This window comes from Schistocerca gregaria, chromosome 9 (assembly GCF_023897955.1).
Source record: "Schistocerca gregaria isolate iqSchGreg1 chromosome 9, iqSchGreg1.2, whole genome shotgun sequence".
Lineage (NCBI taxonomy): Eukaryota > Metazoa > Arthropoda > Insecta > Orthoptera > Acrididae > Schistocerca > Schistocerca gregaria.
Genome location: NC_064928.1, coordinates 231,215,661 through 231,287,749, shown reverse-complemented (window position 1 = coordinate 231,287,749; position 72,089 = coordinate 231,215,661).

Sequence of the window (72,089 nt, the reverse complement as noted above, 5' to 3'; positions counted from 1 at the left end):
CGAATCGACTTTAAGCCAGATCGTCACATTGGCCGCTCATCTCTTTGAAACGGTGGTACTTATCGTCTGCAAAGCTACGTGTCGTGCTGCGGTATGCGGAGACACTAAAAGCACCATAGTAGAACACAGATGAAGCTTCTAAGTTGATGTAATAGCCAGTAAGAAGTAGTACAATTCAAGTTGTAGATATCGATTATTGACTTTCTAGCTGGCTTTGGTGCCTTGGACATGAGCTAGGACCTTAAGATTCTGCATGAAAGCAGGACTAGCAGCCGAGTTGAACGGGAGAATGTGAAAAGTGTTCCTATGTAGTAAAAACCTGAGAAATCCGTTCGTTATCGTCATTTGTTATCGAATCGACCTAAAGCCAGAACGTCACATTAGCCGCTCTTCTCCCTGAAACGGTTGTACTTATCGACTGCAAAGCTATGTCGCGTGCTGCGGTATGCGGAGACACTAAAAGCACCATAGTAGAACGCAGATGAAGCTTCTAAGATGAAGTAATATCCAGAAAGATGTAGTACAATTCAAGTCTTAGGTATCGATTATTGACTTTTTACCATTCTTTGGGGCCTTGGACATGAGCTAGGACCTTAAAATTCTGCATGAACGGAGGACTAGCAGCCGAGTTGCAGGGGAGAATGTAAAAAGTGTTCATATGTAGTAAAAACCTGAGAAATCCGTTCGTTATCGTCATTTGTTATCGAATCGCCTTAAAGCCAGATCGTCACATTAGCCGCTCTTCTCTCTGAAATGGTTGTACTTATCGACTGCAAAGCTATGTCGCGTGCTGCGATATGCGGAGACACTAAAAGCACCATAGTAGAACACAGATGAAGCTTCTAAGATGATGTAATAGTCAGTAAGATGTAGTACAATTCAAGTTTTAGGTATCGATTATTGACTTTTTAGGTGTCTTTGGTGTTTTGGACATGAGTTAGGACCTTAAGATTCTGCATGAAAGGAGGTCTAGCAGCCGAGTTGTATGGGAGAATGTGAAAAGTGTTCATATGTAGTAAAAACCTGAGAAATCCGTCCGTTATCGTCATTTGTTATCGAATCGACTTAAAGCCAGATCGTCACATTAGCCGCTCTTCTCTCTGAAACGGTTGTACTTATCGACTGCAAAGCTATGTCGCGTGCTGCGATATGCGGAGACACTAAAAGCACCATAGTAGAACACAGATGAAGCTTCTAAGATGATGTAATAGTCAGTAAGATGTAGTACAATTCAAGTTTTAGGTATCGATTATTGACTTTTTAGGTGTCTTTGGTGTCTTGGACATGAGTTAGGACCTTAAGATTCTGCATGAAAGGAGGTCTAGCAGCCGAGTTGTATGGGAGAATGTGAAAAGTGTTCATATGTAGTACAAACCTGAGAAATCCGTCCGTTATCGTCATTTGTTATCGAATCGACTTAAAGCCAGATCGTCACATTGGCCGCTCTTCTCTCTGAAACGGTTGTACTTATCGTCTGCAAAGCTATGTCGCGTGCTGCGGTATGCGGAGACACTAAAAGCACCATAGTAGAACACAGATGAAGCTTCTAAGCTGATGTAATACCCAGTAAGAAGTAGTACAATTCATGTTATAGTTATCGATTATTAAATTCTTAGCTTGCTTCGGTGACTTGAACATGAGCTAGGACCTTAAGATTCTGCATGAAAGGAGGACTAGCAGCCGAGTTGCACGGGAGAATGTGAAAAGTGTTCATATGTAGTAAAAACCTGAGAAATCCGTCCGTTATCGTCATTTGTTATCGAATCGACTTAAAGCCAGATCGTCACATTGGCCGCTCTTCTCTCTGAAACGGTTGTACTTATCGTCTGCAAAGCTATGTCGCGTGCTGCGGTATGCGGAGACACTAAAAGCACCATAGTAGAACACAGATGAAGCTTCTAAGATGATGTAATAGTCAGTAAGAAGTAGTACAATTCAAGTTTTAAGTATCGATTATTGACTTTTTAGCTGACTTTGGTGCCTTGGACATGAGTTAGGACCTTAAGATTCTGCATGACCGGAGGTCTAGCAGGCGAGTTGTACGGGAGAATGTGAAAAGTGTTCATATGTAGTAAAAACCAGAGAAATCCGTCCGTTTTCGTCATTTGTAATCGAATCGACTTAAAGCCAGATCGTCACATTAGCCGCAATTCTCTCTGAAACGGTTGTACTTATCGACTGCAAAGCTATGTCGCGTGCAGCGGTATGCGGAGACACTAAAAGCACCATAGTAGAACACAGATGTAGCTTCTAAGTTGATGTAATAGCCAGTAAGAAGTAGTACCATTCAAGTTTTAGGTATCGATTATTGACTTTTTAGCTGGCTTTGGTGCCTTGGACATGAGCTAGGACCTTAAGATTCTGCATGAAAGGAGGACTAGCAGCCGAGTTGCACGGGAGAATGTGAAAAGTGTTCATATGTAGTAAAAACCAGAGAAATCCGTCCGTGTTCGACATTTGTTATCGAATCGACTTAAAGCCAGATCGTCACATTGGCCGCTCTTCTCTCTGAAACGGTTGTACTTATCGTCTGCAAAGCTATGTCGATTGCTGCGGTTTGCGGAGACACTAAAAGCACCATAGTAAAACACAGATGAAGCTTCCAAGTTGATGTAATAGCCAGTAAGAAGTAGTACAATTCAAGTTTTAAGTATCGATTGTTGACTTCTTACACTTCTTTGGTGCCTTGGGCATGAGCCAGGAACTTAAGATTTTGCATAATAGGAGGTCTAGCAGCCGCGTTGCACGTGAGAATGTGAAAAGTGTTCATATGTAGTAAAAACCTGAGAAATCGGTCCGTTTTCGTCATTTGTTGTCGAATCGACTTAAAGCCAGATCGTCACATTGGCCGCTCTTCTCTCTGAAACGGTTGTACTTATCGTCTGCAAAGCTATGTCGCGTGCTGCGGTATGCGGAGACACTAAAAGCATCATAGTAGAACACAGATGAAGCTTCTAAGTTGATGTAATAGCCAGTAAGAAGTAGTACCATTCAAGTTTTAGGTATCGATTATTGACTTTTTAGCTGGCTTTGGTGCTTTGGACATGAGCTAGGACCTTAAAATTCTGCATGAGAGGAGGACTAGCAGCCGAGTTGCACGGGAGAATGTAAAAAGTGTTCATATGTAGTAAAAACCTGAGAAATCCGTTCGTTATCGTCATTTGTTATCGAATCGACTTAAAGCCAGATCGTCACATTAGCCGCTCTTCTCTCTGAAACGGTTGTACTTATCGACTGCAAAGCTATGTCGCGTGCTGCAGTATGCGGAGACACTAAAAGCACCATAGTAGAACACAGATGAAGCTTCTAAGATGATGTAATAGTCGGTAAGAAGTAGTACAATTAAAGTTATAAGTATCGATTATTGACTTTTTAGCTGACTTTGGTGCCTTGGATATGAGTTAGGACCTTAAGATTCTGCATGAAAGGAGGTCTAGCAGCCGAGTTGTACGGGAGAATTTGAAAAGTGTTCATATGTAGTAAAAACCTGAGAAATCCGTCCGTTTTCGTCATTTGTTATCGAATCGACTTAAAACCAGATCGTCACATTAGCCGCAATTCTCTCTGAAACGGTTGTACTTATCGACTGCAAAGCTATGTCGCGTGCTGCGGTATGCGGAGACACTAAAAGCACCATAGTAGAACACAGATGAAGCTTCTAAGTTGATGTAATAGCCAGTAAGAAGTAGTACCATTCAAGTTTTAGGTATCGATTATTGACTTTTTAGCTGGCTTTGGTGCCTTGGACATGAGCTAGGACCTTAAGATTCTGCATGAAAGGAGGACTAGCAGCCGAGTTGCACGGGAGAATGTGAAAAGTGTTCATATGTAGTAAAAACCAGAGAAATCCGTCCGTGTTCGACATTTGTTATCGAATCGACTTAAAGCCAGATCGTCACATTGGCCGCTCTTCTCTCTGAAACGGTTGTACTTATCGTCTGCAAAGCTATGTCGATTGCTGCGGTTTGCGGAGACACTAAAAGCACCATAGTAAAACACAGATGAAGCTTCCAAGTTGATGTAATAGCCAGTAAGAAGTAGTACAATTCAAGTTTTAAGTATCGATTGTTGACTTCTTACACTTCTTTGGTGCCTTGGGCATGAGCCAGGAACTTAAGATTTTGCATAATAGGAGGTCTAGCAGCCGCGTTGCACGTGAGAATGTGAAAAGTGTTCATATGTAGTAAAAACCTGAGAAATCGGTCCGTTTTCGTCATTTGTTGTCGAATCGACTTAAAGCCAGATCGTCACATTGGCCGCTCTTCTCTCTGAAACGGTTGTACTTATCGTCTGCAAAGCTATGTCGCGTGCTGCGGTATGCGGAGACACTAAAAGCATCATAGTAGAACACAGATGAAGCTTCTAAGTTGATGTAATAGCCAGTAAGAAGTAGTACCATTCAAGTTTTAGGTATCGATTATTGACTTTTTAGCTGGCTTTGGTGCCTTGGACATGAGCTAGGACCTTAAAATTCTGCATGAGAGGAGGACTAGCAGCCGAGTTGCACGGGAGAATGTAAAAAGTGTTCATATGTAGTAAAAACCTGAGAAATCCGTTCGTTATCGTCATTTGTTATCGAATCGACTTAAAGCCAGATCGACACATTAGCCGCACTTCTCTCTGAAACGGTTGTACTTATCGACTGCAAAGCTATGTCGCGTGCTGCAGTATGCGGAGACACTAAAAGCACCTTAGTAGAACACAGATGAAGCTTCTAAGATGATGTAATAGTCGGTAAGAAGTAGTACAATTAAAGTTATAAGTATCGATTATTGACTTTTTAGCTGACTTTGGTGCCTTGGATATGAGTTAGGACCTTAAGATTCTGCATGAAAGGAGGTCTAGCAGCCGAGTTGTACGGGAGAATTTGAAAAGTGTTCATATGTAGTAAAAACCTGAGAAATCCGTCCGTTTTCGTCATTTGTTATCGAATCGACTTAAAGCCAGATCGTCACATTAGCCGCAATTCTCTCTGAAACGGTTGTACTTATCGACTGCAAAGCTATGTCGCGTGCTGCGGTATGCGGAGACACTAAAAGCACCATAGTAGAACACAGATGAAGCTTCTAAGTTGATGTAATAGCCAGTAAGAAGTAGTACCATTCAAGTTTTAGGTATCGATTATTGACTTTTTAGCTGGCTTTGGTGCCTTGCACATGAGCTAGGACCTTAAGATTCTGCATGAAAGGTGGACTAGCAGCCGAGTTGCACGGGAGAATGTGAAAAGTGTTCATATGTAGTAAAATCCAGAGAAATCCGTCCGTGTTCGACATTTGTTATCGAATCGACTTAAAGCCAGATCGTCACATTGGCCGCTCTTCTCTCTGAAACGGTTGTACTTATCGTCTGCAAAGCTATGTCGAGTGCTGCGGCATGCGGAGACACTAAAAGCACCATAGTAGAACACAGATGAAGCTTCTAAGTAGATGTAATAGCCAGTAAGAAGTAGTACAATTCAAGTTTTAAGTATCGATTGTTGACTTTTTACCCTTCTTTGGTGCCTTGGGCATGAGCTAGGAACTTAAGATTTTGCATGATAGGAGGTCTAGCAGCCGCGTTGCACGTGAGAATGTGAAAAGTGTTCATATGTAGTAAAAACCTGAGAAATCCGTCCGTTTTCGTCATTTGTTGTCGAATCGACTTTAAGCCAGATCGTCACATTGGCCGCTCTTCTCTTTGAAACGGTGGTACTTATCGTCTGCAAAGCTACGTGTCGTGCTGCGGTATGCGGAGACACTAAAAGCACCATAGTAGAACACAGATGAAGCTTCTAAGTTGATGTAATAGCCAGTAAGAAGTAGTACAATTCAAGTTGTAGATATCGATTATTGACTTTCTAGCTGGCTTTGGTGCCTTGGACATGAGCTAGGACCTTAAGATTCTGCATGAAAGCAGGACTAGCAGCCGAGTTGAACGGGAGAATGTGAAAAGTGTTCCTATGTAGTAAAAACCTGAGAAATCCGTTCGTTATCGTCATTTGTTATCGAATCGACCTAAAGCCAGAACGTCACATTAGCCGCTCTTCTCCCTGAAACGGTTGTACTTATCGACTGCAAAGCTATGTCGCGTGCTGCGGCATGCGGAGACACTAAAAGCACCATAGTAGAACGCAGATGAAGCTTCTAAGATGATGTAATAGTCATTAAGAAGTAGTACAATTCCAGTTTTAGGTATCGATTATTGACATTTTAGCTGGCTTTCGTGCCTTGGACATGAGTTAGGACCTTAAGATTCTGCATGAAAGGAGGTCTAGAAGCCGAGTTGTACGGGAGAATGTGAAAAGTGTTCATATGTAGTAAAAACCTGAGAAATCCGTCCGTTTTCGTCATTTGTTATCGAACGACTTAAAGCCAGATCGTCACATTGGCCGCTCTTCTCTCTGAAACATTTGTACTTATCTTCTGCAAAGCTATGTCGCGTGCTGCGGTATGTGGAGACACTAAAAGCACCATAGTAGAACACAGATGAAGCTTCTAAGTTGATGTAATAGAGAGTAAGAAGTAGTACCATTCAAGTTTTAGGTATCGATTATTCACTTTTTTGCTGGCTTTGGTGCCTTGGACATGAGCTAGGACCTTAAGATTCTGCATGAAAGGAGGACTAGCAGCCGAGTTTCATGGGAGAATGTGAAAAGTGTCCATGTGTAGTAAAAACCTGAGATATCCGTCCGTTTTCGTCATTTCTTATCGAATCGACTTAAAGCCAGATCGTCACATTGGCCGCTCTTCTCTCTGAAACGGTTGTACTTTTCGTCTGCAAAGCTATGTCGCGTGCTGCGGTATGCGGAGACACTAAAAGCACCATAGTAGAACACAGATGAAGCTTCTAAGTTGATGTAATAGCCAGTAAGAAGTAGTACCATTCAAGTTTTAGGTATCGATTATTGACTTTTTAGCTGGCTTTGGTGCCTTGCACATGAGCTAGGACCTTAAGATTCTGCATGAAAGGTGGACTAGCAGCCGAGTTGCACGGGAGAATGTGAAAAGTGTTCATATGTAGTAAAATCCAGAGAAATCCGTCCGTGTTCGACATTTGTTATCGAATCGACTTAAAGCCAGATCGTCACATTGGCCGCTCTTCTCTCTGAAACGGTTGTACTTATCGTCTGCAAAGCTATGTCGAGTGCTGCGGCGTGCGGAGACACTAAAAGCACCATAGTAGAACACAGATGAAGCTTCTAAGTAGATGTAATAGCCAGTAAGAAGTAGTACAATTCAAGTTTTAAGTATCGATTGTTGACTTTTTACCCTTCTTTGGTGCCTTGGGCATGAGCTAGGAACTTAAGATTTTGCACGATAGGAGGTCTAGCAGCCGCGTTGCACGTGAGAATGTGAAAAGTGTTCATATGTAGTAAAAACCTGAGAAATCCGTCCGTTTTCGTCATTTGTTGTCGAATCGACTTTAAGCCAGATCGTCACATTGGCCGCTCTTCTCTTTGAAACGGTGGTACTTATCGTCTGCAAAGCTACGTGTCGTGCTGCGGTATGCGGAGACACTAAAAGCACCATAGTAGAACACAGATGAAGCTTCTAAGTTGATGTAATAGCCAGTAAGAAGTAGTACAATTCAAGTTGTAGATATCGATTATTGACTTTCTAGCTGGCTTTGGTGCCTTGGACATGAGCTAGGACCTTAAGATTCTGCATGAAAGCAGGACTAGCAGCCGAGTTGAACGGGAGAATGTGAAAAGTGTTCCTATGTAGTAAAAACCTGAGAAATCCGTTCGTTATCGTCATTTGTTATCGAATCGACTTAAAGCCAGATCGTCACATTAGCCGCTCTTCTCCCTGAAACGGTTGTACTTATCGACTGCAAAGCTATGTCGCGTGCTGCGGTATGCGGAGACACTAAAAGCACCATAGTAGAACGCAGATGAAGCTTCTAAGATGATGTAATAGTCATTAAGACGTAGTCAATTCCAGTTTTAGGTATCGATTATTGACTTTTAGCTGAGTTTGGTGCCTTGGACATGAGTTAGGACCTTAAGATTCTGCATGAAAGGAGGTCTAGAAGCCGAGTTGCACGGGAGAATGTGAAAAGTGTTCTTATGTCGTAAAAACCTGAGAAATCCGTCCATTTCCGCCATTTGTTATCGAATCGACTTAATGCCAGATCGTCACATTGGCCGCTCTTCTCTCTGAAACGGTTGTACTTATCGTCTGCAAAGCTATGTCGCGTGCTGCGGTATGCGGGGACACTAAAATCACCATAGTAGAACACAGATGAAACTTCTAAGTTGAAGTAATATATAGTAGGATGTAGTACAAATCACGTCTTAGGTATCGATTATTGACTTTTTACCATTCTTTGGTGCCTTGGACCTGAGCTAGGACCTTAAAATTCTGCATGAACGGAGGACTAGCAGCCGAGTTGCACGGGAGAATGTGAAAAGTGTTCATATGTAGTAAAAACCTTAGAAATCCGTTCGTTATCGTCATTGTTATCGAATCGACTTAAAGCCAGATCGTCACATTAGCCGCTCTTCACTCTGAAACGGTTGTACTTATCGACTTCAAAGCTATGTCGCGTGCTCCGAGATGCGGAGACACTAAAAGCACCATAGTAGAACACAGATGAAGCTTCTAAGTTGCTGTAATAGCCAGTAAGAAGTAGTACAATTCAAGTTTTAGGTATCGGTTATTGACTTTTTACCCTTCTTTGGTGCCTTGGACATGAGCTAGGAAATTAAGATTTTGCATGAAGGAGGATTAGCAGCCGAGTTGCACGGGAGAATGTGAAAAGTGTTCATATGTAGTAAAAACCTGAGAAATCCGTCCGTTTTCGTCATTTGTTATCGAATCGACTTAAAGCCAGATCGTCACATTGGCCGCTCTTCTCTCTGAAACGGTTGTACTTATCGTCTGCAAAGCTATGTCGCGTGCTGCGGTATGCGGAGACACTAAAAGCACCATAGTAGAACACAGATGAAGCTTCTAAGATGATGTAATAGTCAGTAAGATGTAGTACAATTCAAGTTTTAGGTATCGATAATTGACTTTTTAGCTGTCTTTGGTGCCTTGGACATGAGTTAGGACCTTAAGATTCTGCATGAAAGGAGGTCTAGCAGCCGAGTTGTACGGGAGAATGTGAAAAGTGTTCATATGTAGTAAAAACCTGAGAAATCTGTCCGTTTTCGTCATTTGTTATCGAATCGACTTAAAGCCAGATCGTCACATTGGCCGCTCTTCTCTCTGAAACAATTGTACTTATCTTCTGCAAAGCTATGTCGCGTGCTGCGGTATGTGGAGACACTAAAAGCACCATAGTAGAACACAGATGAAGCTTCTAAGTTGATGTAATAGCCAGTAAGAAGTAGTACCATTCAAGTTTTAGGTATCGTTTATTCACTTTTTAGCTGGCTTTGGTGCCTTGGACATGAGCTAGGACTTTAAGATTGTGCATGAAAGGAGGACTAGCAGCCGAGTTGCACGGGAGAATGTGAAAAGTGTTCATATGTAGTAAAAACCTGAGAAATCCGTCCGTTTTCGTCATTTGTTATCGAATCGACTTAAAGCCAGATCGTCACATTGGCCGCTCTTCTCTCTGAAACGGTTGTACTTATCGTCTGCAAAGCTATGTCGCGTGCTGCGGTATGCGGAGACACAAAAAGCATCATAGTAGAACACAGATGAAGCTTCTAATTGATGTAATAGCCAGTAAGAAGTAGTACAATTCAAGTTTTAGGTATCGATTATTGACTTTTTAGCTGCCCTTGGTTCCTTGGACATGAGCTAGGACCTTAAGATTCTGCATGAAAGGAGGACTAGCAGCCGAGTTGCACGGGAGAATGTAAAAAGTGTTCATATGTAGTAAAAACCTGAGAAATCTTTCCGTTATCGTCATTTGTTATCGAATCGACTTAAAGCAAGATCGTCACATTAGCCGCTCTTCTCTCTGAAACGGTTGTACTTATCGACTGCAAAGCTATGTCGCGTGCTGCGGTATGCGGAGACACTAAAAGCACCATAGTAGAACACAGATGAAGCTTCTAAGATGATGTAATAGTCAGTAAGAAGTAGTACAATTCAAGTTTTAAGTATCGATTATTGACTTTTTAGCTGACTTTGGTGCCTTGGACATGAGTTAGGACCTTAAGATTCTGCACGACCGGAGGTCTAGCAGGCGAGTTGTACGGGAGAATGTGAAAAGTGTTCATATGTAGTAAAAACCAGAGAAATCCGTCCGTTTTCGTCATTTGTAATCGAATCGACTTAAAGCCAGATCGTCACATTGGCCGCTCTTCTCTCTGAAACGGTTGTACTTATCGTCTCCAAAGCTATGTCGAGTGCTGCGGCATGCGGAGACACTAAAAGCACCATAGTAGAACACAGATGAAGCTTCTAAGTAGATGTAATAGCCAGTAAGAAGTAGTACAATTCAAGTTTTAAGTATCGATTGTTGACTTTTTACCCTTCTTTGGTGCCTTGGGCATGAGCTAGGAACTTAAGATTTTGCATGATAGGAGGTCTAGCAGCCGCGTTGCACGTGAGAATGTGAAAAGTGTTCATATGTAGTAAAAACCTGAGAAATCCGTCCGTTTTCGTCATTTGTTGTCGAATCGACTTTAAGCCAGATCGTCACATTGGCCGCTCTTCTCTTTGAAACGGTGGTACTTATCGTCTGCAAAGCTACGTGTCGTGCTGCGGTATGCGGAGACACTAAAAGCACCATAGTAGAACACAGATGAAGCTTCTAAGTTGATGTAATAGCCAGTAAGAAGTAGTACAATTCAAGTTGTAGATATCGATTATTGACTTTCTAGCTGGCTTTGGTGCCTTGGACATGAGCTAGGACCTTAAGATTCTGCATGAAAGCAGGACTAGCAGCCGAGTTGAACGGGAGAATGTGAAAAGTGTTCCTATGTAGTAAAAACCTGAGAAATCCGTTCGTTATCGTCATTTGTTATCGAATCGACTTAAAGCCAGATCGTCACATTAGCCGCTCTTCTCCCTGAAACGGTTGTACTTATCGACTGCAAAGCTATGTCGCGTGCTGCGGTATGCGGAGACACTAAAAGCACCATAGTAGAACGCAGATGAAGCTTCTAAGATGATGTAATAGTCATTAAGAAGTAGTACAATTCCAGTTTTAGGTATCGATTATTGACTTTTAGCTGAGTTTGGTGCCTTGGACATGAGTTAGGACCTTAAGATTCTGCATGAAAGGAGGTCTAGAAGCCGAGTTGCACGGGAGAATGTGAAAAGTGTTCTTATGTCGTAAAAACCTGAGAAATCCGTCCATTTCCGCCATTTGTTATCGAATCGACTTAATGCCAGATCGTCACATTGGCCGCTCTTCTCTCTGAAACGGTTGTACTTATCGTCTGCAAAGCTATGTCGCGTGCTGCGGTATGCGGAGACACTAAAATCACCATAGTAGAACACAGATGAAACTTCTAAGTTGAAGTAATATATAGTAGGATGTAGTACAAATCACGTCTTAGGTATCGATTATTGACTTTTTACCATTCTTTGGTGCCTTGGACCTGAGCTAGGACCTTAAAATTCTGCATGAACGGAGGACTAGCAGCCGAGTTGCACGGGAGAATATGAAAAGTGTTCATATGTAGTAAAAAAATTAGAAATCCGTTCGTTATCGTCATTGTTATCGAATCGACTTAAAGCCAGATCGTCACATTAGCCGCTCTTCACTCTGAAACGGTTGTACTTATCGACTTCAAAGCTATGTCGCGTGCTCCGAGATGCGGAGACACTAAAAGCACCATAGTAGAACACAGATGAAGCTTCTAAGTTGATGTAATAGCCAGTAAGAAGTAGTACAATTCAAGTTTTAGGTATCGGTTATTGACTTTTTACCCTTCTTTGGTGCCTTGGACATGAGCTAGGAAATTAAGATTTTGCATGAAGGAGGATTAGCAGCCGAGTTGCACGGGAGAATGTGAAAAGTGTTCATATGTAGTAAAAACCTGAGAAATCCGTCCGTTTTCGTCATTTGTTATCGAATCGACTTAAAGCCAGATCGTCACATTGGCCGCTCTTCTCTCTGAAACGGTTGTACTTATCGTCTGCAAAGCTATGTCGCGTGCTGCGGTATGCGGAGACACTAAAAGCAACATAGTAGAACACAGATGAAGCTTCTAAGATGATGTAATAGTCAGTAAGATGTAGTACAATTCAAGTTTTAGGTATCGATAATTGACTTTTTAGCTGTCTTTGGTGCCTTGGACATGAGTTAGGACCTTAAGATTCTGCATGAAAGGAGGTCTAGCAGCCGAGTTGTACGGGAGAATGTGAAAAGTGTTCATATGTAGTAAAAACCTGAGAAATCTGTCCGTTTTCGTCATTTGTTATCGAATCGACTTAAAGCCAGATCGTCACATTGGCCGCTCTTCTCTCTGAAACAATTGTACTTATCTTCTGCAAAGCTATGTCGCGTGCTGCGGTATGTGGAGACACTAAAAGCACCATAGTAGAACACAGATGAAGCTTCTAAGTTGATGTAATAGCCAGTAAGAAGTAGTACCATTCAAGTTTTAGGTATCGATTATTGACTTTTTAGCTGGCTTTGGTGCCTTGGACATGAGCTAGGACTTTAAGATTGTGCATGAAAGGAGGACTAGCAGCCGAGTTGCACGGGAGAATGTGAAAAGTGTTCATATGTAGTAAAAACCTGAGAAATCCGTCCGTTTTCGTCATTTGTTATCGAATCGACTTAAAGCCAGATCGTCACATTGGCCGCTCTTCTCTCTGAAACGGTTGTACTTATCGTCTGCAAAGCTATGTCGCGTGCTGCGGTATGCGGAGACACAAAAAGCATCATAGTAGAACACAGATGAAGCTTCTAATTGATGTAATAGCCAGTAAGAAGTAGTACAATTCAAGTTTTAGGTATCGATTATTGACTTTTTAGCTGCCCTTGGTTCCTTGGACATGAGCTAGGACCTTAAGATTCTGCATGAAAGGAGGACTAGCAGCCGAGTTGCACGGGAGAATGTAAAAAGTGTTCATATGTAGTAAAAACCTGAGAAATCTTTCCGTTATCGTCATTTGTTATCGAATCGACTTAAAGCAAGATCGTCACATTAGCCGCTCTTCTCTCTGAAACGGTTGTACTTATCGACTGCAAAGCTATGTCGCGTGCTGCGGTATGCGGAGACACTAAAAGCACCATAGTAGAACACAGATGAAGCTTCTAAGATGATGTAATAGTCAGTAAGAAGTAGTACAATTCAAGTTTTAAGTATCGATTATTGACTTTTTAGCTGACTTTGGTGCCTTGGACATGAGTTAGGACCTTAAGATTCTGCATGACCGGAGGTCTAGCAGGCGAGTTGTACGGGAGAATGTGAAAAGTGTTCATATGTAGTAAAAACCAGAGAAATCCGTCCGTTTTCGTCATTTGTAATCGAATCGACTTAAAGCCAGATCGTCACATTAGCCGCAATTCTCTCTGAAACGGTTGTACTTATCGACTGCAAAGCTATGTCGCGTGCAGCGGTATGCGGAGACACTAAAAGCACCATAGTAGAACACAGATGTAGCTTCTAAGTTGATGTAATAGCCAGTAAGAAGTAGTACCATTCAAGTTTTTGGTATCGATTATTGACTTTTTAGCTGGCTTTGGTGCCTTGGACATGAGCTAGGACCTTAAGATTCTGCATGAAAGGAGGACTAGCAGCCGAGTTGCACGGGAGAATGTGAAAAGTGTTCATATGTAGTAAAAACCAGAGAAATCCGTCCGTGTTCGACATTTGTTATCGAATCGACTTAAAGCCAGATCGTCACATTGGCCGCTCTTCTCTCTGCAACGGTTGTACTTATCGTCTGCAAAGCTATGTCGATTGCTGCGGTTTGCGGAGACACTAAAAGCACCATAGTAAAACACAGATGAAGCTTCCAAGTTGATGTAATAGCCAGTAAGAAGTAGTACAATTCAAGTTTTAAGTATCGATTGTTGACTTCTTACACTTCTTTGGTGCCTTGGGCATGAGCCAGGAACTTAAGATTTTGCATAATAGGAGGTCTAGCAGCCGCGTTGCACGTGAGAATGTGAAAAGTGTTCATATGTAGTAAAAACCTGAGAAATCGGTCCGTTTTCGTCATTTGTTGTCGAATCGACTTAAAGCCAGATCGTCACATTGGCCGCTCTTCTCTCTGAAACGGTTGTACTTATCGTCTGCAAAGCTATGTCGCGTGCTGCGGTATGCGGAGACACTAAAAGCATCATAGTAGAACACAGATGAAGCTTCTAAGTTGATGTAATAGCCAGTAAGAAGTAGTACCATTCAAGTTTTAGGTATCGATTATTGACTTTTTAGCTGGCTTTGGTGCCTTGGACATGAGCTAGGACCTTAAAATTCTGCATGAGAGGAGGACTAGCAGCCGAGTTGCACGGGAGAATGTAAAAAGTGTTCATATGTAGTAAAAACCTGAGAAATCCGTTCGTTATCGTCATTTGTTATCGAATCGACTTAAAGCCAGATCGTCACATTAGCCGCTCTTCTCTCTGAAACGGTTGTACTTATCGACTGCAAAGCTATGTCGCGTGCTGCAGTATGCGGAGGCACTAAAAGCACCATAGTAGAACACAGATGAAGCTTCTAAGATGATGTAATAGTCAGTAAGAAGTAGTACAATTAAAGTTATAAGTATCGATTATTGACTTTTTAGCTGACTTTGGTGCCTTGGATATGAGTTAGGACCTTAAGATTCTGCATGAAAGGAGGTCTAGCAGCCGAGTTGTACGGGAGAATTTGAAAAGTGTTCATATGTAGTAAAAACCTGAGAAATCCGTCCGTTTTCGTCATTTGTTATCGAATCGACTTAAAGCCAGATCGTCACATTAGCCGCAATTCTCTCTGAAACGGTTGTACTTATCGACTGCAAAGCTATGTCGCGTGCTGTGGTATGCGGAGACACTAAAAGCACCATAGTAGAACACAGATGAAGCTTCTAAGTTGATGTAATAGCCAGTAAGAAGTAGTACCATTCAAGTTTTAGGTATCGATTATTGACTTTTTAGCTGGCTTTGGTGCCTTGCACATGAGCTAGGACCTTAAGATTCTGCATGAAAGGAGGACTAGCAGCCGAGTTTCATGGGAGAATGTGAAAAGTGTCCATGTGTAGTAAAAACCTGAGATATCCGTCCGTTTTCGTCATTTCTTATCGAATCGACTTAAAGCCAGATCGTCACATTGGCCGCTCTTCTCTCTGAAACGGTTGTACTTTTCGTCTGCAAAGCTATGTCGCGTGCTGCGGTATGCGGAGACACTAAAAGCACCATAGTAGAACACAGATGAAGCTTCTAAGTTGATGTAATAGCCAGTAAGAAGTAGTACCATTCAAGTTTTAGGTATCGATTATTGACTTTTTAGCTGGCTTTGGTGCCTTGCACATGAGCTAGGACCTTAAGATTCTGCATGAAAGGTGGACTAGCAGCCGAGTTGCACGGGAGAATGTGAAAAGTGTTCATATGTAGTAAAATCCAGAGAAATCCGTCCGTGTTCGACATTTGTTATCGAATCGACTTAAAGCCAGATCGTCACATTGGCCGCTCTTCTCTCTGAAACGGTTGTACTTATCGTCTGCAAAGCTATGTCGAGTGCTGCGGCATGCGGAGACACTAAAAGCACCATAGTAGAACACAGATGAAGCTTCTAAGTAGATGTAATAGCCAGTAAGAAGTAGTACAATTCAAGTTTTAAGTATCGATTGTTGACTTTTTACCCTTCTTTGGTGCCTTGGGCATGAGCTAGGAACTTAAGATTTTGCATGATAGGAGGTCTAGCAGCCGCGTTGCACGTGAGAATGTGAAAAGTGTTCATATGTAGTAAAAACCTGAGAAATCCGTCCGTTTTCGTCATTTGTTGTCGAATCGACTTTAAGCCAGATCGTCACATTGGCCGCTCTTCTCTTTGAAACGGTGGTACTTATCGTCTGCAAAGCTACGTGTCGTGCTGCGGTATGCGGAGACACTAAAAGCACCATAGTAGAACACAGATGAAGCTTCTAAGTTGATGTAATAGCCAGTAAGAAGTAGTACAATTCAAGTTGTAGATATCGATTATTGACTTTCTAGCTGGCTTTGGTGCCTTGGACATGAGCTAGGACCTTAAGATTCTGCATGAAAGCAGGACTAGCAGCCGAGTTGAACGGGAGAATGTGAAAAGTGTTCCTATGTAGTAAAAACCTGAGAAATCCGTTCGTTATCGTCATTTGTTATCGAATCGACTTAAAGCCAGATCGTCACATTAGCCGCTCTTCTCCCTGAAACGGTTGTACTTATCGACTGCAAAGCTATGTCGCGTGCTGCGGTATGCGGAGACACTAAAAGCACCATAGTAGAACGCAGATGAAGCTTCTAAGATGATGTAATAGTCATTAAGACGTAGTACAATTCCAGTTTTAGGTATCGATTATTGACTTTTAGCTGAGTTTGGTGCCTTGGACATGAGTTAGGACCTTAAGATTCTGCATGAAAGGAGGTCTAGAAGCCGAGTTGCACGGGAGAATGTGAAAAGTGTTCTTATGTCGTAAAAACCTGAGAAATCCGTCCATTTCCGCCATTTGTTATCGAATCGACTTAATGCCAGATCGTCACATTGGCCGCTCTTCTCTCTGAAACGGTTGTACTTATCGTCTGCAAAGCTATGTCGCGTGCTGCGGTATGCGGGGACACTAAAATCACCATAGTAGAACACAGATGAAACTTCTAAGTTGAAGTAATATATAGTAGGATGTAGTACAAATCACGTCTTAGGAATCGATTATTGACTTTTTACCATTCTTTGGTGCCTTGGACCTGAGCTAGGACCTTAAAATTCTGCATGAACGGAGGACTAGCTGCCGAGTTGCACGGGAGAATGTGAAAAGTGTTCATATGTAGTAAAAACCTTAGAAATCCGTTCGTTATCGTCATTGTTATCGAATCGACTTAAAGCCAGATCGTCACATTAGCCGCTCTTCACTCTGAAACGGTTGTACTTATCGACTTCAAAGCTATGTCGCGTGCTCCGAGATGCGGAGACACTAAAAGCACCATAGTAGAACACAGATGAAGCTTCTAAGTTGATGTAATAGCCAGTAAGAAGTAGTACAATTCAAGTTTTAGGTATCGGTTATTGACTTTTTACCCTACTTTGGTGCCTTGGACATGAGCTAGGAAACTAAGATTTTGCATGAAGGAGGATTAGCAGCCGAGTTGCACGGGAGAATGTGAAAAGTGTTCATATGTAGTAAAAACCTGAGAAATCCGTCCGTTTTCGTCATTTGTTATCGAATCGACTTAAAGCCAGATCGTCACATTGGCCGCTCTTCTCTCTGAAACGGTTGTACTTATCGTCTGCAAAGCTATGTCGCGTGCTGCGGTATGCGGAGACACTAAAAGCACCATAGTAGAACACAGATGAAGCTTCTAAGATGATGTAATAGTCAGTAAGATGTAGTACAATTCAAGTTTTAGGTATCGATAATTGACTTTTTAGCTGTCTTTGGTGCCTTGGACATGAGTTAGGACCTTAAGATTCTGCATGAAAGGAGGTCTAGCAGCCGAGTTGTACGGGAGAATGTGAAAAGTGTTCATATGTAGTAAAAACCTGAGAAATCTGTCCGTTTTCGTCATTTGTTATCGAATCGACTTAAAGCCAGATCGTCACATTGGCCGCTCTTCTGTCTGAAACAATTGTACTTATCTTCTGCAAAGCTATGTCGCGTGCTGCGGTATGTGGAGACACTAAAAGCACCATAGTAGAACACAGATGAAGCTTCTAAGTTGATGTAATAGCCAGTAAGAAGTAGTACCATTCAAGTTTTAGGTATCGTTTATTCACTTTTTAGCTGGCTTTGGTGCCTTGGACATGAGCTAGGACTTTAAGATTGTGCATGAAAGGAGGACTAGCAGCCGAGTTGCACGGGAGAATGTGAAAAGTGTTCATATGTAGTAAAAACCTGAGAAATCCGTCCGTTTTCGTCATTTGTTATCGAATCGACTTCAAGCCAGATCGTCACATTGGCCGCTCTTCTCTCTGAAACGGTTGTACTTATCGTCTGCAAAGCTATGTCGCGTGCTGCGGTATGCGGAGACACAAAAAGCATCATAGTAGAACACAGATGAAGCTTCTAATTGATGTAATAGCCAGTAAGAAGTAGTACAATTCAAGTTTTAGGTATCGATTATTGACTTTTTAGCTGCCCTTGGTTCCTTGGACATGAGCTAGGACCTTAAGATTCTGCATGAAAGGAGGACTAGCAGCCGAGTTGCACGGGAGAATGTAAAAAGTGTTCATATGTAGTAAAAACCTGAGAAATCTTTCCGTTATCGTCATTTGTTATCGAATCGACTTAAAGCAAGATCGTCACATTAGCCGCTCTTCTCTCTGAAACGGTTGTACTTATCGACTGCAAAGCTATGTCGCGTGCTGCGGTATGCGGAGACACTAAAAGCACCATAGTAGAACACAGATGAAGCTTCTAAGATGATGTAATAGTCAGTAAGAAGTAGTACAATTCAAGTTTTAAGTATCGATTATTGACTTTTTAGCTGACTTTGGTGCCTTGGACATGAGTTAGGACCTTAAGATTCTGCACGACCGGAGGTCTAGCAGGCGAGTTGTACGGGAGAATGTGAAAAGTGTTCATATGTAGTAAAAACCAGAGAAATCCGTCCGTTTTCGTCATTTGTAATCGAATCGACTTAAAGCCAGATCGTCACATTGGCCGCTCTTCTCTCTGAAACGGTTGTACTTATCGTCTCCAAAGCTATGTCGAGTGCTGCGGCATGCGGAGACACTAAAAGCACCATAGTAGAACACAGATGAAGCTTCTAAGTAGATGTAATAGCCAGTAAGAAGTAGTACAATTCAAGTTTTAAGTATCGATTGTTGACTTTTTACCCTTCTTTGGTGCCTTGGGCATGAGCTAGGAACTTAAGATTTTGCATGATAGGAGGTCTAGCAGCCGCGTTGCACGTGAGAATGTGAAAAGTGTTCATATGTAGTAAAAACCAGAGAAATCCGTCCGTTTTCGTCATTTGTTGTCGAATCGACTTTAAGCCAGATCGTCACATTGGCCGCTCTTCTCTTTGAAACGGTGGTACTTATCGTCTGCAAAGCTACGTGTCGTGCTGCGGTATGCGGAGACACTAAAAGCACCATAGTAGAACACAGATGAAGCTTCTAAGTTGATGTAATAGCCAGTAAGAAGTAGTACAATTCAAGTTGTAGATATCGATTATTGACTTTCTAGCTGGCTTTGGTGCCTTGGACATGAGCTAGGACCTTAAGATTCTGCATGAAAGCAGGACTAGCAGCCGAGTTGAACGGGAGAATGTGAAAAGTGTTCCTATGTAGTAAAAACCTGAGAAATCCGTTCGTTATCGTCATTTGTTATCGAATCGACTTAAAGCCAGATCGTCACATTAGCCGCTCTTCTCCCTGAAACGGTTGTACTTATCGACTGCAAAGCTATGTCGCGTGCTGCGGTATGCGGAGACACTAAAAGCACCATAGTAGAACGCAGATGAAGCTTCTAAGATGATGTAATAGTCATTAAGAAGTAGTACAATTCCAGTTTTAGGTATCGATTATTGACTTTTAGCAGAGTTTGGTGCCTTGGACATGAGTTAGGTCCTTAAGATTCTGCATGAAAGGAGGTCTAGAAGCCGAGTTGCACGGGAGAATGTGAAAAGTGTTCTTATGTCGTAAAAACCTGAGAAATCCGTCCATTTCCGCCATTTGTTATCGAATCGACTTAATGCCAGATCGTCACATTGGCCGCTCTTCTCTCTGAAACGGTTGTACTTATCGTCTGCAAAGCTATGTCGCGTGCTGCGGTATGCGGAGACACTAAAATCACCATAGTAGAACACAGATGAAACTTCTAAGTTGAAGTAATATATAGTAGGATGTAGTACAAATCACGTCTTAGGTATCGATTATTGACTTTTTACCATTCTTTGGTGCCTTGGACCTGAGCTAGGACCTTAAAATTCTGCATGAACGGAGGACTAGCAGCCGAGTTGCACGGGAGAATGTGAAAAGTGTTCATATGTAGTAAAAACCTTAGAAATCCGTTCGTTATCGTCATTGTTATCGAATCGACTTAAAGCCAGATCGTCACATTAGCCGCTCTTCACTCTGAAACGGTTGTACTTATAGACTTCAAAGCTATGTCGCGTGCTCCGAGATGCGGAGACACTAAAAGCACCATAGTAGAACACAGATGAAGCTTCTAAGTTGATGTAATAGCCAGTAAGAAGTAGTACAATTCAAGTTTTAGGTATCGGTTATTGACTTTTTACCCTTCTTTGGTGCCTTGGACATGAGCTAAGAAATTAAGATTTTGCATGAAGGAGGATTAGCAGCCGAGTTGCACGGGAGAATGTGAAAAGTGTTCATATGTAGTAAAAACCTGAGAAATCCGTCCGTTTTCGTCATTTGTTATCGAATCGACTTAAAGCCAGATCGTCACATTGGCCGCTCTTCTCTCTGAAACGGTTGTACTTATCGTCTGCAAAGCTATGTCGCGTGCTGCGGTATGCGGAGACACTAAAAGCACCATAGTAGAACACAGATGAAGCTTCTAAGATGATGTAATAGTCAGTAAGATGTAGTACAATTCAAGTTTTAGGTATCGATAATTGACTTTTTAGCTGTCTTTGGTGCCTTGGACATGAGTTAGGACCTTAAGATTCTGCATGAAAGGAGGTCTAGCAGCCGAGTTGTACGGGAGAATGTGAAAAGTGTTCATATGTAGTAAAAACCTGAGAAATCTGTCCGTTTTCGTCATTTGTTATCGAATCGACTTAAAGCCAGATCGTCACATTGGCCGCTCTTCTCTCTGAAACAATTGTACTTATCTTCTGCAAAGCTATGTCGCGTGCTGCGGTATGTGGAGACACTAAAAGCACCATAGTAGAACACAGATGAAGCTTCTAAGTTGATGTAATAGCCAGTAAGAAGTAGTACCATTCAAGTTTTAGGTATCGATTATTGACTTTTTAGCTGGCTTTGGTGCCTTGGACATGAGCTAGGACTTTAAGATTGTGCATGAAAGGAGGACTAGCAGCCGAGTTGCACGGGAGAATGTGAAAAGTGTTCATATGTAGTAAAAACCTGAGAAATCCGTCCGTTTTCGTCATTTGTTATCGAATCGACTTAAAGCCAGATCGTCACATTGGCCGCTCTTCTCTCTGAAACGGTTGTACTTATCGTCTGCAAAGCTATGTCGCGTGCTGCGGTATGCGGAGACACAAAAAGCATCATAGTAGAACACAGATGAAGCTTCTAATTGATGTAATAGCCAGTAAGAAGTAGTACAATTCAAGTTTTAGGTATCGATTATTGACTTTTTAGCTGCCCTTGGTTCCTTGGACATGAGCTAGGACCTTAAGATTCTGCATGAAAGGAGGACTAGCAGCCGAGTTGCACGGGAGAATGTAAAAAGTGTTCATATGTAGTAAAAATCTGAGAAATCTTTCCGTTATCGTCATTTGTTATCGAATCGACTTAAAGCAAGATCGTCACATTAGCCGCTCTTCTCTCTGAAACGGTTGTACTTATCGACTGCAAAGCTATGTCGCGTGCTGCGGTATGCGGAGACACTAAAAGCACCATAGTAGAACACAGATGAAGCTTCTAAGATGATGTAATAGTCAGTAAGAAGTAGTACAATTCAAGTTTTAAGTATCGATTATTGACTTTTTAGCTGACTTTGGTGCCTTGGACATGAGTTAGGACCTTAAGATTCTGCATGACCGGAGGTCTAGCAGGCGAGTTGTACGGGAGAATGTGAAAAGTGTTCATATGTAGTAAAAACCAGAGAAATCCGTCCGTTTTCGTCATTTGTAATCGAATCGACTTAAAGCCAGATCGTCACATTAGCCGCAATTCTCTCTGAAACGGTTGTACTTATCGACTGCAAAGCTATGTCGCGTGCAGCGGTATGCGGAGACACTAAAAGCACCATAGTAGAACACAGATGTAGCTTCTAAGTTGATGTAATAGCCAGTAAGAAGTAGTACCATTCAAGTTTTTGGTATCGATTATTGACTTTTTAGCTGGCTTTGGTGCCTTGGACATGAGCTAGGACCTTAAGATTCTGCATGAAAGGAGGACTAGCAGCCGAGTTGCACGGGAGAATGTGAAAAGTGTTCATATGTAGTAAAAACCAGAGAAATCCGTCCGTGTTCGACATTTGTTATCGAATCGACTTAAAGCCAGATCGTCACATTGGCCGCTCTTCTCTCTGCAACGGTTGTACTTATCGTCTGCAAAGCTATGTCGATTGCTGCGGTTTGCGGAGACACTAAAAGCACCATAGTAAAACACAGATGAAGCTTCCAAGTTGATGTAATAGCCAGTAAGAAGTAGTACAATTCAAGTTTTAAGTATCGATTGTTGACTTCTTACACTTCTTTGGTGCCTTGGGCATGAGCCAGGAACTTAAGATTTTGCATAATAGGAGGTCTAGCAGCCGCGTTGCACGTGAGAATGTGAAAAGTGTTCATATGTAGTAAAAACCTGAGAAATCGGTCCGTTTTCGTCATTTGTTGTCGAATCGACTTAAAGCCAGATCGTCACATTGGCCGCTCTTCTCTCTGAAACGGTTGTACTTATCGTCTGCAAAGCTATGTCGCGTGCTGCGGTATGCGGAGACACTAAAAGCATCATAGTAGAACACAGATGAAGCTTCTAAGTTGATGTAATAGCCAGTAAGAAGTAGTACCATTCAAGTTTTAGGTATCGATTATTGACTTTTTAGCTGGCTTTGGTGCCTTGGACATGAGCTAGGACCTTAAAATTCTGCATGAGATTAGGACTAGCAGCCGAGTTGCACGGGAGAATGTAAAAAGTGTTCATATGTAGTAAAAACCTGAGAAATCCGTTCGTTATCGTCATTTGTTATCGAATCGACTTAAAGCCAGATCGTCACATTAGCCGCTCTTCTCTCTGAAACGGTTGTACTTATCGACTGCAAAGCTATGTCGCGTGCTGCAGTATGCGGAGGCACTAAAAGCACCATAGTAGAACACAGATGAAGCTTCTAAGATGATGTAATAGTCAGTAAGAAGTAGTACAATTAAAGTTATAAGTATCGATTATTGACTTTTTAGCTGACTTTGGTGCCTTGGATATGAGTTAGGACCTTAAGATTCTGCATGAAAGGAGGTCTAGCAGCCGAGTTGTACGGGAGAATTTGAAAAGTGTTCATATGTAGTAAAAACCTGAGAAATCCGTCCGTTTTCGTCATTTGTTATCGAATCGACTTAAAGCCAGATCGTCACATTAGCCGCAATTCTCTCTGAAACGGTTGTACTTATCGACTGCAAAGCTATGTCGCGTGCTGTGGTATGCGGAGACACTAAAAGCACCATAGTAGAACACAGATGAAGCTTCTAAGTTGATGTAATAGCCAGTAAGAAGTAGTACCATTCAAGTTTTAGGTATCGATTATTGACTTTTTAGCTGGCTTTGGTGCCTTGCACATGAGCTAGGACCTTAAGATTCTGCATGAAAGGAGGACTAGCAGCCGAGTTGCACGGGAGAATGTGAAAAGTGTTCATATGTAGTAAAATCCAGAGAAATCCGTCCGTGTTCGACATTTGTTATCGAATCGACTTAAAGCCAGATCGTCACATTGGCCGCTCTTCTCTCTGAAACGGTTGTACTTATCGTCTGCAAAGCTATGTCGAGTGCTGCGGCATGCGGAGACACTAAAAGCACCATAGTAGAACACAGATGAAGCTTCTAAGTAGATGTAATAGCCAGTAAGAAGTAGTACAATTCAAGTTTTAAGTATCGATTGTTGACTTTTTACCCTTCTTTGGTGCCTTGGGCATGAGCTAGGAACTTAAGATTTTGCATGATAGGAGGTCTAGCAGCCGCGTTGCACGTGAGAATGTGAAAAGTGTTCATATGTAGTAAAAACCTGAGAAATCCGTCCGTTTTCGTCATTTGTTGTCGAATCGACTTTAAGCCAGATCGTCACATTGGCCGCTCTTCTCTTTGAAACGGTGGTACTTATCGTCTGCAAAGCTACGTGTCGTGCTGCGGTATGCGGAGACACTAAAAGCACCATAGTAGAACACAGACGAAGCTTCTAAGTTGATGTAATAGCCAGTAAGAAGTAGTACAATTCAAGTTGTAGATATCGATTATTGACTTTCTAGCTGGCTTTGGTGCCTTGGACATGAGCTAGGACCTTAAGATTCTGCATGAAAGCAGGACTAGCAGCCGAGTTGAACGGGAGAATGTGAAAAGTGTTCCTATGTAGTAAAAACCAGAGAAATCCGTTCGTTATCGTCATTTGTTATCGAATCGACCTAAAGCCAGAACGTCACATTAGCCGCTCTTCTCCCTGAAACGGTTGTACTTATCGACTGCAAAGCTATGTCGCGTGCTGCGGTATGCGGAGACACTAAAAGCACCATAGTAGAACGCAGATGAAGCTTCTAAGATGATGTAATAGTCATTAAGAAGTAGTACAATTCCAGTTTTAGGTATCGATTATTGACTTTTTAGCTGGCTTTCGTGCCTTGGACATGAGTTAGGACCTTAAGATTCTGCATGAAAGGAGGTCTAGAAGCCGAGTTGTACGGGAGAATGTGAAAAGTGTTCATATGTAGTAAAAACCTGAGAAATCCGTCCGTTTTCGTCATTTGTTATCGAACGACTTAAAGCCAGATCGTCACATTGGCCGCTCTTCTCTCTGAAACATTTGTACTTATCTTCTGCAAAGCTATGTCGCGTGCTGCGGTATGCGGAGACACTAAAAGCGTCATAGTAGAACACAGATGAAGCTTCTAAGTTGATGTAATAGCCAGTAAGAAGTAGTACAATTCAAGTTTTAGGTATCGATTATTGACTTTTTAGCTGCCCTTGGTTCCTTGGACATGAGCTAGGACCTTAAGATTCTGCATGAAATTAGGACTAGCAGCCGATTTGCACGGGAGAATGTAAAAAGTGTTCATATGTAGTAAAAACCTGAGAAATCCGTCCGTTTTCGTCATTTGTTATCGAATCGACTTAAAGCAAGATCGTCACATTAGCCGCAATTCTCTCTGAAACGGTTGTACTTATCGACTGCAAAGCTATGTCGCGTGCTACGGTATGCGGAGACACTAAAAGCACCATAGTAGAACACAGATGAAGCTTCTAAGTTGATGTAATAGCCAGTAAGAAGTAGTACCATTCAAGTTTTAGGTATCGATTATTGACTTTTTAGCTGGCTTTGGTGCTTTGGACATGAGCTAGGACCTTAAGATTCTGCATGAAAGGAGGACTAGCAGCCGAGTTGCACGGGAGAATGTGAAAAGTGTTCATATGTAGTAAAAACCAGAGAAATCCGTCCGTGTTCAACATTTGTTATCGAATCGACTTAAAGCCAGATCGTCACATTAGCCGCTCTTCTCCCTGAAACGGTTGTACTTATCGACTGCAAAGCTATGTCGCGTGCTGCGGTATGCGGAGACACTAAAAGCACCATAGTAGAACGCAGATGAAGCTTCTAAGATGATGTAATAGTCATTAAGAAGTAGTACAATTCCAGTTTTAGGTATCGATTATTGACTTTTTAGCTGAGTTTGGTGCCTTGGACATGAGTTAGGACCTTAAGATTCTGCACGAAAGAAGGTCTAGAAGCCGAGTTGCACGGGAGAATGTGAAAAGTGTTCTTATGTCGTAAAAACCTGAGAAATCCGTCCATTTCCGCCATTTGTTATCGAATCGACTTAATGCTAGATCGTCACATTGGCCGCTCTTCTCTCTGAAACGGTTGTACTTATCGTCTGCAAAGCTATGTCGCGTGCTGCGGTATGCGGAGACACTAAAATCACCATAGTAGAACACAGATGAAACTTCTAAGTTGAAGTAATATATAGTAGGATGTAGTACAAATCACGTCTTAGGTATCGATTATTGACTTTTTACCATTCTTTGGTGCCTTGGACCTGAGCTAAAACCTTAAAATTCTGCATGAACGGAGGACTAGCAGCCGAGTTGCACGGGAGAATGTGAAAAGTGTTCATATGTAGTAAAAACCTTAGAAATCCGTTCGTTATCGTCATTGTTATCGAATCGACTTAAAGCCAGATCGTCACATTAGCCGCTCTTCGCTCTGAAACGGTTGTACTTATCGACTTCAAAGCTATGTCGCGTGCTCCGAGGTGCGGAGACACTAAAAGCACCATAGTAGAACACAGATGAAGCTTCTAAGTTGATGTAATAGCCAGTAAGAACTAGTACAATTCAAGTTTTAGGTATCGGTTATTGACTTTTTACCCTTCTTTGGTGCCTTGGACATGAGCTAGGAAATTAAGATTTTGCATGAAGAAGGATTAGCAGCCGAGTTGCACGGGAGAATGTGAAAAGTGTTCATATGTAGTAAAAACCTGAGACATCCGTCCGTTTTCGTCATTTGTTATCGAATCGACTTAAAGCCAGATCGTCACATTAGCCGCTCTTCTCCCTGAAACGGTTGTACTTATCGACTGCAAAGCTATGTCGCGTGCTGCGGTATGCGGAGACACTAAAAGCACCATAGTAGAACGCAGATGAAGCTTCTAAGTAGATGTAATAGCCAGTAAGAAGTAGTACAATTCAAGTTTTAAGTATCGATTGTTGACTTTTTACCCTTCTTTGGTGCCTTGGGCATGAGCTAGGAACTTAAGATTTTGCATGATAGGAGGTCTAGCAGCCGCGTTGCACGTGAGAATGTGAAAAGTGTTCATATGTAGTAAAAACCTGAGAAATCCGTCCGTTTTCTTCATTTGTTGTCGAATCGACTTTAAGCCAGATCGTCACATTGGCCGCTCTTCTCTTTGAAACGGTGGTACTTATCGTCTGCAAAGCTACGTGTCGTGCTGCGGTATGCGGAGACACTAAAAGCACCATAGTAGAACACAGATGAAGCTTCTAAGTTGATGTAATAGCCAGTAAGAAGTAGTACAATTCAAGTTGTAGATATCGATTATTGACTTTCTAGCTGGCTTTGGTGCCTTGGACATGAGCTAGGACCTTAAGATTCTGCATGAAAGCAGTACTAGCAGCCGAGTTGAACGGGAGAATGTGAAAAGTGTTCCTATGTAGTAAAAACCTGAGAAATCCGTTCGTTATCGTCATTTGTTATCGAATCGACTTAAAGCCAGATCGTCACATTAGCCGCTCTTCTCCCTGAAACGGTTGTACTTATCGACTGCAAAGCTATGTCGCGTGCTGCGGTATGCGGAGACACTAAAAGCACCATAGTAGAACGCAGATGAAGCTTCTAAGATGATGTAATAGTCATTAAGAAGTAGTACAATTCCAGTTTTAGGTATCGATTATTGACTTTTAGCTGAGTTTGGTGCCTTGGACATGAGTTAGGACCTTAAGATTCTGCATGAAAGGAGGTCTAGAAGCCGAGTTGCACGGGAGAATGTGAAAAGTGTTCTTATGTCGTAAAAACCTGAGAAATCCGTCCATTTCCGCCATTTGTTATCGAATCGACTTAATGCCAGATCGTCACATTGGCCGCTCTTCTCTCTGAAACGGTTGTACTTATCGTCTGCAAAGCTATGTCGCGTGCTGCGGTATGCGGAGACACTAAAATCACCATAGTAGAACACAGATGAAACTTCTAAGTTGAAGTAATATATAGTAGGATGTAGTACAAATCACGTCTTAGGTATCGATTATTGACTTTTTACCATTCTTTGGTGCCTTGGACCTGAGCTAGGACCTTAAAATCCTGCATGAACGGAGGACTAGCAGCCGAGTTGCACGGGAGAATGTGAAAAGTGTTCATATGTAGTAAAAACCTTAGAAATCCGTTCGTTATCGTCATTGTTATCGAATCGACTTAAAGCCAGATCGTCACATTAGCCGCTCTTCACTCTGAAACGGTTGTACTTATCGACTTCAAAGCTATGTCGCGTGCTCCGAGATGCGGAGACACTAAAAGCACCATAGTAGAACACAGATGAAGCTTCTAAGTTGATGTAATAGCCAGTAAGAAGTAGTACAATTCAAGTTTTAGGTATCGGTTATTGACTTTTTACCCTTCTTTGGTGCCTTGGACATGAGCTAGGAAATTAAGATTTTGCATGAAGGAGGATTAGCAGCCGAGTTGCACGGGAGAATGTGAAAAGTGTTCATATGTAGTAAAAACCTGAGAAATCCGTCCGTTTTCGTCATTTGTTATCGAATCGACTTAAAGCCAGATCGTCACATTGGCCGCTCTTCTCTCTGAAACGGTTGTACTTATCGTCTGCAAAGCTATGTCGCGTGCTGCCGTATGCGGAGACACTAAAAGCACCATAGTAGAACACAGATGAAGCTTCTAAGATGATGTAATAGTCAGTAAGATGTAGTACAATTCAAGTTTTAGGTATCGATAATTGACTTTTTAGCTGTCTTTGGTGCCTTGGACATGAGTTAGGACCTTAAGATTCTGCATGAAAGGAGGTCTAGCAGCCGAGTTGTACGGGAGAATGTGAAAAGTGTTCATATGTAGTAAAAACCTGAGAAATCTGTCCGTTTTCGTCATTTGTTATCGAATCGACTTAAAGCCAGATCGTAACATTGGCCGCTCTTCTCTCTGAAACAATTGTACTTATCTTCTGCAAAGCTATGTCGCGTGCTGCGGTATGTGGAGACACTAAAAGCACCATAGTAGAACACAGATGAAGCTTCTAAGTTGATGTAATAGCCAGTAAGAAGTAGTACCATTCAAGTTTTAGGTATCGTTTATTCACTTTTTAGCTGGCTTTGGTGCCTTGGACATGAGCTAGGACTTTAAGATTGTGCATGAAAGTAGGACTAGCAGCCGAGTTGCACGGGAGAATGTGAAAAGTGTTCATATGTAGTAAAAACCTGAGAAATCCGTCCGTTTTCGTCATTTGTTATCGAATCGACTTAAAGCCAGATCGTCACATTGGCCGCTCTTCTCTCTGAAACGGTTGTACTTATCGTCTGCAAAGCTATGTCGCGTGCTGCGGTATGCGGAGACACAAAAAGCATCATAGTAGAACACAGATGAAGCTTCTAATTGATGTAATAGCCAGTAAGAAGTAGTACAATTCAAGTTTTAGGTATCGATTATTGACTTTTTAGCTGCCCTTGGTTCCTTGGACATGAGCTAGGACCTTAAGATTCTGCATGAAAGGAGGACTAGCAGCCGAGTTGCACGGGAGAATGTAAAAAGTGTTCATATGTAGTAAAAACCTGAGAAATCTTTCCGTTATCGTCATTTGTTATCGAATCGACTTAAAGCAAGATCGTCACATTAGCCGCTCTTCTCTCTGAAACGGTTGTACTTATCGACTGCAAAGCTATGTCGCGTGCTGCGGTATGCGGAGGCACTAAAAGCACCATAGTAGAACACAGATGAAGCTTCTAAGATGATGTAATAGTCAGTAAGAAGTAGTACAATTCAAGTTTTAAGTATCGATTATTGACTTTTTAGCTGACTTTGGTGCCTTGGACATGAGTTAGGACCTTAAGATTCTGCATGACCGGAGGTCTAGCAGGCGAGTTGTACGGGAGAATGTGAAAAGTGTTCATATGTAGTAAAAACCAGAGAAATCCGTCCGTTTTCGTCATTTGTAATCGAATCGACTTAAAGCCAGATCGTCACATTAGCCGCAATTCTCTCTGAAACGGTTGTACTTATCGACTGCAAAGCTATGTCGCGTGCAGCGGTATGCGGAGACACTAAAAGCACCATAGTAGAACACAGATGTAGCTTCTAAGTTGATGTAATAGCCAGTAAGAAGTAGTACCATTCAAGTTTTTGGTATCGATTATTGACTTTTTAGCTGGCTTTGGTGCCTTGGACATGAGCTAGGACCTTAAGATTCTGCATGAAAGGAGGACTAGCAGCCGAGTTGCACGGGAGAATGTGAAAAGTGTTCATATGTAGTAAAAACCAGAGAAATCCGTCCGTGTTCGACATTTGTTATCGAATCGACTTAAAGCCAGATCGTCACATTGGCCGCTCTTCTCTCTGCAACGGTTGTACTTATCGTCTGCAAAGCTATGTCGATTGCTGCGGTTTGCGGAGACACTAAAAGCACCATAGTAAAACACAGATGAAGCTTCCAAGTTGATGTAATAGCCAGTAAGAAGTAGTACAATTCAAGTTTTAAGTATCGATTGTTGACTTCTTACACTTCTTTGGTGCCTTGGGCATGAGCCAGGAACTTAAGATTTTGCATAATAGGAGGTCTAGCAGCCGCGTTGCACGTGAGAATGTGAAAAGTGTTCATATGTAGTAAAAACCTGAGAAATCGGTCCGTTTTCGTCATTTGTTGTCGAATCGACTTAAAGCCAGATCGTCACATTGGCCGCTCTTCTCTCTGAAACGGTTGTACTTATCGTCTGCAAAGCTATGTCGCGTCGTGCGGTATGCGGAGACACTAAAAGCATCATAGTAGAACACAGATGAAGCTTCTAAGTTGATGTAATAGCCAGTAAGAAGTAGTACCATTCAAGTTTTAGGTATCGATTATTGACTTTTTAGCTGGCTTTGATGCCTTGGACATGAGCTAGGACCTTAAAATTCTGCATGAGAGGAGGACTAGCAGCCGAGTTGCACGGGAGAATGTAAAAAGTGTTCATATGTAGTAAAAACCTGAGAAATCCGTTCGTTATCGTCATTTGTTATCGAATCGACTTAAAGCCAGATCGTCACATTAGCCGCTCTTCTCTCTGAAACGGTTGTACTTATCGACTGCAAAGCTATGTCGCGTGCTGCTGTATGCGGAGGCACTAAAAGCACCATAGTAGAACACAGATGAAGCTTCTAAGATGATGTAATAGTCAGTAAGAAGTAGTACAATTAAAGTTATAAGTATCGATTATTGCCTTTTTAGCTGACTTTGGTGCCTTGGATATGAGTTAGGACCTTAAGATTCTGCATGAAAGGAGGTCTAGCAGCCGAGTTGTACGGGAGAATTTGAAAAGTGTTCATATGTAGTAAAAACCTGAGAAATCCGTCCGTTTTCGTCATTTGTTATCGAATCGACTTAAAGCCAGATCGTCACATTAGCCGCAATTCTCTCTGAAACGGTTGTACTTATCGACTGCAAAGCTATGTCGCGTGCTGTGGTATGCGGAGACACTAAAAGCACCATAGTAGAACACAGATGAAGCTTCTAAGTTGATGTAATAGCCAGTAAGAAGTAGTACCATTCAAGTTTTAGGTATCGATTATTGACTTTTTAGCTGGCTTTGGTGCCTTGCACATGAGCTAGGACCTTAAGATTCTGCATGAAAGGAGGACTAGCAGCCGAGTTGCACGGGAGAATGTGAAAAGTGTTCATATGTAGTAAAATCCAGAGAAATCCGTCCGTGTTCGACATTTGTTATCGAATCGACTTAAAGCCAGATCGTCACATTGGCCGCTCTTCTCTCTGAAACGGTTGTACTTATCGTCTGCAAAGCTATGTCGAGTGCTGCGGCATGCGGAGACACTAAAAGCACCATAGTAGAACACAGATGAAGCTTCTAAGTAGATGTAATAGCCAGTAAGAAGTAGTACAATTCAAGTTTTAAGTATCGATTGTTGACTTTTTACCCTTCTTTGGTGCCTTGGGCATGAGCTAGGAACTTAAGATTTTGCATGATAGGAGGTCTAGCAGCCGCGTTGCACGTGAGAATGTGAAAAGTGTTCATATGTAGTAAAAACCTGAGAAATCCGTCCGTTTTCGTCATTTGTTGTCGAATCGACTTTAAGCCAGATCGTCACATTGGCCGCTCTTCTCTTTGAAACGGTGGTACTTATCGTCTGCAAAGCTACGTGTCGTGCTGCGGTATGCGGAGACACTAAAAGCACCATAGTAGAACGCAGACGAAGCTTCTAAGTTGATGTAATAGCCAGTAAGAAGTAGTACAATTCAAGTTGTTGATATCGATTATTGACTTTCTAGCTGGCTTTGGTGCCTTGGACATGAGCTAGGACCTTAAGATTCTGCATGAAAGCAGGACTAGCAGCCGAGTTGAACGGGAGAATGTGAAAAGTGTTCCTATGTAGTAAAAACCAGAGAAATCCGTTCGTTATCGTCATTTGTTATCGAATCGACCTAAAGCCAGAACGTCACATTAGCCGCTCTTCTCCCTGAAACGGTTGTACTTATCGACTGCAAAGCTATGTCGCGTGCTGCGGTATGCGGAGACACTAAAAGCACCATAGTAGAACGCAGATGAAGCTTCTAAGATGATGTAATAGTCATTAAGAAGTAGTACAATTCCAGTTTTAGGTATCGATTATTGACTTTTTAGCTGGCTTTCGTGCCTTGGACATGGGTTAGGACCTTAAGATTCTGCATGAAAGGAGGTCTAGAAGCCGAGTTGTACGGGAGAATGTGAAAAGTGTTCATATGTAGTAAAAACCTGAGAAATCCGTCCGTTTTCGTCATTTGTTATCGAACGACTTAAAGCCAGATCGTCACATTGGCCGCTCTTCTCTCTGAAACATTTGTACTTATCTTCTGCAAAGCTATGTCGCGTGCTGCGGTATGCGGAGACACTAAAAGCGTCATAGTAGAACACAGATGAAGCTTCTAAGTTGATGTAATAGCCAGTAAGAAGTAGTACAATTCAAGTTTTAGGTATCGATTATTGACTTTTTAGCTGCCCTTGGTTCCTTGGACATGAGCTAGGACCTTAAGATTCTGCATGAAATTAGGACTAGCAGCCGATTTGCACGGGAGAATGTGAAAAGTGTTCATATGTAGTAAAAACCAGAGAAATCCGTCCGTGTTCAACATTTGTTATCGAATCGACTTAAAGCCAGATCGTCACATTAGCCGCTCTTCTCCCTGAAACGGTTGTACTTATCGACTGCAAAGCTATGTCGCGTGCTGCGGTATGCGGAGACACTAAAAGCACCATAGTAGAACGCAGATGAAGCTTCTAAGATGATGTAATAGTCATTAAGAAGTAGTACAATTCCAGTTTTAGGTATCGATTATTGACTTTTTACCATTCTTTGGTGCCTTGGACCTGAGCTAGGACCTTAAAATTCTGCATGAACGGAGGACTAGCAGCCGAGTTGCACGGGAGAATGTGAAAAGTGCTCATATGTAGTAAAAACCTTAGAAATCCGTTCGTTATCGTCATTGTTATCGAATCGACTTAAAGCCAGATCGTCACATTAGCCGCTCTTCGCTCTGAAACGGTTGTACTTATCGACTTCAAAGCTATGTCGCGTGCTCCGAGGTGCGGAGACACTAAAAGCACCATAGTAGAACACAGATGAAGCTTCTAAGTTGATGTAATAGCCAGTAAGAACTAGTACAATTCAAGTTTTAGGTATCGGTTATTGACTTTTTACCCTTCTTTGGTGCCTTGGACATGAGCTAGGAAATTAAGATTTTGCATGAAGAAGGATTAGCAGCCGAGTTGCACGGGAGAATGTGAAAAGTGTTCATATGTAGTAAAAACCTGAGACATCCGTCCGTTTTCGTCATTTGTTATCGAATCGACTTAAAGCCAGATCGTCACATTGGCCGCTCTTCTCTCTGAAACGGTTGTACTTATCGTCTGCAAAGCTATGTGGCGTTCTGCGGTATGCGGAGACAGTAAAAGCACCATAGTAGAACACAGATGATGCTTCTAAGTTGATGTAATAGCCAGTAAGATATAGTACAATTCAAGTTTTAGGTATCGATTATTGACTTTTTAGCTGGCTTTGGTGCCTTGGACATGAGCTAGGACCTTAAGATTCTGCATGAAAGGAGGACTGGCAGCCGATTTGCACGGGAGAATGTGAAAAGTGTTCATATGTAGTAAAAACCTGAGAAATCCGTCCGTTTTCGTCATTTGTTATCGAATCGACTTAAAGCCAGATCGTCACATTGGCCGCTCTTCTCTCTGAAACGGTTGTACTTATCGATTGCAAAGCTATGTCGCGTGCTGCGGTATGCGGACACACTAAAAGCACCATAGTAGAACACAGATGAAGCTTCTAAGTTGAAGTAATAGCCAGTAAGAAGTAGTACAATTCAAGTTTTAGGTATTGAATATTGACTTTTTAGCTGGCTTTGGTGCCTTGGACTTGAGCTAGGACCTTAAGATTCTGCATGAAAGGAGGACTAGCAGCCGAGTTGCACAGGAGAATGTGAAAAGTGTTCATATGTAGTAAAAACCTGAGAAATCCGTCCGTTTTCTTCATTTGTTATCGAATCGACTTAAAGCCAGATCGTCACATTGGCCGCTCTTCCCTCTGAAACGGTTGTACTTATCGTCTGCAAAGCTATGTCGCGTGCTGCGGTATGTGGAGACACTAAAAGCACCATAGTAAAACACAGATGAAGCTTCTAAGTTGATGTAATAGCCAGTAAGAAGTAGTACAATTCAAGTTTTAGGTATCGTTTATTGACTCTTTAGCTGGCTTTGGTGCCTTGGACATGAGCTAGGACCTTAAGATTCTGCATGAAAGGAGGACTAGCAGCCGAGTTGAACGGGAGAATGTGAAAAGTGTTCATATTTAGTAAAAACCTGAGAAATCCGTCCGTTTTCGTCATTTGTTATCGAATCGACTTTAAGCCAGATCGTCACATTGGCCGCTCTTCTCTCCGAAACACTTGTACTTATCGTCTGCAAAGCTATGTCGCGTGCTACGGTATGCTGATACACTAAAAGCACCATAGTAGAACACAGATGAAGCTTCTAAGTTGATGTAATAGCCAGTAAGAAGTAGTACAATTCAAGTTTTAGGTATCGATTATTGACCTTTTAGCTGGCTTTGGTGCCTTGGACATGAGCTAATACCTTAACATTCTGCATGAAAATAGGGATAGCAGCCGATTTGCACGGGAGAATGTGAAAAGAGTTCATATGTAGTAAAAACCTGAGTAATCCGTCCGTTTTCGTCATTTGTTATCGAATCGACTTAAACCCAGATCGTCACATTGGCCGCTCTTCTCTCTGAAACGGTTGTACTTATCGATTGCAAAGCTATGTCGCGTGCTGCGGTATGCAGAGACACTAAAAGCACCATAGTAGAACACAGATGAAACTTCTAAGTTGATGTAATAGCCAGTAAGAAGTAGTACAATACAAGTTTTAGTTATCGATTATTGACGTTTTAGCTGGCTTTGGTGCCTTGGACATGAGCTAGGACCTTAAGATTCTGCATGAAAGGAGGACTAGCAGCCTAGTTGCACGGGAAAATGTGAAAAGTGTTCAAATGTAGTAAAAACCTGAGAAATCCGTCCGTTTTCGTCATTTGTTATCGAATCGACTTAAAGTCAGATCGTCACATTGGCCGCTCTTCTCTCTGAAACGCTTGTAGTTATCGTCTGCAAAGCTATGTCGCGTGCTGCGGTATGCGGAGACACTAAAAGCAGCATAGTAGAACACAGATGAAGCTTCTAAGTTGATGTAATACAAAGGAAGAAGTAGTACAATTCAAGTTTTAGGTATCGATTATTGACTTTTTAGCTGGCTTTGGTGCCTTGGACATGAGCTAGGACCTTAAGATTCTGCATGAAAGGAGGACTAGCAGCCGAGTTGCACGGGAGAATGTGAATGGTGTTCATATGTAGTAAAAACCTGAGACATCCGTCCGTTTTCGTCATTTGTTATCGAATCGACTTAAAGCCAGATCGTCACATTGGCCGCTCTTCTCTCTGAAACGGTTGTACTTATCGTCTGCAAAGCTATGTCGCGTGCTGCCGTATGCGGAGACACTAAAAGCACCATAGTAGAACACAGATGAAGCTTCTAAGATGATGTAATAGTCAGTAAGATGTAGTACAATTCAAGTTTTAGGTATCGATAATTGACTTTTTAGCTGTCTTTGGTGCCTTGGACATGAGTTAGGACCTTAAGATTCTGCATGAAAGGAGGTCTAGCAGCCGAGTTGTACGGGAGAATGTGAAAAGTGTTCATATGTAGTAAAAACCTGAGAAATCTGTCCGTTTTCGTCATTTGTTATCGAATCGACTTAAAGCCAGATCGTCACATTGGCCGCTCTTCTCTCTGAAGCGGTTGTACTTATCGTCTGCAAAGCTATGTCGCGTGCTGCGGTATGTGGAGACACTAAAAGCACCATAGTAGAACACAGATGAAGCTTCTAAGTTGATGTAATAGCCAGTAAGAAGTAGTACCATTCAAGTTTTAGGTATCGTTTATTCACTTTTTAGCTGGCTTTGGTGCCTTGGACATGAGCTAGGACTTTAAGATTGTGCATGAAAGGAGGACTAGCAGCCGAGTTGCACGGGAGAATGTGAAAAGTGTTCATATGTAGTAAAAACCTGAGAAATCCGTCCGTTTTCGTCATTTGTTATCGAATCGACTTAAAGCCAGATCGTCACATTGGCCGCTCTTCTCTCTGAAACGGTTGTACTTATCGTCTGCAAAGCTATGTCGCGTGCTGCCGTATGCGGAGACACTAAAAGCACCATAGTAGAACACAGATGAAGCTTCTAAGATGATGTAATAGTCAGTAAGATGTAGTACAATTCAAGTTTTAGGTATCGATAATTGACTTTTTAGCTGTCTTTGGTGCCTTGGACATGAGTTAGGACCTTAAGATTCTGCATGAAAGGAGGTCTAGCAGCCGAGTTGTACGGGAGAATGTGAAAAGTGTTCATATGTAGTAAAAACCTGAGAAATCTGTCCGTTTTCGTCATTTGTTATCGAATCGACTTAAAGCCAGATCGTCACATTGGCCGCTCTTCTCTCTGAAGCGGTTGTACTTATCGTCTGCAAAGCTATGTCGCGTGCTGCGGTATGTGGAGACACTAAAAGCACCATAGTAGAACACAGATGAAGCTTCTAAGTTGATGTAATAGCCAGTAAGAAGTAGTACCATTCAAGTTTTAGGTATCGTTTATTCACTTTTTAGCTGGCTTTGGTGCCTTGGACATGAGCTAGGACTTTAAGATTGTGCATGAAAGGAGGACTAGCAGCCGAGTTGCACGGGAGAATGTGAAAAGTGTTCATATGTAGTAAAAACCTGAGAAATCCGTCCGTTTTCGTCATTTGTTATCGAATCGACTTAAAGCCAGATCGTCACATTGGCCGCTCTTCTCTCTGAAACGGTTGTACTTATCGTCTGCAAAGCTATGTCGCGTGCTGCGGTATGCGGAGACACAAAAAGCATCATAGTAGAACACAGATGAAGCTTCTAATTGATGTAATAGCCAGTAAGAAGTAGTACAACTCAAGTTTTAGGTATCGATTATTGACTTTTTAGCTGCCCTTGGTTCCTTGGACATGAGCTAGGACCTTAAGATTCTGCATGAAAGGAGGACTAGCAGCCGAGTTGCACGGGAGAATGTAAAAAGTGTTCATATGTAGTAAAAACCTGAGAAATCTTTCCGTTATCGTCATTTGTTATCGAATCGACTTAAAGCAAGATCGTCACATTAGCCGCTCTTCTCTCTGAAACGGTTGTACTTATCGACTGCAAAGCTATGTCGCGTGCTGCGGTATGCGGAGACACTAAAAGCACCATAGTAGAACACAGATGAAGCTTCTAAGATGATGTAATAGTCAGTAAGAAGTAGTACAATTCAAGTTTTAAGTATCGATTATTGACTTTTTAGCTGACTTTGGTGCCTTGGACATGAGTTAGGACCTTAAGATTCTGCATGACCGGAGGTCTAGCAGGCGAGTTGTACGGGAGAATGTGAAAAGTGTTCATATGTAGTAAAAACCAGAGAAATCCGTCCGTTTTCGTCATTTGTAATCGAATCGACTTAAAGCCAGATCGTCACATTAGCCGCAATTCTCTCTGAAACGGTTGTACTTATCGACTGCAAAGCTATGTCGCGTGCAGCGGTATGCGGAGACACTAAAAGCACCATAGTAGAACACAGATGTAGCTTCTAAGTTGATGTAATAGCCAGTAAGAAGTAGTACCATTCAAGTTTTTGGTATCGATTATTGACTTTTTAGCTGGCTTTGGTGCCTTGGACATGAGCTAGGACCTTAAGATTCTGCATGAAAGGAGGACTAGCAGCCGAGTTGCACGGGAGAATGTGAAAAGTGTTCATATGTAGTAAAAACCAGAGAAATCCGTCCGTGTTCGACATTTGTTATCGAATCGACTTAAAGCCAGATCGTCACTTTGGCCGCTCTTCTCTCTGCAACGGTTGTACTTATCGTCTGCAAAGCTATGTCGATTGCTGCGGTTTGCGGAGACACTAAAAGCACCATAGTAAAACACAGATGAAGCTTCCAAGTTGATGTAATAGCCAGTAAGAAGTAGTACAATTCAAGTTTTAAGTATCGATTGTTGACTTCTTACACTTCTTTGGTGCCTTGGGCATGAGCCAGGAACTTAAGATTTTGCATAATAGGAGGTCTAGCAGCCGCGTTGCACGTGAGAATGTGAAAAGTGTTCATATGTAGTAAAAACCTGAGAAATCGGTCCGTTTTCGTCATTTGTTGTCGAATCGACTTAAAGCCAGATCGTCACATTGGCCGCTCTTCTCTCTGAAACGGTTGTACTTATCGTCTGCAAAGCTATGTCGCGTCGTGCGGTATGCGGAGACACTAAAAGCATCATAGTAGAACACAGATGAAGCTTCTAAGTTGATGTAATAGCCAGTAAGAAGTAGTACCATTCAAGTTTTAGGTATCGATTATTGACTTTTTAGCTGGCTTTGGTGCCTTGGACATGAGCTAGGACCTTAAAATTCTGCATGAGAGGAGGACTAGCAGCCGAGTTGCACGGGAGAATGTAAAAAGTGTTCATATGTAGTAAAAACCTGAGAAATCCGTTCGTTATCGTCATTTGTTATCGAATCGACTTAAAGCCAGATCGTCACATTAGCCGCTCTTCTCTCTGAAACGGTTGTACTTATCGACTGCAAAGCTATGTCGCGTGCTGCTGTATGCGGAGGCACTAAAAGCACCATAGTAGAACACAGATGAAGCTTCTAAGATGATGTAATAGTCAGTAAGAAGTAGTACAATTAAAGTTATAAGTATCGATTATTGCCTTTTTAGCTGACTTTGGTGCCTTGGATATGAGTTAGGACCTTAAGATTCTGCATGAAAGGAGGTCTAGCAGCCGAGTTGTACGGGAGAATTTGAAAAGTGTTCATATGTAGTAAAAACCTGAGAAATCCGTCCGTTTTCGTCATTTGTTATCGAATCGACTTAAAGCCAGATCGTCACATTAGCCGCAATTCTCTCTGAAACGGTTGTACTTATCGACTGCAAAGCTATGTCGCGTGCTGTGGTATGCGGAGACACTAAAAGCACCATAGTAGAACACAGATGAAGCTTCTAAGTTGATGTAATAGCCAGTAAGAAGTAGTACCATTCAAGTTTTAGGTATCGATTATTGACTTTTTAGCTGGCTTTGGTGCCTTGCACATGAGCTAGGACCTTAAGATTCTGCATGAAAGGAGGACTAGCAGCCGAGTTGCATGGGAGAATGTGAAAAGTGTTCATATGTAGTAAAATCCAGAGAAATCCGTCCGTGTTCGACATTTGTTATCGAATCGACTTAAAGCCAGATCGTCACATTGGCCGCTCTTCTCTCTGAAACGGTTGTACTTATCGTCTGCAAAGCTATGTCGAGTGCTGCGGCATGCGGAGACACTAAAAGCACCATAGTAGAACACAGATGAAGCTTCTAAGTAGATGTAATAGCCAGTAAGAAGTAGTACAATTCAAGTTTTAAGTATCGATTGTTGACTTTTTACCCTTCTTTGGTGCCTTGGGCATGAGCTAGGAACTTAAGATTTTGCATGATAGGAGGTCTAGCAGCCGCGTTGCACGTGAGAATGTGAAAAGTGTTCATATGTAGTAAAAACCTGAGAAATCCGTCCGTTTTCGTCATTTGTTGTCGAATCGACTTTAAGCCAGATCGTCACATTGGCCGCTCTTCTCTTTGAAACGGTGGTACTTATCGTCTGCAAAGCTACGTGTCGTGCTGCGGTATGCGGAGACACTAAAAGCACCATAGTAGAACACAGACGAAGCTTCTAAGTTGATGTAATAGCCAGTAAGAAGTAGTACAATTCAAGTTGTAGATATCGATTATTGACTTTCTAGCTGGCTTTGGTGCCTTGGACATGAGCTAGGACCTTAAGATTCTGCATGAAAGCAGGACTAGCAGCCGAGTTGAACGGGAGAATGTGAAAAGTGTTCCTATGTAGTAAAAACCAGAGAAATCCGTTCGTTATCGTCATTTGTTATCGAATCGACCTAAAGCCAGAACGTCACATTAGCCGCTCTTCTCCCTGACACGGTTGTACTTATCGACTGCAAAGCTATGTCGCGTGCTGCGGTATGCGGAGACACTAAAAGCACCATAGTAGAACGCAGATGAAGCTTCTAAGATGATGTAATAGTCATTAAGAAGTAGTACAATTCCAGTTTTAGGTATCGATTATTGACTTTTTAGCTGGCTTTCGTGCCTTGGACATGAGTTAGGACCTTAAGATTCTGCATGAAAGGAGGTCTAGAAGCCGAGTTGTACGGGAGAATGTGAAAAGTGTTCATATGTAGTAAAAACCTGAGAAATCCGTCCGTTTTCGTCATTTGTTATCGAACGACTTAAAGCCAGATCGTCACATTGGCCGCTCTTCTCTCTGAAACATTTGTACTTATCTTCTGCAAAGCTATGTCGCGTGCTGCGGTATGCGGAGACACTAAAAGCGTCATAGTAGAACACAGATGAAGCTTCTAAGTTGATGTAATAGCCAGTAAGAAGTAGTACAATTCAAGTTTTAGGTATCGATTATTGACTTTTTAGCTGCCCTTGGTTCCTTGGACATGAGCTAGGACCTTAAGATTCTGCATGAAATTAGGACTAGCAGCCCATTTGCACGGGAGAATGTAAAAAGTGTTCATATGTAGTAAAAACCTGAGAAATCCGTCCGTTTTCGTCATTTGTTATCGAATCGACTTAAAGTAAGATCGTCACATTAGCCGCAATTCTCTCTGAAACGGTTGTACTTATCGACTGCAAAGCTATGTCGCGTGCTACGGTATGCGGAGACACTAAAAGCACCATAGTAGAACACAGATGAAGCTTCTAAGTTGATGTAATAGCCAGTAAGAAGTAGTACCATTCAAGTTTTAGGTATCGATTATTGACTTTTTAGCTGGCTTTGGTGCTTTGGACATGAGCTAGGACCTTAAGATTCTGCATGAAAGGAGGACTAGCAGCCGAGTTGCACGGGAGAATGTGAAAAGTGTTCATATGTAGTAAAAACCAGAGAAATCCGTCCGTGTTCAACATTTGTTATCGAATCGACTTAAAGCCAGATCGTCACATTAGCCGCTCTTCTCCCTGAAACGGTTGTACTTATCGACTGCAAAGCTATGTCGCGTGCTGCGGTATGCGGAGACACTAAAAGCACCATAGTAGAACGCAGATGAAGCTTCTAAGATGATGTAATAGTCATTAAGAAGTAGTACAATTCCAGTTTTAGGTATCGATTATTGACTTTTTAGCTGAGTTTGGTGCCTTGGACATGAGTTAGGACCTTAAGATTCTACACGAAAGGAGGTCTAGAAGCCGAGTTGCACGGGAGAATGTGAAAAGTGTTCTTATGTCGTAAAAACCTGAGAAATCCGTCCATTTCCGCCATTTGTTATCGAATCGACTTAATGCTAGATCGTCACATTGGCCGCTCTTCTCTCTGAAACGGTTGTACTTATCGTCTGCAAAGCTATGTCGCGTGCTGCGGTATGCGGAGACACTAAAATCACCATAGTAGAACACAGATGAAACTTCTAAGTTGAAGTAATATATAGTAGGATGTAGTACAAATCACGTCTTAGGTATCGATTATTGACTTTTTACCATTCTTTGGTGCCTTGGACCTGAGCTAGGACCTTAAAATTCTGCATGAACGGAGGACTAGCAGCCGAGTTGCACGGGAGAATGTGAAAAGTGCTCATATGTAGTAAAAACCTTAGAAATCCGTTCGTTATCGTCATTGTTATCGAATCGACTTAAAGCCAGATCGTCACATTAGCCGCTCTTCGCTCTGAAACGGTTGTACTTATCGACTTCAAAGCTATGTCGCGTGCTCCGAGGTGCGGAGACACTAAAAGCACCATAGTAGAACACAGATGAAGCTTCTAAGTTGATGTAATAGCCAGTAAGAACTAGTACAATTCAAGTTTTAGGTATCGGTTATTGACTTTTTACCCTTCTTTGGTGCCTTGGACATGAGCTAGGAAATTAAGATTTTGCATGAAGAAGGATTAGCAGCCGAGTTGCACGGGAGAATGTGAAAAGTGTTCATATGTAGTAAAAACCTGAGACATCCGTCCGTTTTCGTCATTTGTTATCGAATCGACTTAAAGCCAGATCGTCACATTGGCCGCTCTTCTCTCTGAAACGGTTGTACTTATCGTCTGCAAAGCTATGTGGCGTTCTGCGGTATGCGGAGACAGTAAAAGCACCATAGTAGAACACAGATGATGCTTCTAAGTTGATGTAATAGCCAGTAAGATATAGTACAATTCAAGTTTTAGGTATTGAATATTGACTTTTTAGCTGGCTTTGGTGCCTTGGACTTGAGCTAGGACCTTAAGATTCTGCATGAAAGGAGGACTAGCAGCCGAGTTGCACAGGAGAATGTGAAAAGTGTTCATATGTAGTAAAAACCTGAGAAATCCGTCCGTTTTCGTCATTTGTTATCGAATCGACTTAAAGCCAGATCGTCACATTGGCCGCTCTTCTCTCTGAAACGGTTGTACTTATCGATTGCAAAGCTATGTCGCGTGCTGCGGTATGCGGACACACTAAAAGCACCATAGTAGAACACAGATGAAGCTTCTAAGTTGATGTAATAGCCAGTAAGAAGTAGTACAATTCAAGTTTTAGGTATTGAATATTGACTTTTTAGCTGGCTTTGGTGCCTTGGACTTGAGCTAGGACCTTAAGATTCTGCATGAAAGGAGGACTAGCAGCCGAGTTGCACAGGAGAATGTGAAAAGTGTTCATATGTAGTAAAAACCTGAGAAATCCGTCCGTTTTCGTCATTTGTTATCGAATCGACTTAAAGCCAGATCGTCACATTGGCCGCTCTTCCCTCTGAAACGGTTGTACTTATCGTCTGCAAAGCTATGTCGCGTGCTGCGGTATGTGGAGACACTAAAAGCACCATAGTAAAACACAGATGAAGCTTCTAAGTTGATGTAATAGCCAGTAAGAAGTAGTACAATTCAAGTTTTAGGTATCGTTTATTGACTCTTTAGCTGGCTTTGGTGCCTTGGACATGAGCTAGGACCTTAAGATTCTGCATGAAAGGAGGAGTAGCAGCCGAGTTGAACGGGAGAATGTGAAAAGTGTTCATATTTAGTAAAAACCTGAGAAATCCGTCCGTTTTCGTCATTTGTTATCGAATCGACTTTAAGCCAGATCGTCACATTGGCCGCTCTTCTCTCCGAAACACTTGTACTTATCGTCTGCAAAGCTATGTCGCGTGCTACGGTATGCTGATACACTAAAAGCACCATAGTAGAACACAGATGAAGCTTCTAAGTTGATGTAATAGCCAGTAAGAAGTAGTACAATTCAAGTTTTAGGTATCGATTATTGACCTTTTAGCTGGCTTTGGTGCCTTGGACATGAGCTAATACCTTAACATTCTGCATGAAAATAGGGATAGCAGCCGATTTGCACGGGAGAATGTGAAAAGAGTTCATATGTAGTAAAAACCTGAGTAATCCGTCCGTTTTCGTCATTTGTTATCGAATCGACTTAAACCCAGATCGTCACATTGGCCGCTCTTCTCTCTGAAACGGTTGTACTTATCGATTGCAAAGCTATGTCGCGTGCTGCGGTATGCAGAGACACTAAAAGCACCATAGTAGAACACAGATGAAACTTCTAAGTTGATGTAATAGCCAGTAAGAAGTAGTACAATACAAGTTTTAGTTATCGATTATTGACGTTTTAGCTGGCTTTGGTGCCTTGGACATGAGCTAGGACCTTAAGGTTCTGCATGAAAGGAGGACTAGCAGCCTAGTTGCACGGGAAAATGTGAAAAGTGTTCAAATGTAGTAAAAACCTGAGAAATCCGTCCGTTTTCGTCATTTGTTATCGAATCGACTTAAAGTCAGATCGTCACATTGGCCGCTCTTCTCTCTGAAACGCTCGTAGTTATCGTCTGCAAAGCTATGTCGCGTGCTGCGGTATGCGGAGACACTAAAAGCAGCATAGTAGAACACAGATGAAGCTTCTAAGTTGATGTAATACAAAGGAAGAAGTAGTACAATTCAAGTTTTAGGTATCGATTATTGACTTTTTAGCTGGCTTTGGTGCCTTGGACATGAGCTAGGACCTTAAGATTCTGCATGAAAGGAGGACTAGCAGCCGAGTTGCACGGGAGAATGTGAATAGTGTTCATATGTAGTAAAAACCTGAGACATCCGTCCGTTTTCGTCATTTGTTATCGAATCGACTTAAAGCCAGATCGTCACATTGGCCGCTCTTCTCTCTGAAACGGTTGTACTTATCGTCTGCAAAGCTATGTGGCGTTCTGCGGTATGCGGAGACAGTAAAAGCACCATAGTAGAACACAGATGATGCTTCTAAGTTGATGTAATAGCCAGTAAGATATAGTACAATTCAAGTTTTAGGTATCGATTATTGACTTTTTAGCTGGCTTTGGTGCCTTGGACATGAGCTAGGACCTTAAGATTCTGCATGAAAGGAGGACTGGCAGCCGATTTGCACGGGAGAATGTGAAAAGTGTTCATACGTAGTAAAAACCTGAGAAATCCGTCCGTTTTCGTCATTTGTTATCGAATCGACTTAAAGCCAGATCGTCACATTGGCCGCTCTTCTCTCTGAAACGGTTGTACTTATCGTCTGCAAAGCTATGTGGCGTTCTGCGGTATGCGGAGACAGTAAAAGCACCATAGTAGAACACAGATGATGCTTCTAAGTTGATGTAATAGCCAGTAAGAAGTAGTACAATTCAAGTTTTAGGTATCGATTATTGACTTTTTAGCTGGCTTTGGTGCCTTGGACATGAGCTAGGACCTTAAGATTCTGCATGAAAGGAGGACTAGCAGCCGAGTTGCACGGGGGAATGTGAAAAGTGTTCATATGTGTTAAAAACCTGAGAAATCCGTCCGTTTTCGTCATTTGTTATCGAATCGACTTAAAGCCAGATCGTCTCATTGGCCGCTCTTCTCTCTGAAACGGTTGTACTTATCGTCTGCGAAGCTATGTCGCGTGCTGCGGTATGCGGGGACACTAAAATCACCATAGTAGAACACAGATGAAGCTTCTAAGTTATGTAATAGCCAGTAAGATGTAGTACAATTCAAGTTTTAGGTATCGATTATTGACTTTTCAGCTGGCTTTGGTACCTTGGACATGAGCTAGGACCTTAAGATTCTGCATGAAAGGAGGACTAGCAGCCGACTTGCACGGGAGAATGTGAAAAATGTTCATATGTAGTAAAAACCTGAGACATCCGTCCGTTTACGTCATTTGTTATCGAATCTACTTAAAGCCAGATCGTCACATTGGCCGCTCTTCTTCTCTGAAACGGTTGTACTTATCGTGTGCAAACCTATGACGCGTATTGCGGTATGCGGAGACAGTAAAAGCACCATAGTAGAACACAGATGAAGCTTCTAATTTGATGTAATAGCCAGTAAGAAGTAGTACAATTCAAGTTTTAGGTATCGATTATTGACTTTTTAGCTGGCTTTGGTGCCTTGGACATGAGCTAGGACCTTAAGCTTCTGCATGAAAGGTGGATTAGCAGCGGAGTTGCACGGGAGAATATGAAAAGTGTTCATATGTAGTAAAAACTTAGAAATCCGTCCGTTTTCGACATTTGTTATCGAATCTTCTTCAAGCCAGATCGTCACATTGGCCGCTCTTCTCTCTGAAACGGTTGTACTTATCGTCTGCAAAGCTATGTCGCGTGCTGCGGTATTCTGAGACACTAAAAGCACCATAGTAGAACACAGATAAAGCTTCTAAGTTGATGTAATAGCCAGTAAGAAGTAGTACAATTCAAGTTTTAGGTATCGATTATTGACTTTTTAGCTGGCTTTGGTGCCTTGGACATGAGCTAGGACCTTATGATTCTGCATGAAAGGAGGACTAGCAGCCGATTTGCACGGGAGAATGTGAAATGTGTTCATATGTAGTAAGAACCTGAGAAATCCTTCCGGTTTCTTCATTTGTTATCGAATCGACGTAAAGCCAGATCGTCACATTGGCCGCTCTTCTCTCTGAAACGGTAGTACTTATCGTCTGCAAAGATATGTCGCGTGCTGCGGTATGCGGAGACACTAAAAGCACCATAGTAGGACACAGATGAAGCTTCTAAGTTGATGTAATAGCCAGTAAGAAGTAGTACAATTCAAGTTTTAGGTATCGATTATTGACTTTTTAGCTGGCTTTGGTGCCTTGGACATGAGCTAGGACCTTAAGATTCTGCATGAAAGGAGGACTGGCAGCCGAGTTGCACGGGAGAATGTGAAAAGTGTTCATATGTAGAAAAAACCTGAGAAATCCGTCCGTTTTCGTCATTTGTTATCGAATCGACTTAAAGCCAGATCGTCACATTGGCCGCTCTTCTCTCTGAAACACTTGTACTTATCGTCTGCAAAGCTATGTCGCGTGCTGCGGTATGCGGAGACACTAAAAGCACCAAAGTAGAACACAGATGAAGCTTCTAAGTTGTTGTAATAGCCAGGAAGAAGTAGTACAATTCAAGTTTTAGATATCGTTTATTGACTTTTTAGCTGGCTTTGGTGCCTTGGACATGAGCTAGGACCTTAAAATTCTGCATGAAAGGAGGACTACCAGCCGATTTGCATGCGAGAATGTGAAAAGTGTTTATATGTAGTAAAAACCCGATAAATCCGTCCGTTTTCGTCATTTGTTATCGAATCGACTTAAAGCCAGATCGTCAAATTAGCTGCTCTTCTCTCTGAAACGGTTGTACTTATCGATTGCAAAGCTATGTCGCGTGCTGCGGTATGCGGAGACACTAAAAGCACCATAGTAGAACACAGATGAAGCTTCTACGTTGATGTAATAGCCAGTAAGAAGTAGTACAGTTCAAGTTTTAGGTATCGATTATTGACTTTTTAGCTGGCTTTGGTGCCTTGGACATGAGCTACGACCTTAACATTCTGCATGAAAGGAGGACTAGCAGCCCAGTTGCACGGGAGAATGTGAAAAGTGTTCATATGTAGTAAAAACCTGAGAAATCCGTACGTTATCGTCATTTGTTATCGAATCGACTTAAAGCCAGATCGTCACATTGGCCGCTCTTCTCTCTGAAACACTTGTACTTATCGTCTGCAAAGCTATGTGGCGTTCTGCGGTATGCTGAGACACTAAAAGCAGCATAGTAGAACACAGATGAAGCTTCTAAGTTGATGTAATAGCCAGTAAGAAGTAGTACAATTCTAGTTTTAGGTATTGAATATTGAATTTTTAGCTGGCTTTGGTGCCTTGGACATGAGCTAGGACCTTAAGATTCTGCATGAAAAGAGGACGAGGAGCCAAGTTGCACGGGAGAATGTGAAAAGTGTTCATATGTAGTAAAAACCTGAGAAATCGGTCCGTTTTCGTCACTTGTTATCGAATCGACTTAAAGCCAGATCGTCTCATTGGCCGCTCTTCTCTCAGAAACGGTTGTACTTATCGTCTGCAAAGCTATGTCGCGTGCTGCGGTATGCGGAGACACTAAAAGCACCATAGTAGAACACAGATGAAGCTTCTAAGTTGATGTAATAGCCAGTAAGAAGTAGTACAATTCAAGTTTTAGGTATCGGTTATTGACTTTTTACCCTTCTTTGGTGCCTTGGACATGAGCTAGGAAATTAAGATTTTGCATGAAGGAGGATTAGCAGCCGAGTTGCACGGGAGAATGTGAAAAGTGTTCATATGTAGTAAAAACCTGAGACATCCGTCCGTTTTCGTCAATTGTTATCGAATCGACTTAAAGCCAGATCGTCACATTGGCCGCTCTTCTCTCTGAAACGGTTGTACTTATCGTCTGCAAAGCTATGTGGCGTTCTGCGGTATGCGGAGACAGTAAAAGCACCATAGTAGAACACAGATGATGCTTCTAAGTTGATGTAATAGCCAGTAAGATATAGTACAATTCAAGTTTTAGGTATCGATTATTGACTTTTTAGCTGGCTTTGGTGCCTTGGACATGAGCTAGGACCTTAAGATTCTGCATGAAAGGAGGACTGGCAGCCGATTTGCACGGGAGAATGTGAAAAGTGTTCATATGTAGTAAAAACCTGAGAAATCCGTCCGTTTTCGTCATTTGTTATCGAATCGACTTAAAGCCAGATCGTCACATTGCCCGCTCTTCTCTCTGAAACGGTTGTACTTATCGATTGCAAAGCTATGTCGCGTGCTGCGGTATGCGGACACACTAAAAGCACCATAGTAGAACACAGATGAAGCTTCTAAGTTGATGTAATAGCCAGTAAGAAGTAGTACAATTCAAGTTTTAGGTATCGATTATTGACTTTTTAGCTGGCTTTGGTGCCTTGGACATGAGCTAGGACCTTAAGATTCTGCATGAAAGGAGGACTAGCAGCCGAGTTGCACGGCAGAATGTGAAAAGTGTTCATACGTAGTAAAAACCTGAGAAATCCGTCCGTTTTCGTCATTAGTTATCGAATCGACTTCAAGCCAGATCGTCACATTGGCCGCTCTTCTCTCTGAAAAAGTTGTACTTATCGTCTGCAAAGCTATGTCGCGTGCTGCGGTATGCGGACACACTAAAAGCACCATAGTAGAACACAGATGAAGCTTCTAAGTTGATGTAATAGCCAGTAAGAAGTAGTACAATTAAAGTTTTAGGTATCGGTTATTGACTTTTTACCCTTCTTTGGTGCTTTGGACATGAGCTAGGAAATTAAGATTTTGCATGAAGGAGGACTAGCAGCCGAGTTGCACGGGAGAATGTGAAAAGTGTTCATATGTAGTAAAAACCTGAGAAATCCGTCCGTTTTCGTCATTTGTTATCGAATCGACTTAAAGCCAGATCGTCACATTGGCCGCTCTTCTCTCTGAAACGGTTGTACTTATCGTCTGCAAAGCTATGTCGCGTGCTGCGGCATGCTGAGACACTAAAAGCACCATAGCAGAACACAGATGATGCTTCTAAGTTGATGTAATAGCCAGTAAGAAGTAGTACAATTCAAGTTTTAGGTATTGAATATTGACTTTTTAGCTGTCTTTGGTGCCTTGGACTTGAGCTAGGACCTTAAGATTCTGCATGAAAGGAGGACTAGCAGCCGAGTTGCACAGGAGAATGTGAAAAGTGTTCATATGTAGTAAAAACCTGAGCAATCCGTCCGTTTTCGTCATTTGTTGTCGAATCGACTTAAAGCCAGATCGTCACATTGGCCGCTCTTCTCTCTGAAACGGTTGTACTTATCGATTGCAAAGCTATGTCGCGTGCTGCGCTATGCGGAGACACTAAAAGCACCGTAGTACAACACAGATGAAACTTCTAAGTTGATGTAATAGCCAGTAAGAAGTAGTACAATACAAGTTTTAGTTATCGATTATTGACGTTTTAGCTGGCTTTGGTGCCTTGGACATGAGCTAGGACCTTAAGATTCTGCATGAAAGGAGGACTAGCAGCCTAGTTGCACGGAAAAATGTGAAAAGTGTTCAAATGTAGTAAAAACCTGAGAAATCCGTCCGTTTTCGTCATTTGTTATCGAATCGACTTAAAGCCAGATCGTCACATTGGCCGCTCTTCTCTCTGAAACGGTTGTACTTATCGTCTGCAAAGCTTTGTCGCGTGCTGCGGTATGCGGAGACACTAAAATCACCATAGTAGAACACAGATGAAGCTTCTAAGTTGATGTAATAGCCAGTAAGAAGTAGTACAATTCAAGTTTTAGGTATCGATTATTGACTTTTTAGCTATCTTTGGTGCCTTGCACATGAGCTAGGACCTTAAGATTCTGCATGAACGGAGGATTAGCAGCGGAGTTGCACGGGAGAATGTGAAAAGTGTTCATATGTAGTAAAAACATGAGAAATCCGTCCGTTTTCGTCATTTGTTATCGAATCAACTTAAAGCTAGATCGTCACATTGGCCGCTCTTCTCTCTGAAACGGTTGTACTTATCGATTGCAAAGCTATGTCGCGTGCTGCGGTATGCGGAGACACTAAAAGCACCATAGTAGAACACAGATGAAGCTTCTAAGTTGATGTAATAGCCAGTAAGAAGTAGTACAATTCAAGTTTTAGGTATCGATTATTGACTTTTTAGCTGGCTTTGGTGCCTTGGACATTAGCTAGGACCTTAAGATTCTGCATGAAAGGAGGACTAGCAGCCGAGTTGCACGGGAGAATGTGAAAAGTGTTCATACGTAGTAAAAACATGAGAAATCCGTCCGTTTTCGTCATTAGTTATCGAATCGACTTCAAGCCAGATCGTCACATTGGCCGCTCTTCTCTCTGAAAAAGTTGTACTTATCGTGTGCAAAGCTATGTCGCGTGCTGCGGTATGCGGAGACACTAAAAGCACCATAGTAGAACACAGATGAAGCTTCTAAGTTGATGTAATAGCCAGTAAGAAGTAGTACAATTCAAGTTTTAGGTATCGGTTATTGACTTTTTACCCTTCTTTGGTGCCTTGGACATCAGGTAGGAAATTAAGATTTTGCATGAAGGAGGACTAGCAGCCGAGTTGCACGGGAGAATGTGAATAGTGTTCATATGTAGTAAAAGCCTGAGACATCCGTCCGTTTTCGTCATTTGTTATCGAATCGACTTAAAGCCAGATCGTCACATTGGCCGCTCTTCTCTCTGAAACGGTTGTACTTATCGTCTGCAAAGCTATGTGGCGTTCTGCGGTATACGGAGACAGTAAAAGCACCATAGTAGAACACAGATGATGCTTCTAAGTTGATGTAATAGCCAGTAAGATATAGTACAATTCAAGTTTTAGGTATCGATTATTGACTTTTTAGCTGGCTTTGGTGCCTTGGACATGAGCTAGGACCTTAAGATTCTGCATGAAAGGAGGACTGGCAGCCGATTTGCACGGGAGAATGTGAGAAGTGTTCATATGTATTAAAAACCTGAGAAATCCGTCCGTTCTCGTCATTTGTTATCGAATCGACTTAAAACCAGATCGTCACATTGGCCGCTCTTCTCTCTGAAACGGTTGTACTTATCGTGTGCAAAGCTATGTCGCGTGCTGCGGCATGCTGAGACACTAAAAGCACCATAGCAGAACACAGATGAAGATTCTAAGTTGATGTAATAGCCAGTAATTAGTAGTACAATTTAAGTTTTAGTTATTGAATATTGACTTTTTAGCTGGCTTTGGTGCCTTGGACTTGAGCTAGGACCTTAAGATTCTGCATGAAAGGAGGACTAGCAGCCGAGTTGCACAGGAGAATGTGAAAAGTGTTCATATGTAGTAAAAACCTGAGAAATCCGTCCGTTTTCGTCATTTGTTATCGAATCGACTTAAAGCCAGATCGTAACATTGGCCGCTCTTCTCTCTGAAACGGTTGTACTTATCGTCTGCAAAGCTATGTGGCGTTCTGCGGTATGCGGAGACAGTAAAAGCACCATATTAGAACACAGATGATGCTTCTAAGTTGATGTAATAGCCAGTAAGATATAGTACAATTCAAGTTTTAGGTATCGATTATTGACTTTTTAGCTGGCTTTGGTGCCTTGGACATGAGCTAGGACCTTAAGATTCTGCATGAAAGGAGGACTGGCAGCCGATTTGCACGGGAGAATGTGAAAAGTGTTCAAATGTAGTAAAAACCTGAGAAATCCGTCCGTTCTCGTCATTCGTTATCGAATCGACTTCAAGCCAGATCGTCATATTGGCCGCTCTTCTCTCTGAAAAAGTTGTACTTATCGTCTGCAAAGCTATGTCGCGTGCTGCGGTATGCGGACACACTAAAAGCACCATAGTAGAACACAGATGAAGCTTCTAAGTTGATGTAATAGCCAGTAAGAAGTAGTAGAATTAAAGTTTTAGGTATCGGTTATTGACTTTTTACCCTTCTTTGGTGCCTTGGACATGAGCTAGGAAATTAAGATTTTGCATGAAGGAGGACTAGCAGCCGAGTTGCACGGGAGAATGTGAATAGTGTTCATATGTATTAAAAACCTGAGACATCCGTCCGTTTTCGTCATTTGTTATCGAATCGACTTAAAGCCAGATCGTCACATTGGCCGCTCTTCTCTCTGAAACGGTTGTACTTATCGTCTGCAAAGCTATGTGGCGTTCTGCGGTATGCGGAGACAGTAAAAGCACCATAGTAGAACACAGATGATGCTTCTAAGTTGATGTAATAGCCAGTAAGATATAGTACAATTCAAGTTTTAGGTATCGATTATTGACTTTTTAGCTGGCTTTGGTGCCTTGGACATGAGCTAGGACCTTAAGATTCTGCATGAAAGGAGGACTGGCAGCCGATTTGCACGGGAGAATGTGAAAAGTGTTCATATGTATTAAAAACCTGAGAAATCCGTCCGTTTTCGTCATTAGTTATCGAATCGACTTCAAGCCAGATCGTCACATTGGCCGCTCTTCTCTCTGAAAAAGTTGTACTTATCGTGTGCAAAGCTATGTCGCGTGCTGCGGTATGCGGAGACACTAAAAGCACCATAGTAGAACACAGATGAAGCTTCTAAGTTGATGTAATAGCCAGTAAGAAGTAGTACAATTCAAGTTTTAGGTATCGGTTATTGACTTTTTACCCTTCTTTGGTGCCTTGGACATCAGCTAGGAAATAAAGATTTTGCATGAAGGAGGACTAGCAGCCGAGTTGCACGGGAGAAAGTGAATAGTGTTCATATGTAGTAAAAGCCTGAGACATCCGTACGTTTTCGTCATTTGTTATCGAATCGACTTAAAGCCAGATCGTCACATTGGCCGCTCTTCTCTCTGAAACGGTTGTACTTATCGTCTGCAAAGCAATGTGGCGTTCTGCGGTATGCGGAGACAGTAAAAGCACCATATTAGAACACAGATGATGCTTCTAAGTTGATGTAATAGCCAGTAAGATATAGTACAATTCAAGTTTTAGGTATCGATTATTGACCTTTAACTGGCTTTGGTGCCTTGGACATGAGCTAGGACCTTAAGATTCTGCATGAAAGGAGGACTGGCAGCCATTTTGCACGGCAGAATGTGAAAAGTGTTCAAATGTAGTAAAAACCTGAGAAATCCGTCCGTTTTCGTCATTAGTTATCGAATCGACTTCAAGCCAGATCGTCACATTGGCCGCTCTTCTCTCTGAAAAAGTTGTACTTATCGTCTGCAAAGCTATGTCGCGTGCTGCGGTATGCGGACACACTAAAAGCACCATAGTAGAACACAGATGAAGCTTCTAAGTTGATGTAATAGCCAGTAAGAAGTAGTACAATTCAAGTTTTAGGTATCTATTATTGACTTTTTAGCTGGCTTTGGTGCCTTGGACATGAGCTAGGACCTTAACATTCTGCATGAAAGGAGGAATAGCAGAGCTGTTGCACGGGAGAATGTGAAAAGTGTTCATATGTAGTAAAAACCTGAGAAATCGGTCAGTTTTCGTCATTTGTTATCGAATCGACTTAAAGCCAGATCGTCACATTGGCCGCTCTTCTCTCTGAAACGGTTGTACTTATCGTCTGCAAAGCTATGTCGCGTGCTGCGGTATGCTGAAACACTATGAGCACTATAGTAGAACACAGATGAAGCTTCTAAGTTGATGTAATTTCCAGTAAGAAGTAGTACAATTCAAGTTTTAGGTATCGGTTATTGACTTTTTACCCTTCTTTGGTGCCTTGGACATCAGCTAGGAAATTAAGATTTTGCATGAAGGAGGACTAGCAGCCGAGTTGCACGGGAGAATGTGAATAGTGTTCATATGTAGTAAAAACCTGAGACATCCGTCCGTTTTCGTCATTTGTTATCGAATCGACTTAAAGCCAGATCGTCACATTGACCGCTCTTCTCTCTGAAACGGTTGTACTTATCGTCTGCAAAGATATGTGGCGTTCTGCGGTATGCGGAGACAGTAAAAGCACCATAGTAGAACACAGATGATGCTTCTAAGTTGAAGTAATATCCAGTAAGATGTAGTACAATTCAAGTCTTAGGTATCGATTATTGACTTTTTACCATTCTTTGGTGCCTTGGACATGAGCTAGGACCTTAAGATTCTGCATGAAAGGAGGACTGGCAGCCGTTTTGCATGGGAGAATGTGAAAAGTGTTCATATGTAGTAAAAACCTGAGAAATCCGTCCGTTTTCGTCATTTGTTATCGAATCGACTTAAAGCCAGATCGTCACATTGGCCGCTCTTCTCTCTGAAACGGTTGTACTTATCGATTGCAAAACTATGTCGCGTGCTGCGGTATGCGGAGACACTAAAAGCACCATAGTAGAACACAGAAGAAGCTTCTAAGTTGATGTAATAGCCAGTAAGAAGTAGTACAATTCGAGATTTAGGTATCGATTATTGACTTTTTAGCTGGCTTTGGTGCCTTGGACATGAGCTAGGACCTTAACATTCTGCATGAAAGAGGACTAGCAGCCGAGTTGCACGGGAGAATGTGAAAAGTGTTCATACGTAGTAAAAACCTGAGAAATCCGTCCGTTTTCGTCATTAGTTATCGAATCGACTTTAAGCCAAATCGTCACATTGGCCGCTCCTCTCTCTGAAAAAGTTGTACTTATCGTCTGCAAAGCTATGTCGCGTGCTGCGGTATGCGGACACAGAAAAAGCACCATAGTAGAACACAGATGAAGCTTCTAAGTTGATGTAATAGCCAGTAAGAAGTAGTACAATTCAAGTTTTAGGTATCGGTTATTGACTTTTTACCCTTCTTTGGTGCCTTGGACATGAGCTAGGAAATTAAGATTTTGCATGAAGGAGGATTAGCAGCCGAGTTGCACGGGAGAATGTGAAAAGTGTTCATATGTAGTAAAAACCTGAGACATCCGTCCGTTTTCGTCATTTGTTATCGAATCGACTTAAAGCCAGATCGTCACATTGGCCGCTCTTCTCTCTGAAACGGTTGTACTTATCGTCTGCAAAGCTATGTGGCGTTCTGCGGTATGCGGAGACAGTAAAAGCACCATAGTAGAACACAGATGATGCTTCTAAGTTGATGTAATAGCCAGTAAGATATAGTACAATTCAAGTTTTAGGTATCGATTATTGACTTTTTAGCTGGCTTTGGTGCCTTGGACATGAGCTAGGACCTTAAGATTCTGCATGAAAGGAGGACTGGCAGCCGATTTGCACGGGAGAATGTGAAAAGTGTTCATATGTAGTAAAAACTTGAGAAATCCGTCCGTTTTCGTCATTTGTTATCGAATCGACTTAAAGCCAGATCGTCACATTGGCCGCTCTTCTCTCTGAAACGGTTGTACTTATCGTCTGCAAAGCAATGTCGCGTGCTGCGGCATGCTGAGACACTAAAAGCACCATAGCAGAACACAGATGAAGCTTCTAAGTTGATGTAATAGCCAGTAAGAAGTAGTACAATTCAAGTTTTAGGTATTGAATATTGAATTTTTAGCTGGCTTTGGTGCCTTGGACTTGAGCTAGGACCTTAAGATTCTGCATGAAAGGAGGACTAGCAGCCGAGTTGCACAGGAGAATGTGAAAAGTGTTCATATGTAGTAAAAACCTGAGAAATCCGTCCGTTTTCGTCATTTGTTATCGAATCGACTTAAAGCCAGATCGTCACATTGGCCGCTCTTCTCTCTGAAACGGTTGTACTTATCGATTGCAAAGCTATGTCGCGAGCTGCGGTATGCGGAGACACTAAAAGCACCATAGTAGAACACAGATGAAACTTCTAAGTTGATGTAATAGCCAGTAAGAAGTAGTACAATACAAGTTTTAGTTATCGATTATTGACGTTTTAGCTGGCTTTGGTGCCTTGGACATGAGCTAGGACCTTAAGATTCTGCATGAAAGGAGGACTAGCAGCCTAGTTGCACGGAAAAATGTGAAAAGTGTTCAAATGTAGGAAAAAACCTGAGAAATCCGTCCGTTTTCGTCATTTGTTATCGAATCGACTTAAAGCCAGATCGTCACATTGGCCGCTCCTCTCTCTGAAACGGTTGTACTTATCGACTGCAAAACTATGTCGCGTGCTGCGGTATGCGGAGACACTAAAAGCACCATAGTAGAACACAGATGAAGCTTCTAAGTTTATGTAATAGCCAGTAAGAAGTAGTACAATTCAAGTTTTAGGTATTGAATATTGAATTTTTAGCTGGCTTTGGTGCCTTGGACATGAGCTAGGACCTTAATATTCTGCATGAAAGGAGGACTAGCATCCGAGTTGCACGGGAGAATGTGAAATGTGTTCAAATGTAGTAAAAACCTGAGAAATCCGTCCGTTTTCGTCATTTGTTATCGAATCGACTTAAAGCCAGATCGTCACATTGGCCGCTCTTCTCTCTGAAACGGTTGTACTTATCGTCTGCAAAGCTTTGTCGCGTGCTGCGGTATGCGGAGACACTAAAATCACCATAGTAGAACACAGATGAAGCTTCTAAGTTGATGTAATAGCCAGTAAGAATTAGTACAATTCAAGTTTTAGGTATCGATTATTGACTTTTTAGCTGGCTTTGGTGCCTTGGACATGAGCTAGGACCTTAAGATTCTGCATGAAAGGAGGACTGGCAGCCGATTTGCACGGGAGAATGTGAAAAGTGTTCATATGTATTAAAAACCTGAGAAATCCGTCCGTTCTCGTCATTTGTTATCGAATCGACTTAAAGCCAGATCGTCACATTGGCCGCTCTTCTCTCTGGAAAAGTTGTACTTATCGTCTGCAAAGCTATGTCGCGTGCTGCGGTATGCGGACACACTAAAAGCACCATAGTAGAACACAGATGAAGCTTCTAAGTTGATGTAATAGCCAGTAAGAAGTAGTACAATTAAAGTTTTAGGTATCGGTTATTGACTTTTTACCCTTCTTTGGTGCCTTGGACATCAGCTAGGAAATTAAGATTTTGCATGAAGGAGGACTAGCAGCCGAGTTGCACGGGAGAATGTGAATAGTGTTCATATGTAGTAAAAACCCGAGACATCCGTCCGTTTTCGTCATTTGTTATCGAATCGACTTAAAGCCAGATCGTCACATTGGCCGCTCTTCTCTCTGAAACGGTTGTACTTATCGTCTGCAAAGCTATGTGGCGTTCTGCGGTATGCGGAGACAGTAAAAGCACCATAGTAGAACACAGATGATGCTTCTAAGTTGATGTAATAGCCAGTAAGATATAGTACAATTCAAGTTTTAGGTATCGATTATTGACTTTTTAGCTGGCTTTGGTGCCTTGGACATGAGCTAGGACCTTAAGATTCTGCATGAAAGGAGGACTGGCAGCCGATTTGCACGGGAGAATGTGAAAAGTGTTCATATGTATTAAAAACCTGAGAAATCCGTCCGTTCTCGTCATTTGTTATCGAATCGACTTAAAGCCAGATCGTCACATTGGCCGCTCTTCTCTCTGAAACGGTTGTACTTATCGTGTGCAAAGCTATGTCGCATGCTAAGGCACGCTGAGACACTAAAAGCACCATAGCAGAACACAGATGAAGCTTCTAAGTTGATGTAATAGCCAGTAAGAAGTAGTACAATTCAAGTTTTAGGTATTGAATATTGACTTTTTAGCTGGCTTTGGTGCCTTGGACTTGAGCTAGGACCTTAAGATTCTGCATGAAAGGAGGACTAGCAGCCGAGTTGCACAGGAGAAAGTGAAAAGTGTTCATATGTAGTAAAAACCTGAGAAATCCGTCCGTTTTCGTCATTTGTTATCGAATCGACTTAAAGCCAGATCGTCACATTGGCCGCTCTTCTCTCTGAAAAAGTTGTACTTATCGTCTGCAAAGCTATGTCGCGTGCTGCGGTATGCGGACACACTAAAAGCACCATAGTAGAACACAGATGAAGCTTCTAAGTTGATGTAATAGCCAGTAAGAAGTAGTACAATTCAAGTTTTAGGTATCGGTTATTGACTTTTTACCCTTCTTTGGTGCCTTGGACATCAGCTAGGAAATTAAGATTTTGCATGAAGGAGGACTAGCAGCCGAGTTGCACGGGAGAATGTGAATAGTGTTCATATGTAGTAAAAACCTGAGACATCCGTCCGTTTTCGTCATTTGTTATCGAATCGACTTAAAGCCAGATCTTCACATTGGCCGCTCTTCTCTCTGAAACGGTTGTACTTATCGTCTGCAAAGCTATGTCGCGTGCTGCGGTATGCTGAGACACTATGAGCACCATAGTAGAACACAGATGAAGCTTCTAAGTTGATGTAATTTCCAGTAAGAAGTAGTACAATTCAAGTTTTAGTTATCGGTTATTGACTTTTTACCCCTCTTTGGTGCCTTGGACATCAGCTAGGAAATTAAGATTTTGCATGAAGGAGGACTAGCAGCCGAGTTGCACGGGAGAATGTGAATAGTGTTCATATGTAGTAAAAACCTGAGACATCCGTCCGTTTTCGTCATTTGTTATCGAATCGACTTAAAGCCAGATCGTCACATTGACCGCTCTTCTCTCTGAAACGGTTGTACTTATCGTCTGCAAAGCTACGTGGCGTTCTGCGGTATGCGGAGACAGTAAAAGCACCATAGTAGAACACAGATGATGCTTCTAAGTTGAAGTAATATCCAGTAAGATGTAGTACAATTCAAGTCTTAGGTATCGATTAATGACTTTTTACCTGGCTTTGGTGCCTTGGACATGAGCTAGGACCTTAAGATTCTGCATGAAAGGAGGACTGGCAGCCGATTTGCATGGGAGAATGTGAAAAGTGTTCATATGTAGTAAAAACCTGAGAAATCCGTCCGTTTTCGTCATTTGTTATCGAATCGACTTAAAGCCAGATCGTCACATTGGCCGCTCTTCTCTCTGAAACGGTTGTACTTATCGATTGCAAAACTATGTCGCGTGCTGCGGTATGCGGAGACACTAAAAGCACCATAGTAGAACACAGATGAAGCTTCTAAGTTGATGTAATAGCCAGTAAGAAGTAGTACAATTCAAGTTTTAGGTATTCAATATTGAATTTTTAGCTGGCTTTGGTGCCTTGGACATGACCTAGGACCTTAAGATTCTGCATGAAAGGAGGACTAGCAGCCCTGTTGCACGGGAGAATGTGAAAAGTGTTCATATGTAGTAAAAACCTGAGAAATCCGTCCGTTTTCGTCATTTGTTATCGAATCAACTTAAAGCTAGATCGTCACATTGGCCGCTCTTCTCTCTGAAACGGTTGTACTTATCGTCTGCAAAGCTATGTCGCGTGCTGCGGTATGCTGAGACACTATGAGCACCATAGTAGAACACAGATGAAGCTTCTAAGTTGATGTAATAGCAAGTAAGAAGTAGTACAATTCAAGTTTTAGGTATCGATTATTGACTTTATAGCTGGCTTTGGTGCCTTGGACATGAGCTAGGACCTTAACATTCTGCATGAAAGGAGGACTAGCAGCCGATTTGCACGGGAGAATGTGAAAAGTCTTAACATGTAGTAAAAAACCGAGAAATCCGTCCGTTTTCGTCATTTGTTATCGAATCGACTTAAAGCCAGATCGTCACATTTGCCGCTCTTCTCTCTGAAACGGTTGTACTTATCGATTGCAAAGCTATGTCGCGTGCTGCGGTATGCGGAGACACTAAAAGCACCATAGTAGAACACAGATGAAGCTTCTAAGTTGATGTAATAGCCAGTAAGAAGTAGTACAATTCAAATTTTAGGTATTCAATATTGAATTTTTAGCTGGCTTTGGTGCCTTGGACATGAGCTAGGACCTTAAGATTCTGCATGAAAGGAGGACTAGCAGCCCTGTTGCACGGGAGAATGTGAAAAGTGTTCATATGTAGTAAAAACCTGAGAAATCGGTCCGTTTTCGTCATTTGTTATCGGATCGACTTAAAGCCAGTTCGTCACATTGGCCGCTCTTCTCTCTGAAACGGTTGTACTTATCGTCTGCAAAGCTATGTCGCGTGCTGCGGTATGCTGAGACACTATGAGCATCATAGTAGAACACATATGAAGCTTCTAAGTTGATGTAATTTCCAGTAAGAAGTAGTACAATTCAAGTTTTAGGTATCGGTTATTGACTTTTTACCCTTCTTTGGTGCCTTGGTCATCAGCTAGGAAATTAAGATTTTGCATGAAGGAGGACTAGCAGCCGAGTTGCACGGGAGAATGTGAATAGTGTTCATATGTAGTAAAAACCTGAGACATCCGTCCGTTTTCCTCATTTGTTATCGAATCGACTTAAAGCCAGATCGTCACATTGGCCGCTCTTCTCTCTGAAACGGTTGTACTTATCGTCTGCAAAGCTATGTGGCGTTCTGCGGTATGCGGAGACAGTAAAAGCACCATAGTAGAACACAGATGATGCTTCTAAGTTGATGTAATAGCCAGTAAGATATAGTACAATTCAAGTTTTAGGTATCGATTATTGACTTTTTAGCTGGCTTTGGTGCCTTGGACATGAGCTAGGACCTTAAGATTCTGCATGAAAGGAGGACTGGCAGCCGATTTGCACGGGAGAATGTGAAAAGTGTTCATATGTATTAAAAACCTGAGAAATCCGTCCGTTCTCGTCATTTGTTATCGAATCGACTTAAAGCCAGATCGTCACATTGGCCGCTCTTCTCTCTGAAACGGTTGTACTTATCGTCTGCAAAGCTATGTCGCGTGCTGCGGTATGCGGACACACTAAAAGCACCATAGTAGAACACAGATGAAGCTTCTAAGTTGATGTAATAGCCAGTAAGAAGTAGTACAATTCAAGTTTTAGGTATCGATTATTGACTTTATAGCTATCTTTGGTGCCTTGCACATGAGCTAGGACCTTAAGATTCTGCATGAACGGAGGATTAGCAGCGGAGTTGCACGGGAGAATGTGAAAAGTGTTCATATGTAGTAAAAACCTGAGAAATCCGTCCGTTTTGGTCATTTGTTATCGAATCAACTTAAAGCTAGATCGTCACATTGGCCGCTCTTCTCTCTGAAACGGTTGTACTTATCGTCTGCAAAGCTATGTCGCGTGCTGCGGTATGCTGAGACACTATGAGCACCATAGTAGAACACAGATGAAGCTTCTAAGTTGATGTAATTTCCAGTAAGAAGTAGTACAATTCAAGTTTTAGGTATTCAATATTGAATTTTTAGCTGGCTTTGGTGCCTTGGACATGAGCTAGGACCTTAACATTCTGCATGAAAGGAGGACTAGCAGCCGATTTGCACGGGAGAATGTGAAAAGTCTTACCATGTAGTAAAAACCCGAGAAATCCGTCCGTTTTCGTCATTTGTTATCGAATCGACTTAAAGCCAGATCGTCACATTTGCCGCTCTTCTCTCTGAAACGGTTGTACTTATCGATTGCAAAGCTATGTCGCGTGCTGCGGTATGCGGAGACACTAAAAGCACCATAGTAGAACACAGATGAAGCTTCTAAGTTGATGTAATAGCAAATAAGAAGTAGTACAATTCAAATTTTAGGTATTCAATATTGAATTTTTAGCTGGCTTTGGTGCCTTGGACATGAGCTAGGACCTTAAGATTCTGCATGAAAGGAGGACTAGCAGCCCTGTTGCACGGGAGAATGTGAAAAGTGTTCATACGTAGTAAAAACCTGAGAAATCCGTCCGTTTTCGTCATTAGTTATCGAATCGACTTCAAGCCAGATCGTCACATTGGCCGCTCTTCTCTCTGAAAAAGTTGTACTTATCGTCTGCAAAGCTATGTCGCGTGCTGCGGTATGCGGACACACTAAAAGCACCATAGTAGAACACAGATGAAGCTTCTAAGTTGATGTAATAGCCAGTAAGAAGTAGTACAATTCAAGTTTTAGGTATCGGTTATTGACTTTTTACCCTTCTTTGGTGCCTTGGACATCAGCTAGGAAATTAAGATTTTGCATGAAGGAGGACTAGCAGCCGAGTTGCACGGGAGAATGTGAATAGTGTTCATATGTAGTAAAAACCTGAGACATCCGTCCGTTTTCGTCATTTGTTATCGAATCGACTTAAAGCCAGATCTTCACATTGGCCGCTCTTCTCTCTGAAACGGTTGTACTTATCGTCTGCAAAGCTATGTCGCGTGCTGCGGTATGCTGAGACACTATGAGCACCATAGTAGAACACAGATGAAGCTTCTAAGTTGATGTAATTTCCAGTAAGAAGTAGTACAATTCAAGTTTTAGTTATCGGTTATTGACTTTTTACCCCTCTTTGGTGCCTTGGACATCAGCTAGGAAATTAAGATTTTGCATGAAGGAGGACTAGCAGCCGAGTTGCACGGGAGAATGTGAATAGTGTTCATATGTAGTAAAAACCTGAGACATCCGTCCGTTTTCGTCATTTGTTATCGAATCGACTTAAAGCCAGATCGTCACATTGACCGCTCTTCTCTCTGAAACGGTTGTACTTATCGTCTGCAAAGCTACGTGGCGTTCTGCGGTATGCGGAGACAGTAAAAGCACCATAGTAGAACACAGATGATGCTTCTAAGTTGAAGTAATATCCAGTAAGATGTAGTACAATTCAAGTCTTAGGTATCGATTAATGACTTTTTACCTGGCTTTGGTGCCTTGGACATGAGCTAGGACCTTAAGATTCTGCATGAAAGGAGGACTGGCAGCCGATTTGCATGGGAGAATGTGAAAAGTGTTCATATGTAGTAAAAACCTGAGAAATCCGTCCGTTTTCGTCATTTGTTATCGAATCGACTTAAAGCCAGATCGTCACATTGGCCGCTCTTCTCTCTGAAACGGTTGTACTTATCGATTGCAAAACTATGTCGCGTGCTGCGGTATGCGGAGACACTAAAAGCACCATAGTAGAACACAGATGAAGCTTCTAAGTTGATGTAATAGCCAGTAAGAAGTAGTACAATTCAAGTTTTAGGTATTCAATATTGAATTTTTAGCTGGCTTTGGTGCCTTGGACATGACCTAGGACCTTAAGATTCTGCATGAAAGGAGGACTAGCAGCCCTGTTGCACGGGAGAATGTGAAAAGTGTTCATATGTAGTAAAAACCTGAGAAATCCGTCCGTTTTCGTCATTTGTTATCGAATCAACTTAAAGCTAGATCGTCACATTGGCCGCTCTTCTCTCTGAAACGGTTGTACTTATCGTCTGCAAAGCTATGTCGCGTGCTGCGGTATGCTGAGACACTATGAGCACCATAGTAGAACACAGATGAAGCTTCTAAGTTGATGTAATAGCAAGTAAGAAGTAGTACAATTCAAGTTTTAGGTATCGATTATTGACTTTATAGCTGGCTTTGGTGCCTTGGACATGAGCTAGGACCTTAACATTCTGCATGAAAGGAGGACTAGCAGCCGATTTGCACGGGAGAATGTGAAAAGTCTTAACATGTAGTAAAAAACCGAGAAATCCGTCCGTTTTCGTCATTTGTTATCGAATCGACTTAAAGCCAGATCGTCACATTTGCCGCTCTTCTCTCTGAAACGGTTGTACTTATCGATTGCAAAGCTATGTCGCGTGCTGCGGTATGCGGAGACACTAAAAGCACCATAGTAGAACACAGATGAAGCTTCTAAGTTGATGTAATAGCCAGTAAGAAGTAGTACAATTCAAATTTTAGGTATTCAATATTGAATTTTTAGCTGGCTTTGGTGCCTTGGACATGAGCTAGGACCTTAAGATTCTGCATGAAAGGAGGACTAGCAGCCCTGTTGCACGGGAGAATGTGAAAAGTGTTCATATGTAGTAAAAACCTGAGAAATCGGTCCGTTTTCGTCATTTGTTATCGGATCGACTTAAAGCCAGTTCGTCACATTGGCCGCTCTTCTCTCTGAAACGGTTGTACTTATCGTCTGCAAAGCTATGTCGCGTGCTGCGGTATGCTGAGACACTATGAGCATCATAGTAGAACACATATGAAGCTTCTAAGTTGATGTAATTTCCAGTAAGAAGTAGTACAATTCAAGTTTTAGGTATCGGTTATTGACTTTTTACCCTTCTTTGGTGCCTTGGTCATCAGCTAGGAAATTAAGATTTTGCATGAAGGAGGACTAGCAGCCGAGTTGCACGGGAGAATGTGAATAGTGTTCATATGTAGTAAAAACCTGAGACATCCGTCCGTTTTCCTCATTTGTTATCGAATCGACTTAAAGCCAGATCGTCACATTGGCCGCTCTTCTCTCTGAAACGGTTGTACTTATCGTCTGCAAAGCTATGTGGCGTTCTGCGGTATGCGGAGACAGTAAAAGCACCATAGTAGAACACAGATGATGCTTCTAAGTTGATGTAATAGCCAGTAAGATATAGTACAATTCAAGTTTTAGGTATCGATTATTGACTTTTTAGCTGGCTTTGGTGCCTTGGACATGAGCTAGGACCTTAAGATTCTGCATGAAAGGAGGACTGGCAGCCGATTTGCACGGGAGAATGTGAAAAGTGTTCATATGTATTAAAAACCTGAGAAATCCGTCCGTTCTCGTCATTTGTTATCGAATCGACTTAAAGCCAGATCGTCACATTGGCCGCTCTTCTCTCTGAAACGGTTGTACTTATCGTCTGCAAAGCTATGTCGCGTGCTGCGGTATGCGGACACACTAAAAGCACCATAGTAGAACACAGATGAAGCTTCTAAGTTGATGTAATAGCCAGTAAGAAGTAGTACAATTCAAGTTTTAGGTATCGATTATTGACTTTATAGCTATCTTTGGTGCCTTGCACATGAGCTAGGACCTTAAGATTCTGCATGAACGGAGGATTAGCAGCGGAGTTGCACGGGAGAATGTGAAAAGTGTTCATATGTAGTAAAAACCTGAGAAATCCGTCCGTTTTGGTCATTTGTTATCGAATCAACTTAAAGCTAGATCGTCACATTGGCCGCTCTTCTCTCTGAAACGGTTGTACTTATCGTCTGCAAAGCTATGTCGCGTGCTGCGGTATGCTGAGACACTATGAGCACCATAGTAGAACACAGATGAAGCTTCTAAGTTGATGTAATTTCCAGTAAGAAGTAGTACAATTCAAGTTTTAGGTATTCAATATTGAATTTTTAGCTGGCTTTGGTGCCTTGGACATGAGCTAGGACCTTAACATTCTGCATGAAAGGAGGACTAGCAGCCGATTTGCACGGGAGAATGTGAAAAGTCTTACCATGTAGTAAAAACCCGAGAAATCCGTCCGTTTTCGTCATTTGTTATCGAATCGACTTAAAGCCAGATCGTCACATTTGCCGCTCTTCTCTCTGAAACGGTTGTACTTATCGATTGCAAAGCTATGTCGCGTGCTGCGGTATGCGGAGACACTAAAAGCACCATAGTAGAACACAGATGAAGCTTCTAAGTTGATGTAATAGCAAATAAGAAGTAGTACAATTCAAATTTTAGGTATTCAATATTGAATTTTTAGCTGGCTTTGGTGCCTTGGACATGAGCTAGGACCTTAAGATTCTGCATGAAAGGAGGACTAGCAGCCCTGTTGCACGGGAGAATGTGAAAAGTGTTCATACGTAGTAAAAACCTGAGAAATCCGTCCGTTTTCGTCATTAGTTATCGAATCGACTTCAAGCCAGATCGTCACATTGGCCGCTCTTCTCTCTGAAAAAGTTGTACTTATCGTCAGCAAAGCTATGTCGCGTGCTGCGGTATGCGGACACACTAAAAGCACCATAGTAGAACACAGATGAAGCTTCTAAGTTGATGTAATAGCCAGTAAGAAGTAGTACAATTCAAGTTTTAGGTATCGATTATTGACTTTTTAGCTGGCTTTGGTGCCTTGGACATGAGCTAGGACCTTAAGATTCTGCATGAAATGAGGACTAGCAGCCGAGTTGCACGGGAGAATGTGAAAAGTGTTCATACGTAGTAAAAACCTGAGAAATCCGTCCGTTTTCGTCATTAGTTATCGAATCGACTTCAAGCCAGATCGTCACATTGGCCGCTCTTCTCTCTGAAAAAGTTGTACTTATCGTCTGCAAAGCTATGTCGCGTGCTGCGGTATGCGGACACACTAAAAGCACCATAGTAGAACACAGATGAAGCTTCTAAGTTGATGTAATAGCCAGTAAGAAGTAGTACAATTCAAGTTTTAGGTATTGAATATTGACTTTTTAGCTGGCTTTGGTGCCTTGGACTTGAGCTAGGACCTTAACATTCTGCATGAAAGGAGGACTAGCAGCCGAGTTGCACAGGAGAATGTGAAAAGTGTTCATAGGTAGTAAAAACCTGAGAAATCCGTCCGTTTTCGTCATTTGTTATCGAACCGACTTAAAGCCAGATCGTCACATTGGCCGCTCTTCTCTCTGAAACGGTTGTACTTATCGTCTGCAAAGCTATGTCGCGTGCTGCGGTATGTGGAGACACTAAAAGCACCATAGTAAAACACAGATGAAGCTTCTAAGTTGATGTAATAGCCAGTAAGAAGTAGTACAATTCAAGTTTTAGGTATCGTTTATTGACTTTTTAGCTGGCTTTGGGTCCTTGGACATGAGCTAGGACCTTTAGATTCTGCATGAAAGGAGGACTAGCAGCCGAGTTGCACGGGAGAATGTGAATAGTGTTCATATGTAGTAAAAACCTGAGACATCCGTCCGTTTTCCTCATTTGTTATCGAATCGACTTAAAGCCAGATCGTCACATTGGCCGCTCTTCTCTCTGAAACGGTTGTACTTATCGTCTGCAAAGCAATGTGGCGTTCTGCGTTATGCGGAGACAGTAAAAGCACCATAGTAGAACACAGATGATGCTTCTAAGTTGATGTAATAGCCAGTAAGAAGTAGTACAATTCAAGTTTTAGGTATTGAATATTGACTTTATAGCTGGCTTTGGTGCCTTGGACATGAGCTAGGACCTTAACATTCTGCATGAAAGGAGGACTAGCAGCCGATTTGCACGGGAGAATGTGAAAAGTCCTAACATGAAGTAAAGACCCGAGAAATCCGTCCGTTTTCGTCATTTGTTATCGAATCGACTTAAAGCCAGATCGTCACATTTGCCGCTCTTCTCTCTGAAACGGTTGTACTTATCGATTGCAAAGCTATGTCGCGTGCTGCGGTATGCGGAGACACTAAAAGCACCATAGTAGAACACAGATAAAGCTTCTAAGTTGATGTAATAGCCAGTAAGAAGTAGTACAATTCAAATTTTAGGTATTCAATATTGAATTTTTAGCTGGCTTTGGTGCCTTGGACATGAGCTAGGACCTTAAGATTCTGCATGAAAGGAGGACTAGCAGCCCTGTTGCACGGGAGAATGTGAAAAGTGTTCATATGTAGTAAAAACCTGAGAAATCAGTCCGTATTCGTCATTTGTTATCGGATCGACTTAAAGCCAGATCGTCACATTGGCCGTTCTTCTCTCTGAAACGGTTGTACTTATCGTCTGCAAAGCTATGTCGCGTGCTGCGGTATGCTGAGACACTATGAGCATCATAGTAGAACACATATGAAGCTTCTAAGTTGATGTAATTTCCAGTAAGAAGTAGTACAATTCAAGTTTTAGGTATCGGTTATTGACTTTTTACCCTTCTTTGGTGCCTTGGACATCAGCTAGGAAATTAAGATTTTGCATGAAGGAGGACTAGCAGCCGAGTTGCACGGGAGAATGTGAATAGTGTTCATATGTAGTAAAAACCTGAGACATCCGTCCGTTTTCGTCATTTGTTATCGAATCGACTTAAAGCCAGATCGTCACATTGACCGCTCTTCTCTCTGAAAAAGTTGTACTTATCGTCTGCAAAGCTATGTCGCGTGCTGCGGTATGCGGACACACTAAAAGCACCATAGTAGAACACAGATGAAGCTTCTAAGTTGATGTAATAGCCAGTAAGAAGTAGTACAATTCAAGTTTTAGGTATTGAATATTGACTTTTTAGCTGGCTTTGGTGCCTTGGACATGAGCTAGGACCTTAAGATTCTGCATGAAAGGAGGACTGGCAGCCGATTTGCACGGGAGAATGTGAAAAGTGTTCATATGTAGTAAAAACCTGAGATATCCGTCCGTTTTCGTTATTTGTTGTCGAATCGACTTAAAGCCAGATCGTCACATTGGCCGCTCTTCTCTCTGAAACGGTTGTACTTATCGATTGCAAAGCTATGTCGCGTGCTGCGGTATGCGGAGACACTAAAAGCACCATAGTAGAACACAGATGAAGCTTCTAAGTTGATGTAATAGCCAGTAAGAAGTAGTACAATTCAAGTTTTAAGTATCGATTATTGACTTTTTAGCTGGCTTTGGTGCCTTGGACATGAGCTAGGACCTTAAGATTCTGCATGAAATGAGGACTAGCAGCCGAGTTGCACGGGAGAATGTGAAAAGTGTTCATACGTAGTAAAAACCTGAGAAATCCGTCCGTTTTCGTCATTAGTTATCGAATCGACTTCAAGCCAGATCGTCACATTGGCCGCTCTTCTCTCTGAAAAAGTTGTACTTATCGTCTGCAAAGCTATGTCGCGTGCTGCGGTATGCGGACACACTAAAAGCACCATAGTAGAACACAGATGAAGCTTCTACGTTGATGTAATAGCCAGTAAGAAGTAGTACAATTCAAGTTTTAGGTATCGGTTATTGACTTTTTACCCTTCTTTGGTGCCTTGGACATGAGCTAGGAAATTAAGATATTGCATGAAGGAGGACTAGCAGCCGAGTTGCACGGGAGAATTTGAAAAGTGTTCATATGTAGTAAAAACCTGAGACATCCGTCCGTTTTCGTCATTTGTTATCGAATCAACTTAAAGCCAGATCGTCACATTGGCCGCTCTTCTCTCTGAAATGGTTGTACTTATCGTCTGCAAAGCTTTGTGGCGTTCTGCGGTATGCGGACACACAAAAAGCACCATAGTAGAACACAGATGAAGCTTCTAAGTTGATGTAATAGCCAGTAAGAAGTAGTACAATTAAAGTTTTAGGTATCGGTTATTGACTTTTTACCCTTCTTTGGTGCTTTGGACATGAGCTAGGAAATTAAGATTTTGCATGAAGGAGGACTAGCAGCCGAGTTGCACGGGAGAATGTGAAAAGTGTTCATATGTAGTAAAAACCTGAGAAATCCGTCCGTTTTCGTCATTTGTTATCGAATCGACTTAAAGCCAGATCGTCACATTGGCCGCTCTTCTCTCTGAAACGGTTGTACTTATCGATTGCAAAGCTATGTCGCGTGCTGCGGTATGCGGAGACACTAAAAGCACCATAGTAGAACACAGATGAAGCTTCTAAGTTGATGTAATAGCAAATAAGAAGTAGTACAATTCAAATTTTAGGTATTCAATATTGAATTTTTAGCTGGCTTTGGTGCCTTGGACATGAGCTAGGACCTTAAGATTCTGCATGAAAGGAGGACTAGCAGCCCTGTTGCACGGGAGAATGTGAAAAGTGTTCATACGTAGTAAAAACCTGAGAAATCCGTCCGTTTTCGTCATTAGTTATCGAATCGACTTCAAGCCAGATCGTCACATTGGCCGCTCTTCTCTCTGAAAAAGTTGTACTTATCGTCAGCAAAGCTATGTCGCGTGCTGCGGTATGCGGACACACTAAAAGCACCATAGTAGAACACAGATGAAGCTTCTAAGTTGATGTAATAGCCAGTAAGAAGTAGTACAATTCAAGTTTTAGGTATCGATTATTGACTTTTTAGCTGGCTTTGGTGCCTTGGACATGAGCTAGGACCTTAAGATTCTGCATGAAATGAGGACTAGCAGCCGAGTTGCACGGGAGAATGTGAAAAGTGTTCATACGTAGTAAAAACCTGAGAAATCCGTCCGTTTTCGTCATTAGTTATCGAATCGACTTCAAGCCAGATCGTCACATTGGCCGCTCTTCTCTCTGAAAAAGTTGTACTTATCGTCTGCAAAGCTATGTCGCGTGCTGCGGTATGCGGACACACTAAAAGCACCATAGTAGAACACAGATGAAGCTTCTAAGTTGATGTAATAGCCAGTAAGAAGTAGTACAATTCAAGTTTTAGGTATTGAATATTGACTTTTTAGCTGGCTTTGGTGCCTTGGACTTGAGCTAGGACCTTAACATTCTGCATGAAAGGAGGACTAGCAGCCGAGTTGCACAGGAGAATGTGAAAAGTGTTCATAGGTAGTAAAAACCTGAGAAATCCGTCCGTTTTCGTCATTTGTTATCGAACCGACTTAAAGCCAGATCGTCACATTGGCCGCTCTTCTCTCTGAAACGGTTGTACTTATCGTCTGCAAAGCTATGTCGCGTGCTGCGGTATGTGGAGACACTAAAAGCACCATAGTAAAACACAGATGAAGCTTCTAAGTTGATGTAATAGCCAGTAAGAAGTAGTACAATTCAAGTTTTAGGTATCGTTTATTGACTTTTTAGCTGGCTTTGGGTCCTTGGACATGAGCTAGGACCTTTAGATTCTGCATGAAAGGAGGACTAGCAGCCGAGTTGCACGGGAGAATGTGAATAGTGTTCATATGTAGTAAAAACCTGAGACATCCGTCCGTTTTCCTCATTTGTTATCGAATCGACTTAAAGCCAGATCGTCACATTGGCCGCTCTTCTCTCTGAAACGGTTGTACTTATCGTCTGCAAAGCAATGTGGCGTTCTGCGTTATGCGGAGACAGTAAAAGCACCATAGTAGAACACAGATGATGCTTCTAAGTTGATGTAATAGCCAGTAAGAAGTAGTACAATTCAAGTTTTAGGTATTGAATATTGACTTTATAGCTGGCTTTGGTGCCTTGGACATGAGCTAGGACCTTAACATTCTGCATGAAAGGAGGACTAGCAGCCGATTTGCACGGGAGAATGTGAAAAGTCCTAACATGTAGTAAAGACCCGAGAAATCCGTCCGTTTTCGTCATTTGTTATCGAATCGACTTAAAGCCAGATCGTCACATTTGCCGCTCTTCTCTCTGAAACGGTTGTACTTATCGATTGCAAAGCTATGTCGCGTGCTGCGGTATGCGGAGACACTAAAAGCACCATAGTAGAACACAGATAAAGCTTCTAAGTTGATGTAATAGCCAGTAAGAAGTAGTACAATTCAAATTTTAGGTATTCAATATTGAATTTTTAGCTGGCTTTGGTGCCTTGGACATGAGCTAGGACCTTAAGATTCTGCATGAAAGGAGGACTAGCAGCCCTGTTGCACGGGAGAATGTGAAAAGTGTTCATATGTAGTAAAAACCTGAGAAATCAGTCCGTATTCGTCATTTGTTATCGGATCGACTTAAAGCCAGATCGTCACATTGGCCGTTCTTCTCTCTGAAACGGTTGTACTTATCGTCTGCAAAGCTATGTCGCGTGCTGCGGTATGCTGAGACACTATGAGCATCATAGTAGAACACATATGAAGCTTCTAAGTTGATGTAATTTCCAGTAAGAAGTAGTACAATTCAAGTTTTAGGTATCGGTTATTGACTTTTTACCCTTCTTTGGTGCCTTGGACATCAGCTAGGAAATTAAGATTTTGCATGAAGGAGGACTAGCAGCCGAGTTGCACGGGAGAATGTGAATAGTGTTCATATGTAGTAAAAACCTGAGACATCCGTCCGTTTTCGTCATTTGTTATCGAATCGACTTAAAGCCAGATCGTCACATTGACCGCTCTTCTCTCTGAAAAAGTTGTACTTATCGTCTGCAAAGCTATGTCGCGTGCTGCGGTATGCGGACACACTAAAAGCACCATAGTAGAACACAGATGAAGCTTCTAAGTTGATGTAATAGCCAGTAAGAAGTAGTACAATTCAAGTTTTAGGTATTGAATATTGACTTTTTAGCTGGCTTTGGTGCCTTGGACATGAGCTAGGACCTTAAGATTCTGCATGAAAGGAGGACTGGCAGCCGATTTGCACGGGAGAATGTGAAAAGTGTTCATATGTAGTAAAAACCTGAGATATCCGTCCGTTTTCGTTATTTGTTGTCGAATCGACTTAAAGCCAGATCGTCACATTGGCCGCTCTTCTCTCTGAAACGGTTGTACTTATCGATTGCAAAGCTATGTCGCGTGCTGCGGTATGCGGAGACACTAAAAGCACCATAGTAGAACACAGATGAAGCTTCTAAGTTGATGTAATAGCCAGTAAGAAGTAGTACAATTCAAGTTTTAAGTATCGATTATTGACTTTTTAGCTGGCTTTGGTGCCTTGGACATGAGCTAGGACCTTAAGATTCTGCATGAAATGAGGACTAGCAGCCGAGTTGCACGGGAGAATGTGAAAAGTGTTCATACGTAGTAAAAACCTGAGAAATCCGTC